Source organism: Rhipicephalus microplus, chromosome X (genome assembly GCF_043290135.1).
Source record: "Rhipicephalus microplus isolate Deutch F79 chromosome X, USDA_Rmic, whole genome shotgun sequence".
Lineage (NCBI taxonomy): Eukaryota > Metazoa > Arthropoda > Arachnida > Ixodida > Ixodidae > Rhipicephalus > Rhipicephalus microplus.
In genome coordinates, this window is record NC_134710.1 from 346,162,345 (window position 1) to 346,234,433 (window position 72,089).

Sequence of the window (72,089 nt, forward strand, 5' to 3'; positions counted from 1 at the left end):
GGAGGAAAAGGTTAAAGAGCAAACTTTTCAACTTCGCGCTGAAACCCACTGCCCAACAGTCAGCATGAGATCGCATATTCCAACAATCTTTTATTTATTTATTTATGGCCGGTTTCTACAGATCAACATGTTACCAAGCCTCAGCTAGGGTGAAAAATTTTGAGACTAAGATCTCTTGCTTCAGCACCTTAAACTTAGCGAAATGTTTTGCAGTAATAAATTTTTTCCATATAAAATAGTTTGTTTTGTGCATTTACGGTTGGCGCCCGTGAGTGACAGGTTATTCGAAGATGCTTATAAAATCGCAGTTTCGGTTTCGGTTCTTTATTGCGCGAAGCGCCGTCTGCATCCTGCAATAGGTGCCATGGCGATTTCCTGTTTACCTTTCTGGCTGCGAGGCGTGCGTTAAACGTCGAAGCTTCAGCGCTGTTCTACATTATATTGTGAAATGTATGTAGATACATACGTGGCTGTCATATTTTGCACTATCCGGAACATCGAGCGTCAATATTTTATGTGCGACACTTCGCCTACTGGTCGTCAGAAGGTAAGCAAAACGCCGCTGCATCCTGCACGAACTTGCGCCGCGGTCAGCGTGTTGAAGCGAATATCTGTTGCTTTCACGGCTACCGCTGTCGTTGCATTTTATGAATGATGCTTGGCCGCTTGCACGTTGCATTAGCGACCAAGGTCTGGGTCTTTATGTGAAAGAACGTGAGCTGCGCAAACACGGACCTCAGAGAAACAAACTACGTACTATCGGCATCAAATGAAACGCGAACAGAGGAGCGCGAGCGTTAGAAATAGTATAGTTAGAGTGCCTAGAATATTTCTCCTAGTGTCGTGAACGGGCCGGCCGAGGGGAAATGGTATGCGATACAGCCACCAGGTAGCAGTACCGCTCTCTGGCGCGCTGCTTTTTCGGCAAGCTGGGGAGGCAGCAAGCCGGAGCAGACGCTTTGCGTTGAAATTGCAGTGGTGGTTTCATGGCTTAGCACGCGATTGCCTTGTTATCCTGCGTTTTCCATGCAGACTGTAAATAAAGCGTGTGAATTTGAACGAAATGTATGCGAGCTCTCTGCCTTGTTGAGATTTTGTGTCCTCCTGCCGTGCCGCCTCTTCATAGATTGGCCGCTCGCGCGTTACCAATGCTACTTTTTAAATTGCGGTAATTAAGGGGTGGCCAACCGGGGCCTCCCAGCGGTACGACTGTTCAACACAAAAAATCACATATTTCTCTCCTCATCCGCGACCACCATTCCCTCCCGTAGGCTGCTGTCGCGACTTTGTTGTCATGTGCAGAATCGCAGGCACTGTACAAACCCCCTTCTCGCAACTTTTTATATATACAATGTATTATGGACACTTACTTTCCCTGCACTCGGTGGCAGGCCTGGACGCACCCACGTACAAGGGTCATTATCTCTTCGATTGGCCCTTCACGCCTCGAAGTAATCAGAAAAATAAATAATGCCAAAGCAATGACAGTGCGCCAGACGAAACCACTGGCGAACAGGACCCCCTGCGAATGAGTTACCAGCAGTAAGGAAAAACAAACCAATACAAAATGTCAATTTACAATATCAACATTTGTTGCAGAAGTCAGTGTCAAGAATTTATTTACATTTTTCACTTTGGCAGCACCGAACTCCTAACAGATTCACAATGCCAGATTTCTTAATTACAAAAGCCACTGTACCAGGAACTTATTTACATTTTTTACATGAACAGCACTGAACACCTTACTGACACCGCCGTATTTTCAAGAGCTTTTGCTTCTCTCGCTTAGAGGACAGGCTCTTATTTGTTGCTTTCGTGAAGAAGTGCAGTCTGGTGAGTGCGTAAAACTGGATGTAGCGATCATCAAAATGACGAGAACACACTACACAGGTTTCGTCTAGAACTTTGTCACCTCTTTTGATGTTTCGCGCCCATTCTTGAAGACGAACAGGGTCTGCCGGAGCCCTGAACAGAGACACCTTCTCCTTGAAAGACTTGTACCCGCCTTTGCACAAAGGCACAAAGCACGTTCTTCCTTTTTTTTTTTCAGGCATAGTCACACACAATCACTGCACGAGAATTCACGGCACATATTCAAAACGTAGCGAGAACACGCTTCGCCACACAGACAAGTCGCCACCCGACACAACGTTGAAAGGCCCGGCCGGCACGCAAACTGACGCGCCAGTTGCAAGTAGCGCTCCCTAACGCTGAATCCAAATCAATTTCCCAGTCGCCGATGGGGAAGGCGCCTGTTCATGACACTAGGAGAATATTCTAGGCACACTCTAGTATAGTGTTCGCCGTCCAGTCATCACCATTGACAAGCGTGCACATCCGGTTTGGCAGAACTGCGCGGTCCCCTATAGTGCGTTATTTCCATTTCTGTTCTACTTTTCGTATGGTGAAAATGTTGGCAATTGTGGGCGTGCCAAGCTCTTTTTATCGCACCACTCGCAAATCCTTGCTTTTACTTCAGCGTCTCAGTGCAATTGGTGTCTAGGCACGATACAAAAAAAAAAAAGATTAATCGGTTTGTGGTCAAGGTTCAAAGGATCGTCGTATCTCGTTCGCCAGCGCTGCTTTACCTACTCCCTCATTTCAGAGACGCACCCGAAAAGGCTTCACTTTAACTGAAAATGCCGAGCGTTTCTTTGGAAGAAAGAGCGCAGAAAAGAGGAATGGGAGCGCCTATGCGCAAGTAATCTTGTGACACGGCTCTTTGGCAGTCTTCCCCGAAGAATGGGGCCGTTGTAGCAGCTGGAGGCGAATTCACTAAGTATTGAACTTAAGGGCCAAATAATTTTTCTCGTGGAAACGCCCGCGCCTTTTCCTCGGCGAAGTCTCGCCAAGGAGCATTATTCAACGTGATGCTTATTTTTTGTACAATTCTGTTATCTGCAGTAAATGAATTTCGCTAGTCGACCAGTTTTTTTTGTTCGTTTATTTATTGTGATGTGCGTTTCTGCTTAAGTGCACCTTCGTTTACAAATGTAATTATAATTAGATGGCTTCGCTATCGCGACTTGATGCATCAGTTAATTTTAATGGTCATGATAATGGTTAGTCACATTCATCCTTTCTTGTATCATGCCCAGACGGCGAAAGCGCTGCCATGCTGCAGTAAAGACCAAGCGCCGCAAAGACCATCGCGACTGCCCGCGATATATTTTTGTCAATCGAAAGCATGCTTGCCGTGCCAGAGTGTGAAACTGAATTAGTTAATTTATCTTGAATCATTTGTTGACAAGCTGCTCTATGCGTGACACCACTTGTGATTCGTTTGGTGTTGATAGCACTGTTGCTTTTGACCATAGAGTTTTATACAATAATACCTAGCGTGGAATCTAGCACTAGTTTCTACGCGGGCTCCTCCAGCGACGCTTGTACCCGCATGGGAATGATGGTAAGTGCAGGATTCGGATCTGCTTCGAAATGTTGTAGGCCCGTGTACTCAGATTTGGGTGCACGTTAAAGAACCCCAGGTGGTCTAAATTTCCGGAGCCCTCCACTACGGCGTCTCTCATAATCATATGGTGGTTTTGGGACGTTAAACCCTACATATCAATCAATCGGATCTGCTTCGGATGGATCACAATCTTGAGATCACGACGTTTCTTTTCCGAGTGTAAAACAAAGTAATACGAAGTTATATTAAATTAAAACTTGCTTCTTTCTTTGTACACAATCTTTATTGCAATCGGTTCTTGTAACTAGGTGGTAGAAATGAAACAGGGACAAATTTAACCACCAGGGTATGCATTGCTCTGCCATTGCGTTCCAGATTTGGCATCAAGATGTAATGAAGTATTATTTACAACATTTCAAAACAAGCATTCTTGGTTTGCCCTCAAAAATACGCTTTATCTGTTTATAGAAATAATAATGCAGTATTAAGTAAGACACACTTAACTTTTTGTCTGCTGTGATGCCAGGTACGTCTGTTCAAGTGGTCTGCCCCCAACACACCTCTCGTTTTGAAGTCGAGTCAGGAGAGCCTGGCGCTGCGTCTACTTTGCGTCGCTGTCATTTTGCAGTTGATTTCAACGAGTCTTGGCAAGACGCACTAAGAACAAACGGAAACTCGATGTAATATCCTGCACTGGCATGGAAAGCTACATATATGCGCAGCGGTGAGTAGACGACGCTGCGCTTAAACTGTCAAGCACGACTTATACAGCTCCAGCGTTGCAGTAAATTGAGAGGGCTAGCAGTTTTCAGCTTCTTTGAACAACAAAGGCGCAGCTTCAGTCCTTCGCACCCATCCCACTAGCCGCTATACACGAATAACGAAACTGAAAGTGCAAAAAAAAAAAAAAAAGATTCGTGGACATTTCACTGGCTAACAAGATACAATCCGAAGCCTGTACTTCCCAAGATTCCCATGAGAGTACACGATCCTTGCACCAGATTCCTTTCTAAGCATTGAATTTGAATTGAATTCGTCTCCATGCTTTTTATGAACTGTGCTTTGGCTGCTGTAGTTTAATTTCTGATATTTTATTTTCTTCCTTTCAAATAGCACAACTGGAACACAAGCATTAATATTGATTGCGCAGTGCTGCTACACCGAATGAGCGAGCCTGTCTATATAGATGACCGGTGGACGACGTGCACTAAGCCATTGATAAGGCTTGTTCCTCGCGCTCCACTGTTCGCGTTTTATTTGAAGCCGACAGTACATCTTCAACGCATGTCTTGATCGATTCCTGTGAACTAGCGCAACTTTCTAACTAAATTTTAAAAACTATCTCGCAGTCGTTCGCGCGCAAGGTCAAACATTGCCTTAGACCCCCCCCCCCCCCCCCGCCCTCCTTTTCTTTTTTGCGCGCAAAAAAAAATTGCTTAATATGCCGTCATTGGAGCAGCCCGTGGTTGCATAAACTGCAGCAAAAGCGAGAGTTGGGCTAGTTGGTTTGGGTTCTCTTTGAAATGGCGCAAAGACTAAACACAAAGAAGACAGCGCTCATGTTGTCCAGTTTTCTGTGTGGGTGGTCTTTTTGCTGTTTTAAAATGAAGCTGCATGAAATGCATTGTTTACATGTTTTCTGCACCGCTCGAAGCCATTGAGGCTTTCGCCACTGCGGCAAATGCGAGCTAGCCTCCCACCGGCTGCTGTCGATAGTGTGCTGGTGTCTGCCGTCGGTGTGTTCTCGGTGCACTTATAAGCAAACCAGCTTCTGTTTGCGCTGCTATTAGCGCAACTGTGTGTGGACAGCAAATGTAGCCAACCATCTAAAGCACACATGAACACGGTGGTTGAAAAAACCGACGCACAGTCTGTTTTTTTTATTTTACAGGTTCATAAATTTGCATGTAAGCATGCACAGCTTAACAGGCAGAAAATATGGCGGCATGCTCGTTTATTCACAATGACGCGATATGGAAACCAGTTTGGAAAAATTGTGGGCAATTACTTTACTGTAGTATTCGACCTTCTTCAGTATCGTTGCAAAAAAAATTTTTTTGCTGTCTTAAAAAGCAATTAAATGTTGCCATAGTGGGTAAAACCATTATGAATACAATATTGCATGAATTAGAACTAACAGATGCTAATGCTAAACAATATTCAAGGGCGTTATTTGTAGCAATTGTGATATATATGTGAAGTGGGCCAAAAGACAATTTCCTGTAACATATAATTACTACAGATAGTATATTTTACTTTCCTTGCCTTTACCCCGCAGGGGCGCCTGTGCAAGTAGGCGTTTGGTGTGTAGCGACACCACGGACCCGAGCTAACGGGGGAGTTTCTACTCCCTCCCACGCCTAGCCGTGCGTGGCTTTGCCGTGTCCGGGGAAAAGGGGATCCTGGGGGTTGAGCCGACGCTGGGTGATTGGACCGTTGAGGCCCCCCGGCAGAGGCAACACACCCCTTTGGCCCCGGCTTCACGTAGACGGCACCCCTGGGCTGACCCACCCAGGGGAAATCGGCAGTCGCCTTTTCCTATCTCTCTCTCCCTACATCTTCCTCTTTATCTCTTACTGTTTATCTGTCCTGTCTTCTACTCTCTTCTGTTTACTTCGAAACTTCCTGGCGGCGAGGGTTAACCCTGTGCAAATAGCCTACCTTGGTCTAGGCGCATTGGGTTATAGTTGCGTTGTACGGCTGGCGTCTGCAGGTTTTAGCATCCACAAACTTGTAGCGTCCCCTTGTTGGGCTCCGTGGTGGGTGGCCGCCAACGCTTCTGAAGAAAATTAAACTGGCATGCATAAAGCATTTCCCCTATTAAGTGATCGTGCCTCCTCAAAGCGGGTACGCACCGAAGATATCAATTTTTTCCTCCGGCCAAGACAAACCTTTCCTCATTTCCACGTTATACACTGCGAAAAAACTAACAAGCAAGCCAGAACAGTATCCCCCTTCGTAGTGGCTAGGTCCTTAACCGAAACTCTCGGTGCCGGGTACAAGGTTACCAAAATGGCCAGTGGAGATCTACTCCTCGAAGTACGTGACAAAGACCAATTTGATAAACTGAACACCCTCACAACGTTTGGAGACACACCCATCAGTATTACGCCACACAGGTCTATGAACTCATCTCGCGGGGTCGTTTCGGATGCAGATTTGCTTGACCTGACCGAAGCTGAACTTCTTGAAGGATGGAAGAGCGAGAACGTGACAAACGTACAGCGCATTAAGATAAGAAGAGATCAAAAGGAAATACCAACAAAACACTTAGTACTGACCTTTGCTTCGAGCGATTTGCCGGAAACAATTCAGACTGGGTACACAAAAACATCTGTGAGGCCATATATTCCCAACCCCCGCCGTTGCTTCCATTGTCAGAGATATGGCCACGGCTCGCAAAGCTGTCGTGGCCAGAAAACTTGTGCTATGTGTGGAGTCGTGGGCCATGCGTCCGACAACTGTGAAGCACCTGCACACTGTGCAAACTGTGGCGGTAATCATGCCGCGTACTCACGTTCTTGTTCTTTCTGGAAAAAAGAAAAAGAAATTATCACTTTAAAGATAAAAGAAAACATTACATTTAAAGAAGCAAGAAAAAGAGTCTCGCCATTTTATGGCCCTACATATGCTGATGCGGCGCGCCAGGGGGCAGTGTCGCACCAGCCCTCGCCACTCCTTCGGCCTGCGCAGAGCGAGCCATTGGCTGTGGCGCCTGCCCCCAAGGCGGCAGTAGTTGAGTCTACTCCGCCTACTATTGAACAGAGACCAGGGACTCCAGGGTCCTCGGGTCTCAAGGCCTCACCTCGCCAGGCGAGGCCCAAGCTTCGAAAAACCAGCTCGCATGAGCGGGCATCCAGTGCCTCCGAGGAGGCAATGGATACGGCGGCACCTCTGGTGCCAAAAGAGCGGCGCGGCTCTCTGGAGCGCGCCAAGAAAACTAAAAAGCTCATAACAGGGCCTGATAATAGCCCTGCTACTTGAGCTCGACCTTTCAGTTTAAACAAGTCACTCCCTTAACGTACACACAGCACTACTTTACTTCCAATATGGAAACACAAATTATACATTGGAACGTCAGAGGCCTGCTTAAAAACCTCGACGACGTCCAAGAGCTTTTATACAAACACTCACCTCAAGTGCTGTGTGTACAGGAAACACATCTTAAATCCTCCAATACAAATTTTTTACGTGCTTACGTCATATACCGAAAGGACCGAGATGATGCTGTGGCGTCATCCGGTGGCGTAGCCATTATTATTAACCAAGGAGTAGCGTGTACACATTTACCACTCCAGACATCCCTTGAGGCGGTGGCTGTTCGAGCGGTACTCTTAAACAAACTCGTCACCATCTGCTCTTTGTATGTACCTCCCCACCAACGTCTTGAAAAACGTGAATTTCAGTCCCTAATAGACGAACTACCGGAACCTTATTTGCTTCTTGGGGACCTAAATGCACATAGTGGACTGTGGGGCGATTCTCGCTGTGATGCACGAGGTCGTCTCATTGAACAATTTCTCTTCTCTTCCGGCGCCTGTTTGTTGAATAGGAAAGAGCCAACCTACTATAACGTTGCCAACAAAACTTACTCGTCTATAGACCTCAGCATCGTATCACCTTCACTTCTACCCCTATTGAAATGGAAAATCATAAACAATCCATATGGAAGTGACCATTTTCCTGTAGTGTTGAGTTCACAAACAACATATGAATGTCCTCTACATGTTCCCAAATGGCTGATAAACAAAGCAGACTGGGAACAGTTCCACAACACTACACGTTTGAGTTGGACAGACATATGTAGGTTAAACATAGATGAAGCTGTGAAGTACTTCACAGCTTTTCTAACTGACGCAGCAGCCAGGTGCATACCGCAAACATCTGGAATGCCCGGCAAACGACACGTCCCATGGTGGAACACGGAGTGTCGTAATGTGCGAAAGGAACAGAACAGGGCATGGAGATTGCTGCGCAACTCGCCAACAGCGGAAAATCTTGACACGTTCAAGAAAATAAAGTCTCAAGGAAGGAGAACGCGTCGGCAGGCCAGAAGAGAAAGCTGGCAGAAGTTTTTGTCAGGGATTAATTCATACACACAGGAGGCAAAAGTCTGGAACATGGTCGGTAGGATAGCAGGGAAACAAGTACACACACTTCCACTCGTAAACACTCAAGGTGATACCTTGGAAGATCAGGCAAACTTCCTCGGGGCACACTTTGAACGGGTATCCAGCTCGTCCCACTATACTGACACTTTCCAAAAATACAGAACAAGAATAGAAAAGCAGAAACTCGAACACAAATGCACTAGATCCGAGGCATATAACCAAGCTTTCAGTCTAGCTGAGCTGCAAATGTCTCTAAACTCCTGCAGTACTTCTGCCCCAGGTTCTGACCGTGTGATGTATGAAATGTTAAAAAACCTACCAAACGAAACCCGTAAAACCTTACTTTGTTTGTACAATGCTATTTGGTCTTCTGGCACTATTCCTACCTCCTGGAAAGAGGCTATTGTTATTCCCATTTTGAAAGAGGGCAAGGACCCTTCTTTACCCTCGAGTTATAAGCCTATAGCACTTACAAGCTGCTTGTGCAAAGTCTTCGAAAAAATGATAAATTGCCGACTTGTACATTTCCTTGAAACAAATAATTTGCTCGACCCATTTCAGTGCGGGTTTCGAGAAGGTAGATCCACCACAGACCACCTTGTTCGTATCGAGGCACAGATCAGAGACGCCTTCGTCCATAAACAATATTTTCTCTCTGTGTTCCTAGATATCGAAAAGGCGTATGATACAACATGGCGGTTCGGCATTCTAAGAGACCTGTCTCACCTTGGTGTGCGCGGAAGAATGTTTCATATAATCGAAAGTTACCTGTCAAAGCGGACTTTCCGTGTCCGTCTGGGCAGTGTGCTTTCCCAAACATTTGTCCAGGAAACAGGCGTGCCACAAGGTGGCGTGCTTAGTTGCACACTTTTTATTATCAAAATGAACTCTTTGCACTTGTCCATTCCCCGCAATATGTTCTATTGTACATATGTCGACGACGTCCAGCTTGGCTTCAAGTCATGCAACTTGGCCATATGTGAGCGGCAGGTTCAGCTGGGTTTAAATAAGATCTCCAAATGGGCAGACGAAAACGGATTTCGACTTAACCCACAAAAAAGCACGTGTGTTTTGTTCTCTCGAAAGAGAGGCATGCACTCGGAACCTGACATTCGACTGAACGGGCAACGTCTGTCCGTCAAAGCTGAGCATAAATTCTTAGGCCTAATCTTGGACAACAAGTTGACCTTCGTGCCGTACATCAAGTATCTAAAAACAAAATGTTTAAAAGCCATGAATGTTTTAAAAGTGTTGTCACGTACTACTTGGGGTAGTGATAGGCAATGCCTCATGAACCTCTATAGAAGCCTCATTCGCACCCGCTTAGATTATGGGGCCGTTGTCTATCAGTCTGCTACTCAAAGTGCCTTGAAGATGCTGGACCCCGTGCACCATTTGGGCATCCGCCTTTCTACGGGTGCTTTTCGCACCAGCCCCGTAGAAAGCCTTTATGTTGAGTCAAATGAGTGGTCGCTTCATCTGCAGAGAACTTACATGTCCTTTGTTTATTTCCTTAAGGTGAAAGCAGACAAGAGGCACCCCTCATACTCTACTATAAATGACTTGTCGAGCTCCATTCTTTTTCAAAACAGGCCTTCAATGAGGCAGCCCTTCTCAGTTCGCCTGAAGGGTCTAGCCGAGGACACTGGAGTGTCACTCGAACACAATTTAATGGCTCCTGTAGCATACCCGCCACCGTGGCAGTGGCAGACTATAGATTGCGATGTGTCTTTTTTAGAAGTTACTAAACATGCGCCTATTGCCCATATTCGAACATACTTCTTGGAACTTCAACACAAATACACACGTCCTGAGTTTTTTACAGATGCCTCTAAGTCTAACTCCTCTGTGTCCTACGCTGCTGTTGGCCCTTCCTTTTCGGATGCTGGCCCTCTACATCCAGACACAAGTATCTTCACGGCGGAAGCTTACGCGATACTTGTGGCAGCTAAACACATCAAACAATTACAAATACAAAAAGCAGTAATTTATACAGACTCCCTTAGTGTGGTAACGGCTCTGCACAGTCTTAAAAAACAAAAAAACCCTGTCCTCATCTCACTTTACTCTATTTTGTGCACACTTTACACACTCAACCAACATGTTGTAGTGTGCTGGGTGCCAGGGCATCGTGAAATTCAAGGCAACGTGATGGCGGATCAGCTTGCTGCATCCGTCCACGAGGGCACCGCCACTACACCCATATTAATCCCGGCCCTTGATCTTAAGCCGTCTCTCAAACGAAACATCAGAGACTTCTGGCAGAGCAAGTGGAATACACACACACAAAACAAACTACACATTATTAAGCCACACCTTGGTCATTGGCTGCCAGTATCAAAATCGCGTTATACAGAGGTAATACTAACGAGACTCAGGATAGGACACACATACGCAACACACACACATCTTTTGTCTAGTGACGATCCACCATTGTGCGACAAATGTGGTGAAACATTAACAGTCCTTCACATACTAATCCAGTGTAAACATTTAGAAACTCTAAGAAAACAACATTTTCCATTACTCTACCGACAACATATACCTTCACACCCTGCAATGTTTGTCGGTAGGGAACCACTTTTTAGTCATAAATCATTGTTAGCGTTTTTAAAAGAAATTCACAGCTTTCATGTCATATACCCGGGCATACCGTAGCATGACCTTTCCAGAGAGGTTTTTGCTGCGGTGGCTACACAAGAAAGCACATGCCTCACGGCCCTTGGACGCAAGGGTTTGAACGAGTGAGGCACTTGTGCTAAAGTCATACATATCCACCATCGTCTTTTATTATCACCAACTTTTGTCATCTATTCACACCACACACACCTTTCACGGCATGGTCATCATTTTATTACTTGTATGTTTTTACCCGCCTTACTGCGAGGAATTTTATGGCCCTTATACAGCCACTTATCACAATCATTGTCCATATTTTTAGTAAGATGAACTGGCGCTCTTTGGCCGTGAATCGGCCCTTGCGCCATAAAACATCAAACATCATCATCATTCCTTGCCTTTACTGTCTATTATCTTTAATATTTTGTCTAACAACAAAAAGGTAAGCCCTTAACATACTTTCCCTAATACTGCACAGGTTATATTGAACTTCTGCTGAATGCTTGAAAAGGAATGGTGCTTCCTCATCTCTTCCGCTGGCATGCACCTTTCCGTCACAATATGCATTGTAGTGAAGGCAAAATGCCAATACTGCACCCATTCTGCCAAATTTTTTAAATTCTACAACATATACAATAACGCCACACGCAGCATAGTTGCTAGTAACTCTGTAAAACATGCATGGATGTCGATGACCATGTAGTTTTAAGGAGTGAAAATGTAGAAATATTAGTAAGATGGGGTGTCACACTGCTTGGTAGACCTTAGTGGGAATAGATAGCAACATCAAAGTTAAAGTGCCAAGTTGTCACACAAACCTTTTCTTCAATTCATTCCTGCCGAAGAGAGCATCTGCATAGAACCACCCGTTCAGCTCAGTTGCCAACAACCCAGACCATGAATATTTTCAAGCTCTCTAGCGTAACATTTCATAATGTAAATGTATTAACCACTCTTTTTGGTACATTGGCATTGAGAGTATAATAAATAATTAATCTTTAGTTCATGCACTTTGGTGATGCATTTGAACTAAAATTGCATGCTTGCACTCGTTTAGAAGGGCATACAAACAAATTGCTGCTTTTTGTATTTCCACAGCTTTCTGCATAGCCACCGATTCACCAAGTTCCAGAAAGTTCATTTAGATATATACTGTCATAGTAAAATAAACGTACATAAACACTGTGGATACACCTTTTATTTTATTTTTTCTTCATTTATTTGCAGATAAACCTGACTCGCATAGATCATTTCTTGGGGCCATCTTCTGCTTCAGTTTCTTACACTTGGATCTTCAGCAAATGTCGACATTGCTCTGGAGCTTACAGCGCCAATTGAGAGCACAGACTCCGCAGGTCTTCCTTTGGCCAGATCCCTTGGAGGCCTCATGTAACATAAGCATTGTGAATGCTGACTCAGCATATTGCTTCCTCATCATACTTTTTATAGATAGCCTGCAAAAAAAGGGGGAGTGGGGATGAATACCCAAAAGGGCGGTGCCACCTTACAAATATTGAGGCATCACTCTCACTCCCAATAACAGCACATTTGAAATTCAAGACCACAGAAATAAAGCGATTGGGGAACAATTTCTTCCTAGAAGTGATAAACAACCAGGTAAAAAGCAATTTGCCACTTTCAAATAAAAAAACAAGCTTTTGACTTTTTTATTGTGAAAGATAAGTGGCACATGGTAAAGATGTGGACTAAGAAAGACAGCGGATTGTCCTGTCGCATTTACTAATGTTCTTGTGTGCCATACATTTTCAGGGTTTATTACCAACCAAGCCTATCTTACATCTTGTTAGTTTAACTTTACACAGGTTCCCCTATAGTTCTGACACTGATATAAAAACCGGCTGTGGTATATTGACATAAACTACAACAAAATTATTGCCATCGTTTTTGCCCGAGAGTGGTTCGCTCTGCGTTTCAGAACGGCTCTGATCTTAAATTTTGTCAAATTCAAGCCAGATCACAGAAAAAGGTGAGAAATGTATGTCCCACTGGCTCAGGAGGGTGTTTCGAAAAGTGGGAAAACACTGTCTCATAAAGGCACTATCTCACGGTTGTGTCAACAGGTATTTTGATTATCAAAACACTGCTTTCGCTCTTCCCTTCACTCGTATCCTCTCTCAAAGCCACTTTGTCCTTTCGCTGAGCACCCCTCTAGGGGCTTTTCTGCTTGTCACATTGTTTTTTTAGGCCTCCTTGATTTAACCACCCCTCCCTTCACACACACCCACTATTTTTTACCTCGTATTAACGCAATGGCGTTAGAGAGCTCGTGTCGCAAATTACACCGTCGGCACTATTGGTTGTGAGCGAAAAAATAGAAAAAAGAGCAAATAAAATAAAAATAAAATTTTTGGTCCCATTGAGGATCGAACCCGTGCGTGTGGCATGCAGGTGTCCTACCACAAAACCACGATGTTACTTGCTGCTGTTTCGGGAAAATACTCTATCTAAATGCCATGTAGTAAAAGGAGGATGCATTTTGTTTGACAGTTGTCATAACGAAAACGAGCCCATTCAGCAATTTGTAGGCACATTTGGGAGGCTATCAAACTATGTCGAAAAAGGCCGGGATAGTGCAGCCATCGCCACTAAAAACACACAGGAACTTTCAGACAGCTCAAAATATGAACAACTACGTCTACCTATTGGAAAACATATCATGCCTTTCCAGAGTTGATCAAGCAAACAGCAAACGCTAGATCATGTGTTGCCATCTGTGAGGCATTGTGAGACTTTATGCCCCTTCAAGAAAATGTCATTTCAACAAACCACAACACTTGCATAGATTTAGCTTTTCATTCTCATGACACCATTAAAGAAGTGAAGTACTGCAGTTGCCATTTCACCGACCATAAGGCGATGCTTGTTGCGGTTTTCTTACCCCATTTTCTTACCTTTCCGTCTTTTCGAAAAGATTCATCCCCCCCTCCACTCTCGCATGGCATGCAGTTGTACGTGCGGTCTCTGCGTACCTAGAAAAATGTTTGCCGCGGGGAGGTGGTACACGCAGGAAACACAACGAACAGCGAGGGCATGAATGCGATGTGCATCAGAATGAGCTGTGTGTCACAAAGAGGCCGGAAAGGAGCCGATTGTTTTTTTTTTAATTTGTGGCACACTGACGGCTCATAGTGCCATCTAGTGTGGCATCATTGATCGTGATGGCATTCTGCATACGATGCACCTGTTTACTTCAGTGTTTGAAAAAAATATTGGAGGAGATTTAGGGTCGCTTTAAGGAACTGCCCCATACAAGCACTAGGTGGGCTCCCTCTTTCCAATGGCGTCGGCAATGGCCTAGGCCCACTAGACAGTCGAGCTGGAGCAGCCAAGCAAAGCCTGTGTCCCGGTCTTCTTGGGATGGGTAGGGTAAAAGGGGTTAGGTTCGGAGATTTTGGCACAACCATACCATGAGGAAAATGTCAGGAATTTTTCTCAAAGTGCTGGCACTTCTCCATGCAAATGGGGTCAAAGTGTATTGTATTCCTAGGCACAAAAGAGTTTTCCTATTACAACGAAGGACGATTCGCACCTCTGCCTTCCAGAAGGTTCTGTTGGGTTTCGGGTATATGTGACAGCCAGAGTTGATAAAATTGTATGACCTTCTTGAAAGTGCAGCTCAGAATTGATAGGGGTGAAGACAATGCCTCAAGAGCGAGTGGGCTGCCCCGCTACGGTCGTCAATTTGCTAAGGTGACTGCTAACTGCTGTGGCTGCTGACTGTTAGGTCGCAGGATCGAATTCCGGCTGCGGCGGCTGCACTTTTGATGGGGGCGAAAATGCCGTAGGCCCACGTGCTCAGATTTAGGTGCACGTTAAAAAACTCCAGGTGGTCAAAATTTCCGGAGCCCTCCACTAGGAGGTCTCTCATAATCATATGGTGGTTTTGCGATGCTAAACCACACATATTAATCAACACAGGCTCTTTTGTAAAGTTCGTGCAAGAAATGTTGATAATGATCAAATATGGTGGATTTTCCATTTCAGCCTATACAACTTACTTCTAAAGTGGTCTGCGACTACTTTCTTTAATGTTTTTCACGGAGATTTAGCTCATGCAGGTCCTCCTCTACTATCGTCCTTCAGCAAACTAGTTCAATAAGTAAACATTGCTGTCATGTTTATTTTGTCTTTGCATGAAACAACATGCCAGGTTTTTACCTTCTGTACTGCTACTACTCAAAGCAGCTGCAAAAGTCTGTGTAATATGTTTTAGTCGATGCACGTTTTGATGCTATACGTAATACTGGCACATTCATTTGAGTGGAGAGGGAGCGATAAGAATCAAGTTAAAAAAGAAGGCACAGCATGTTACGTTTTTCTAACCCCAAACCGAGAGTCTACCGGAATAAAAAAAAAATCAGTGACATATTGTTTACTGAGGAGACAGATTCATGTAGAATGCAATACCACTTCAGTAATATGATAATAAAGAATTTAAATAAAAAAATTATAAAAAAATGAAAATCTTGCCAAAGGCGGGTACAAGGAAGTGCCAATTTCTTTAAATTTTTCAGGGAAATTATCTTCAAAAAGCTTCGACAATGTCTATGCAAAAACAGCTATGTGTGCATACAGTTATAGATGCTTACTTATGCTGCGGCTGCACCATCCCTTAATTGAGACGAACCAGTGTACGAGCATACTTTTCAGTGATTTCTAGCATTTCATGCAAGAAGCTTGTTTGGGATAGCATTCTCTTGTAGCAATTCAGCAAAATGTGCACTCACTGTACAATTTATATAAACAGATAGTGCCTGTAAACAACTTTCTGCTTTTTTCATCCTAGAATATTATTTTGATGGTAAAAGCTCCTTCTGTTTGACACTGAGCTTCATCGATTTACACATCCCGGACGCCGGTGCCGCATTAGTTTTTCTCGGGGACCAGCTGAAAGCTCCGCCCACTGGTCCGGGATCGCTCGGATGCATGTTTCGTTTTTCACGTGCCTGGCGGCCTCTGGGCGGCCCGGGACTGTCCGAACAATTTCTTTCGGGCAGCTGGCAGACGACAGCGCTGTGCGCATGCTGTGCGGCCATCTTAAGTTAGACACGGGAAATTTTCGATGCGCTCTTGCTCTCTCTTTGCTTTTCTGTCCGCTTCTCGCATGTTTCTGGATTTCTCAATGTTTGCGCACCCAGTTCTTGGCATGGGTGATCTGAGGCACGTCGAGCATGGGCGTTTTCCCGAAGGTCGGGCAAACACGCGTTATACTCGCTAGGAGAAACAGCGGTAGAACGACTGCGCCTGTCTACGATGCACACGTGCTCGAGTAGTTCACTTACAGTACATTGCATCACAACAGAAATAGGTATAATTAGCTACCTAACTGCTGTTTAGGTTGGAACTGAATTAGCGTTGTGGCCTGTGTTACAGCTACGGAGGGAGCAGACGGTATAACCTAGCATAACAGACACCACAACGAATGCAGTCAGCATCAGGCGCGCAGATGGCCGGAGGCCACTCGGGCTGGCTCGGGACATTTAGATTACGTGCATTTGACGTAGCCGCCTGGGAGTCGAGCCGTCCGCAGGCTGTCCGCGAGTGATCCGGGACATGGTAAATCGATGAAGGTTAATATTCACAGAAATGACCATCACAGCTTCCAAGTGATGTGTTATTGCGACAGCAACTATATGGACAGTCTCGATTGCTGTTTACTGTCCCTGCTGCCGTCATTCACGTATATGTATGTATGTGTATATATATATACACACACACAGGGATGCGCTAGCCTCCTTTTTCTGCGGAGCGAACACCACTGAATCGTCTGCGCATGCGCTCGTTTCGTGAGTGAATTGGGAATGGAGACATATGGTTGCCGCGCTATAGCAGCAACGATCAGCACCCGGCTCTTGCTCACACAGCAGGCGAGAGCGTCTCAGGCTGCACTATCAACACGAAAAAACTATGCCAAAAGAGTACCTGGAATGGCCGTCTACATATACATGTGCTCTACACATATTAACCTGCCACCAGCAGCGACACACGACATATAGCCTTTAGTACAAGCATGCGCTGCCCACACGAGACGTTTCTCTTCATTGCTGTCACTACGCACAAGCCTTGTTGTGGTCGTCTACTGTGATCACGCCGCAGAAAACTTGGATACTTAACAAGTGCACGTTTACTGCAAATAATGTTGCTCCTAAATATGTTAGCCTTACTTCGTAAAACATTTGAATATGTTGCTATCGGATTCACTGCTTTGCCCTTTTAGCAAAACTGTGACTTTTGATAAAGCGCTGATAGTCCAATTTATGAAGAGTGTGCGGACACTGTCCTACCTAGTACGCAAGCGAGACACATCCATTAGGGGGCGACTTCGTAACTTCTGGCCCCTTATACAGTACTATGATAGACTATGCTATACCTTATGCTCCCTACTTCTCCTGAGATCATTCCTCACCTTTGTTTTCCTTTCCCACCTTTTGCTGTACTATACACTATGCGAAGCTTCGCTATGTTGGGAGCTTCTTGGCAGATATTTGCTTTTTTGGGCACATACTTATAGAGTTTTTGCGAACACCTCACGGGAGAACATTTCGCTGAAAGAGCTCTGCTCCAGTGTAACTAAAATCGCAGAGCCTCCGTGGAACACACAGCACACTGTCACAGTGAAACCGTGAAAGGGGCAACTAATACTAGTACACATGCAAAGTAACAACGAGGCCATTTTTCGTTTTGCGTGCACAGACCCGTGGACACGCCACGAGTGCTGCCCTCACTAGTTCCCCACTTAATTCCTTCTTTTTTGGTAGTGCTAGAACACCAAAGTATTACACTTACTTTAGATTACCTGACAGGTAATCTATTTTTGCTCTATTTTTGTGTGCATTTACTTGCCAGGCAAAATAGAGCACACAAAAATAGAGCAAAAGAATAAGCAATTCTGATCAAGTAAAAAGGACTGAATGCCGATATACAGGCTCCTAGTAACCTTTTTACACAGGTGGGGCTGATCTTTGGCCTTCATTTCTATTGTTGGTGTGTAACAACTAAATAAAATTGTTTTTTGTCCTCCAAAGCACAACTGAACAGACTTGTACCAGTGCATGCACATGGCTCTGTTTATATTACAGTGTGTTCTTTTTTGCACCTCGCAGATGTTGCAACAGCTGATGGTGCAAGGAGAATGCCAATATCGTCCTTTTACATATTACAACCATTCTGGAACATTTAGAAGGGGCACGCCATCCAGAAGGGGCACGTACTTTAGTTGCCTGACCATGTTATTCCTGAAATGTCAATAAAAATTACAATGTGGGTATTTGCTTTGGTTTTTATATTTAAAGATATTCAGACTGTACGCCAAGCTTATAAAACTCATATTGACCAAGCATATTCACTAAAACAAATGAGCAAGGCATCAAAGAACAAATAGAAACTGCTAAAAAATTTCAGTCCATAATCAGAATAAGCATTGCAAAACTCTCTCCCAAGGCCATGAATTAAAATCATGTTTTGCATCATATTTCACAATAGCAGCACACTTTGGTACAAATAGTACATGCTGAAAGTGGGCAAGAACCTGTTATCCACAGATTTTACTGAATCTTTAACAATGTTCGTGCATGTGGTTGCTCAGTTACAATGTCTCTACATAGTAGTGTAAAAGGGTCTCACTGGAAAGCTATAGACGCTCCATTGTGGCGTGGCTGCAGATGTTCATAGCCAGCTAATTTAGTGTTAATCAGAATGGTGAAGTGAGAAAATGCATGTTTTCTCATCAAGGCTTGTGCATAGATTGATTGTGCCACTTAAAGGTCACCTGAAACCAAAATTTCAGAGCTAAAATCTTTTGTATTCCATTCTCCCACACACATAGGTATCTCACACCTTTCATTACATTTTTTTTTCGGTGTTCTTGGGATGATTTTTAGGTCCTGCTCACTGCTTACGCCAGTGGTGTTTTAAACATTCCAAGAAAGAAGCAATCATTAAATAGTGGTGAAGATAGTTTTTTTTTTTCATGAGGGAGATTGCAAAACAGGTGCCCAGCCAGCAGCTTCAAAGTTCAGTAGAGGACTGTACCTGATGCTGCATGTTATGTCCCGTGTTGTCGTCGGCCCATAGACGTACGCGTTGGTCGTGGTAGTCCAAAAAGCTCAGACAGCCTCGAACGGTTAAAAACAAGTTTATTCCTATTCGGATGGAGGCGGCGGCTGAACTGCTGGGGGAAACGAACGGTGGCTCGTTTGCACCGAGCGGGGGAAGGGGAGGAGTGAACATCTGGAAGCAGTTTCAGCATCCGGTCCTTCGCGGGTTCGTAGGCTCGCTCGTGACACAGGGGTGCTTGGACACAACATCTCGTCCCTCCTTAGATTGTCGCTTAGAAGCGATCTGGGGGCCGCCGTGGGCGCGTGGACGCTCTGGACGCACTAGGAAGAGAAGCCTCCGCTCGCTGGGTGTCGTTTCTCTTGTGTTCAGGGCCGGCGGGCGGCGGCGCCGATTCATCTGGTGCGAGATGCCAGGCTAAGTGGAACGAAGCTTCCGTCGAGGTGGCTGCTTGAATGGGAGGTTCCTTTGGCAAATTACCTGAACGGCGTAGCTGATTAAGGTGGCGGCGTGTGGCCTTTCCACCAATGTCGACGAGCCATGACCGCAAACCTATGCGTTTGAGTGCCGTCGCTTCAACCCAGCCGGGCTTTCTGTGGAACTGGCAGGCGTATATGCGCTGTCCACTTTCAATTCTCCTGCTATGCGGGAGCTTTTCCTCCTCCGACGGTGCTTTCGCTGAGGGCTCCGGGATAAAGCTGGGTTCTCATTTCTCGTCCGAACATCAATTTCGCTGGCGTTTCATCAGTAGTGCTTTGAACAGTGTTGTGCTGTCTGAAGAGAAAGCGCGCGATGCGGTGTTGCATTGTCCCAGTCTGGTCTTTAGTAAGAGCGCACTTTAGCTCAGCCACGTAGCGCTCGGCTTGTCCGTTCGTAGCCGGGTGGTAAGGAGCTGATGTAACAGACGAGACGCCATTGTCGCTGTAAAACTTGAGAATCTCCGTGGACACAAACGGAGTGCCGTTGTCCGAGACCACCTTGCGCGGTAGGCCAAACGTTGCAAACAACGACCGCAGAGTGTCGATAACTGCTGCCGATGTCGTTGTAGCCATTTGTTTTACCTCCAGCCACTTGGTGTATGCGTCTACAACCACCAGGAACGAACACCTTTCGATAGGTCCAGCAAAATCAATGTGCAGGGTGTGCCAAGGCGTGTCTGGTCTTTCCCATTCAGGAATAGGGGCTCTTGGCGGGCTTCTGTGGTTGCATTGGCAAGGCTGGCAATCGTGAACTGTTAATTCTATATCATGGTCGATACCAGGCCACCACGTATAATTTCTGGCGCACTTTTTCATAGCAACAATGCCTCGATGACCTGCGTGGACAAGCGACATGGCCTGTTCGCGAAGTGCCGCTGGAATAACAACTCTTGATCCCAAGGTGACGCAACCGCGATGAGTGCTCAACTCCGCAGCTCGCTTGCGGTAAGCGTTGAAGTGTTCACCCTTTAGCTTCTGCACGTTGCCTTCTTGTGTAGCTGCGTAGACTTTCTTCAAGATAGTGCACTCCTGCGTTGATGCTGCTACCGTGTCAGCTGTTAGGGGAGGGTTCGGCAGCGCCTCGAACATGGGTATATCACCCGGCGGGGGTGGTTAATCTATTGTGGTGTCTAGCGGCAGGCGGCTTAGTGCGTCGGCGTTGTGGTGTTTCTTCCCAGTGCGATGTACGAGTTCGTAATCGTTCGCCGACATCTTGATGCACCATCGTGTCATTCGCGGCGACAATGTCTGTGGCATTGGCTTCTGGGGACCCATAATACCCAATAAGGGCCGGTGAAGGGCCGGTGATCTGTTATGAAAGTCTCTTTCCTGCCGGTAATGTACTGCCGAAAGTGATCTGCTGCGTAGACGATGGCAAGTCCCTCTTTACCTAGCTGGGAATAATTCCTCTCTGCCTGCGATAGGGTGCATGAAGCAAAAGCGATCGAAGCTTCCCGTGCCTGGTCGTCAACTTGGGAGAGGACTGCTCCCACTCCGTATGATGATGCGTCACAGGCTAGCAGTAGGGGTCTCCTTTCGTCGTAGTGTCGCAGAACAGTAGACTTGCGAAGTAGTTGCTTAAGGGCAACAAATGACTCTTGGTGGCGTGGCGACCAAGTCCATGGGACTTCTTTCTAAGAGCTGATATAGATCGCTGGCCATTGTAGCTCCATGTTCTAAGAACCGGTCGTAGAACGTCAATAGCCCCAAAAACGACTGAAGTTCTTGCTTGTTAGTAGGCGCTCGTGCGTCGGTGATTGCACGCACTTTGTCTTCAGTGGGATGGATACCCTGCGCGTCAATTTAATGTCCAAGAAACTTCACTTCAGGCACCGCAAAAACACATTTTTCTTTACTGATGCGCAAATTAGCATTTGCTAGCCTTTCCAAAATGAGCTCCAAGCGTTCTGTGTGCTCTTCATTGGAGGCGCCACCGACAATAACATCGTCCAAGTAGACGCAAACACCTGGGATCCCGCTAAGTGTAGACTCCATAAATTTCTGGAAGATTGCTGGCGCTGCAGATATTCCGAATGGTAGCCTTTTAACTTTGTAAAGACCCTTAATAGTGTTTATCGTGAGCAGTTCAGACGTTGATTCGCTCACCTTCAGCTGCTGGTAGGCTTGTGTCAAGTCCAAGGTGCTGAAGATTTTTCCACCACGAAGCGTGCTAAAAACCTCTTCCGGTGTCGGCAGTGGGTAGGAAGATGCTTTTGTTGCCAGGTTGACAGTGCTTCGGTAGTCTCGGCAGAGGCGTAGGGTACCGTTCTTCTTTCGGACGACAACGAGTGGTGTAGCCCATTCCGAATGTTGCGTCGGTTCGTTGATGCCTTGTTCCTGCAGTCGGTCAAGCTCATTCTCGACTGACGTTCGTAGGGCGAAAGGCACCGACCTAGCTTTCAAAAATTTCGGCGTCGCATCCTCCCGCAGCTCCAGTGTGACTGGAGGTCCGTTGTTCCCTGGTATTTCTTCGGAGAAAACCGCTTTGTACTTATCTTGAAGCTGCTCCACTGACGGATAACTGGGTGTGTGGTGAACTCCGCCAATGACCACTCCAAGGGGGGTGAACTAATTTCGTCCTAAAAGGCTTGATCCAGAACCGTGGACGACTAGCGAGGGGAGCTGATGGGTCTGCCCGTTGTAGTACACGTCTACGTTGGCACAGCCCAGCAGTGGAAGAGAATGTCCGGACCACGTTCTCAGCTGCGTGTCGTCTTGCTGGAGAGCTGGCGCATTCTCACGCCAAGTAGCGCGAAAAGTGTCCTCGCTGATGAGCGTACATGCTGCTCCGGAATCAACCTCAAACCTGATAGGGCGCTGGTGTACCATAATTTCAGTTGTAATCTTCGGTCTCGTTCCGAGGTTCACAACGGCGTTTAAGTTATATAGTGCCGATGACGTTAGTGCTGTTCGGCTTGTATCTTGCGTCTGGCCCTCCTGTGCGTCGACATTGTTGTTCCGTTGCACTGAAGTCTTCGGTCCGAGCTGTTTGCGCTTCGAGATGCATGCCTTTTCAATGTGTCCCAGTTTTTGGCAAAAATTGCAGGTCGCTGTCTTGTATCGACATACCTGGGGATCGTGCATGTCGTTGCATCGCCAACAGCGCTGTGTCTTTCTGCTTGATTTCGCCTTAGACGCGGAATGACCTGACTGCTGACTGGTGTGATGCACCGGCTCGACGTTCCGTCGAATATCCCTCTGCTGGTGACCGGTGCTCTCCGCTCGTTGGGCGATGTCGTAGGCTTTGGAGAAGGTGAGACCCGTTTCCGCGAACAGGCGTTGTTGTAGGCCTGCGTCACGCAGTCCGCACACAAATCGGTCACGCAACATAACGTCCAAGGGGAGCATAGTGGTGTTAGCTGGTGTGGCAGTCGATCCTCCCTCCTGCGCAGTAGCTGCACTTGTCGCGGTCAACGTCCCGAAATTGCAGTCAGCAGCGAGCTTTTTGAGAGCCGCTACGTATTCGGCCACTTTTTCGCTTTCCAGTTGGTCTCGCCGTTGGAAGCGGGCTCGACAGTAGACCTCCGATGGCCTTGGGTCATAGTGCTCTTGTAGCGCTGCTACAATGTCGTCGTAGTCAATGGCTGCTGGAGTGCGTGGCTGAATCAGGGCACAGACTGTGTCGTATGTCTGCTCCCCACACAGCGTTAGCAGGTTGGCCCTCTTCATTGCTGCATCAGTGATGTTGTTAGCCTCGAAGTAAAATTGCAGGCGTCCAAACCACGATGACCATGATGAGCCGTTGAATTCGGGTAGCCGATTTGGGAGCCCGTGCGTAGCCATAGCTTGTAGCTTGTCAATATCATTGCGTAGCGTTGGTCCAAATCGACTTCCTCGTCGCCACTGTTATGTCCCGTGTTGTCGTCGACCCATAGACGTACGCGTTGGTCGCGGTAGTCCAAAAAGCTCAGACAGCCTCGAACGGTTAAAAAATAGTTTATTCCTATTCGGATGGAGGCGGCGGCCGAACTGCCGGGGGAAACGAGCGGTGGCTCGTTTGCGCCGAGCGGGGGAAGGTGAGGAGTGAACATCTGGAAGCAGTTTCAGCATCCGGTCCTTCGCGGGTTCGGAGGCTCGTTCGTGACACAGGGGTGCTTGGAACACAACACTGCATCACCTACATCATTTTAGTCTCTCAGCAAGCTATGTCAGTGCAGTACGGCCTGGCACATAGTACCGTGAAATCTCATTAATTAAAACTCTGTTAATGTAAACTTATAGTTAATTCAAACTGATGCCCTGGTTTTCCCACAGCCCGAAGTATTTGAATGGGAGAAAACTTACAATAAATCAATTGCATCGGTATCGACAAACAACGGCTAATTCAAACTGGAAGGCCCTGGCCTTCAGCCACCTTCGCAGAAATTGGCCTAGAATCATCACTTAAATTACTGATGACTTCCATCAGTATAAAACAAATGTAGTAATTGATTTCCATTTATGCTTTTATGGTTGTAAATGTAGTTTGTCTGCTGCTACTGCTGTATGGGTGGCACGACCAAGTGCGACAATATTTGCCTTTAGCCGTGTTCCTTCAGACAAATTTCAATATTGTTCTAAATAAACTAATGAAGAAAAACTAAATTTTGATTGCATTAACTCTGCCATGTAAATGAATGCGTTTTGGAACACAAATAGCGTCACATATTTTGCCACTTTGGCCCACTTCTCACGTGAATGCGTCTCTGCTTGTATGTGACGTATCCCTGACTAATCAAGTTCTGTTCACTGTTAGAGCATGAACTTAAATTTATGACATGACCTGCCACAAATGTATAGAAAAGTATACGCTAATTAGTGGGAACGAGTCCAAAGGTGCCTTCTATGGATTCTTGCCGCATCGTGTGACGTAATGTGTGTTCATTATAGTGACTGCCCGCTAATTAGAAAAATTTTATAGTTTCCTTTGAGTTAGAATTTAGGAGCTTTTACTGTAACATAGTGCTTCACCATACTTTTGTACTAAATTCATAAAATTTTGGTGGATCTTTTGAAGCAATCACTGATGCCAAAAATGTATCTCAACTAATGATGCTGGCACATTGCAGTGGAGAATTTTCAATTCAGTGAGCTGATCATCAGACAAATACTTGTTACAGCATAGGAGTTGCTAACACTTGTTTGTAAGAGGTCCATTGAAGCTACCTCGCCAAGTCACCTTAACAACTCGGCTACCTGAATGGAATATAGTCACTATTGGCATTTACTTAAACATGCTGATAATAAGTCGGGTGTTCACTTAAAGTGAGAAGAGTTCAGGGAAATCTACTAAGGCAAATATTTTCAAGTGGCTGTAGTCTGCATGCAAGGTGATTACGACATACAACTTCATATTCGTCGTGTGACTGTCAGCTAGGGAGACAATGGCGAATTTGCAAAAAGATGTTTCATCCTAAACATACAGAATGAAAATGCGTTTGGAGATTAGGTGCAACAGTCTATGATACAAAGTATGAGTGACTGCTGCTGGTCTTCGAATAACTGTGATTTGCTTGTAACAGTAGTCTTGGAACCGGTAGTTGTTGGCAAGTGTCATCCGACTGTTTTGTAACGTAGTTTTTGTTGACCAAAGGTGTTTGAGAGTGCTCATCGCCAAATTTGCTTTTCTGGATACCACTGATTGGCCTAGCTGAATTATGTGCCACAAATTAAGCAAGTGGTGACCTGCAATGCTTGAACATTGTGTAAGGCATCTGGCAAGCAGAGTCATTCCAGCTCAGCTGTAGTGCGTGTTGGGCTCTCACTATCCACTCAGCAGCTGCAGGATCCACGCTAGTGCAGCGGTAGCATCACTCCTCAAAACACAACTACATAGCACAAGTTAACGCCGATTGTTCTCAGACACTGTTTGTTGACCTGCCTTTGGATATTGTAGCAGCTCAAGAGAACAAAATAAGAACGGGTGGTAGTGTGGCGGAGCAGATTTTAATCGCCTTATGTGTATGGTCTCTCTTGCACGACAGGCCCCCTCATGGTGGTCTGGTGGCTAACGTACTCAGCTGCTGACCCGCACGTAGCAAGATCGAATCCCCGCTACGGGGGCTGCATTTTTAATGGAGGCAAAAATGCTGTAGGCTTGTATGCTCAGATTTGGGCTCATGTTAAAGAACCCCAGGTGGTCGAAATTTCCGGAGCCTTCCACTACAGCGTCTCTCATAATTATATGGTGGTTTTGGAATGCTAAACTTGACATATCAATGAATCTTTTGCCCGACGGCGCATTCAGAGGAGCCTGACCCATCGAGCGCCCTGCAGTCGCCAGCAATGGCTGGTTCTTTGACAAGTTCAGGAGGCAAAGCAGTGTCAAGAAGGATAGTATAACTATAATTGGTTGTAGCTGCCTTGATATACAGTATGTGGCTTCATTAGTGGTTCAACTCATTTAATGATCATACAGCCCAAATTTTCACAAGATTTCAAAAACCGTTTCAAGGTCCATTTGAAGTCAAGTGTGCCTCATATCCTATTTGAAATTGTGCTCGTGAATATTTTCCACAATGATGAGACAGAGTAGTCTAATCATTATACCATATGATGAAGTGGCACACTTTTCATGTGGACAAAGGGGACAAGAAAGGCACGACAGTCTTGTTCCCTTTGTCCATGTCAAAAGTGTCCTACTTAACAATACAACTTAATAATCAGTCACAAACTAGCCCAGCTCTCAACCTTACTGATCGGTCTAGTAGGTTTCATATCTGCATCTCTTTTTGTTTGCATTAGTAAAACCAATCGCAGTTCTAGGAACTATGATACATTCGAATTTTCGCATCTTGTCATATGACTGTGTGCATTATCACTGGAAAATCACACTCCGCGAACCTTTGCAAAAAACGGGCAGCTGGATACTCTGCTTGAACTCTACACAAGCATGATTTCGACTGTAAGGCATGCTTGAATGTAAAAATATGCGAGGCCTCTGCAGAAGGCACAGCACAGTCACAGTGAAAGCTAGAAGAGCGGCCTTTTTAATCACTCATTGGGTAACTGCTGCAAGCACACTTGCTAGGTATGCACTACGGTATTAATAATAATAATTTCTGGGTAGTAGGATGGCATTTGCTATGCTATTTTTCATAATTCTTCTGAGAAGCGTGGCATTTGCTAAACACTTGCAAGGAATTACTATTGTGCGAATTGTTCATGCAGTGGCTGAGGACGAATTTTGCCTGAAGTGTGTATGCGCCACAGTTAATAGGTGATTAAGAACAAGCTTTTGTAATGAGTTGGAGCATTGGATGACCTACTGGTTATGATATTTGCATTGTGCGACGACTGGTTCTTTTGCTGTTTGAAAACATTTTATTACTCATATTATTGCGATTGCTTTCCCAACATCAAGCCTACCTGAGGCAAATTTGCAAACAAGTCTCAAGCACCGGCGTGGCTCAGTGGTAGAATACTGGGCTGGCACACAGCGGACCCGTGTTCGAGCCACACTGTGCCCTTCGTACTAGGTTTTTTTTTTTTCCTTAACATGGGATAATGATTACGGACACCGGCAGCGGTGGACAACTGCGGCGCCGCATGTGACCCGAGTTTCGATCTCATAACATCTTTTGCTGCAGAACAGCACAAAATTACAAAGACGAAGAAATGCTGCGCAGTCGCCATGGTATGCCATGTGACTAGGTCCTCTGCCTGATATATGTGTGTTCGTTATAATAAATTTTAGTTACGAGTTTAATGCCATGTCATCTGTTCTTCCAGCTGTCTTTCTGTAATTTTGTGCTGTTTTTATATTCAAGCATAAGCTACCAACTAGCAGAACTGTTGCTTTTTTGTAAGACATGTTTTAGGGCATTAAAATGTGCTGCAGTGCATCAGAATATTGTATTGAAAAGCCCAACTTGCCACTTTATTAATGAAAGAGTACATTGCAGTCTCCGTTCCATTTGCTTTTTGGTTGCAGTTTTGTTAAATCGATTGAGATGTTATTTTTGTCAATTTATTAAAGCAGTTTACTCAGTAGATTACATTGAAAAATCAGATTCTAGCTGAAAGTAAACAAGCAAAAGCATCATAGTGTCTCTGGCAGGCTTTCGTGTAAAAGCACTCGGAGGGGATGCCACAGATGTTAGCAAAGCGAATTGTCCAAACAAGCTTGCATATGTTGGGCTGTAGCAAGAATAGAGATATTGTTTATATAGCTGAACCGTTCTTAAGAGCGAAAGGCTGTTAGGGCTTCATAGACTACCAGCTTACTGGGCCTGGTCCAAGGCAACCACTAAGCTCTTCAAGGCGTTCTCAGAGAGTTGCATTTCCAACGACCGATGTGGTATTGTGTTGGTCTGTATTGAGTTCACATCACTGGGACATGAAGGGCACTCGTACATAATATGAGTAAGTTTTGGCACCACTAAGCTCTAGGGGCACTTGTCTCTGTACACTGTGGAGCGTAGCAGTGAGTGTGTCAGTAAATTTGGGTCAATGCATGATCCCAATCTCTGGGCTTTGAGGATGTCAGCTTGACTGAATAGTTGCTTACAGATTCATCCCATGGCACTTCTGTTGCCCAGTATGTATTCGCATGAGGGGCAGCCTCCATGTCGATTTCCTGGTACAGAAGTGTGTAGAGAGCACCAAAAGATGACGTGTTCTTTCATTATATGACTGTTTAGGATTTTGGTGGCAAGTCAACGATAATGCTTCAACATAATTCAAAAAAAAAAATTGCAGTTGTTCTATTAACGTAAAGGAAAATACGCACCGTTTTGAACTTGGAACACTCATCTCTATGCCTGCAAGAAACGAAAACGATGCAGTGCATTAAAAAGTTCAGCTTCACTGCCATGCGCTTGCGCTGCGAAAAAGCAAGTGGTAAAGTCAAATACAAGTTGACCGAAATGGCATTTACACGTTCGGCTTCATCGCCGTGCACGTGCGCTGCAGAAAAGCACGCGGTAAAAACAAACACAAATGGACGAAACTGACATTCACAAGTTTAGCCTCACTGCCTTGTGCGTTTGCTACGGAGACAAAAGGTGTTTGTGCAGGATCTCATAACAGGTTTGAAGCAATGATTTTTTTTCGGCAGAAACTAGTCGAAGTTCAACAAAAGTGTGCGTATATATGTTTCAAACTAAGCATGCGAGACCATTACAATTATTCCAGCATTATTCTCTCACTCCCAAATGATCAATGCGAAACAATTTAATTTTGCCATTCCAGCATATCAGCGTAATGGGAGGTTGACTCAGAGAATTTAGCACTTTTCGGCTTATTTACATGGGAAGCCTCTGGGAAAATGTTCTCGAATCTTGGCAGCATAGTTCTATATGATATGAACAGGCATTTCAGGCTGTTGTATATGGGACAGCGACTAGCAGGGCAGAGAGAGAGAGAAACTTTTTATTTCGATCATAGCAGGGCAGAGTACAACTCCAAATAAGAGACATCTGCTTACCTGTTGTGGCAAGGCAGCGCATTGCACCCTGCGACGTCTGTCTATTGAGCAGTCGTATGTTGAAACGCTATGAGCACCGGTTCGTGTACCACGTTGTCGACACGAAAGCTGCCAACTCACGGGGACAAAACATAGCGAAAGGTATGCAAGTACTTCCAGGGAACACCCATCAGGGCTCAACGACCGACGAAGCGGTGTGGCGACGTTTCGAAAAGCTCGGCTGCGACGTAACGGCGCTACCATCGAAAATCCCTAGATCAAAAAATCCCTTAAAAACCTCTGCCTAGGTACGGACCATAGAGTTAATACAGAGTCAGTATATTAACTCTATGGTACGGACGAATACTGGCACACGCGCAGAGCGAAAACACTCGTTGGCAACATTGTGGGCATTGCCTAGATTTGAAGGTCTCGTCTTCAAACGGACGTACTCTAACGTGACCACCGGAGCGATCGGTACGCGAGAAAGCAGAAGAGTGCATGCTTGCTAATGCAAGTCTCGTGCCATTGAATAAGGCATTTAAATTATGTGCGGATGCTTGGTTCTTCCGGTATCACCATGTCATGGGGCGTAGTTTATCCCAGCCTTGTCGAAAGAGCTTCAAGAAAATGAAACGTTCGAACGTCCTCGCCAGAATCGAGGTAGATGCGTTTCAAGAGGGCGGTGGCAGCGGCCACGAAGATGATTTCCAATCGGACTTCGCGATATGTGATTCCCGCAAGACAGCGCGTGACCAAATCTGACTGGTTCAAGTACGCCCTAATTCTATAAAAGTTAACACGTACCCTTTGTTTTTGCTCGAATTCATTTCTGTTTTTTTAATGTATATACTGTGCGCATTCGTACTATGACACACTATTTTGTATGCCCTCGCGAAATCTATGCGTAATTTGCGCACCCCCTTCTCGGGGCCTCAAAATCGCAAATAAAAGTGCGCAAATTATGTGAGTAAACACAGTGTATCCAAATTGTCTATAATGCTGGTTACGCTTCATACAACAGGCCAGAATGCACATATAGATTCAGAAGGTTCAGAGAATCCCAGACTGCTACAAATGATGAGCAAGGGGTTATTGGTGATGTCATCTCCTGGTGGTGGCGCGTGTCCCTGTTGATAATCTCTGTCTGAAAAAGCAGAGAAAAAAAGCTATAAAGCAGAGGAGGGAAATGCTCGCTTCTCTTCAAGTCAGGTGGTAGTGATTCAGAATTGTTCTTGGAGAGGAAAAACTAGAAAAAAGAGAGAAAGAAAAAAACCCCTTCAAGTTGGAGTGGTGTGTTGCAAAGTGGTGGCCGTGTCAGACACGAACAAACAAAAAAGCTTAAACCTTTGGAGCCGGTAGACGGTCGCCGCGTACGGCTACCTCAAAGGATTCCCGAACCCCTGTGAATGGGACGCTTAAAAAGAAAGCAGTTACAAACAGGGGAAGAAGCAGGGGGTGTACCTTTAATTGCAAGATGTTGAAGGTAAGCGCTTACCTTCACTTTATACATATTTTTTTTTTTTGCTTTTCAGATGGCGATTCTCAACAGGGACACGCACCACCACCAGGAGACGACGTCATCACTAACCCTTTTAAAACTAACACGGCAGGGATGACACGGTGCCTTTGAAAACGATAGGTCCTCCTATCGAAACGTCAGCCAGCCAGTCTGAGGCACATCCACTGTTCGCCCTGATTATCCCACTACATCTTTTGTACCTGTCGGCTCCCATCTAGATTTTGAATTCAAATGATGAGCAAGTCACTAAACCAAAGTGAGCGTCATACACTGCTCGATGCTCTATCTAAGCACTCAAAAGTGTTAGATTTGTTTAAAAACAGTTAAAAGCTCCAAATTCTAGCGTCCCGGATAAGTCATCAAATCCACACCAAGTCGGGGCATCCAATTAGGCGGAAACCTTACCATCATGCTGGAAACGAGAATAATCTAGAAATTGGCAAGTACTTGGGCTGCTCCCATCATTCTAGTCGCGAAGAAAGATGGTGGGTGGAAATTCTGCATTGACTACTGCTAACTGCATTCTGTTGCCAATAAACACCTCTATCCACTGCCATAGATTGCCTGCATTCCACTTGCTACTTTTCTTCTGTTGATCTGAAATCAGCTTATTGGAAAATTCTGTTACTTGCAGTTGACAAGAAAAAGAGCGCATTCGTTATGCCTGACGATCTGTATGAATTCAATGTAATGCCATTTGATTTATGTAACACTCTTGCAAAATTCGAAAAATGCCTAGTTAAGTACAAATGAAGCCACAAAACATCGAAATGGAAAAAAGCAGAGCAGCAAAAACAGACAGAAAGCAGAGATGTTGCTGTTGATTCTGTCTCTGTTTCAGCTGCTCTGCTTTTTTCCGATTTCACCGTTTTGTGAATTCATTTGTAGTTAACTAAGTAGATATATATGTACCAACTTGCTGAGCAAGCAACTCTCCTGAATTCGAAAAACTCATGGGCCCTATTCTGCATGGTTTCGAATGGCAGATCTGCATTCATTGCCTTAATGATGTCCTAAATTTTGAACGTATGTTTCAGGAGCATAACACTCGCTTAGATATTGTGCTCAACTCTAATTGAAAAGTCTGGCCTCGTATTGAATCTGAAAAAGCGCCACTTTGACGAGTAAGAAAAATTGGAGCTGGGATGTCTCGTGAATAAAAAGACCTTACCCACCAAATACAGTGACTGTTGAATCGCTCGAGCGGCTGAAATCCTTAAAACAACTTCGTAGCTTCATCGGACTCTGCAAGTATTTCTGGTGGTTCATACCCAGGTTTGCGGATGTCGTTCACTTCCTGAAGAATCTTTTGCACAAGACAGTTAATTTCAGTGGACCTCTGAGCATGATGCCACTTTTCGAAAGCTGAAGTGTTTAACTTCTAAGCCGAAACATCTGATCTTCGTTTTCCGCTCAAACACCCAACCTCTGTTCACTTAAGAACCACACGAAGAATCATTCGCGTGAAAGAGTTGTTCTATTGGCACAAGACAATTGACAAATATAAACGACAACTATAACTATAACAATTGACAACTATAACCGTGCACTGAAAGTGGATACGGTAGCATTTTAAGTCTTCTCATGCCCAATTGTTATCCTGCATTTCGTAGTCCAAGAACACAGCCACATGCTATTTCAGCAATTCAGAAAGTTTGGCTAGAGTTTTGTATGCACTGTGTAAATACGCACATGACTGGCAAATGCACAAGTGATGAGACAGCTGGTTTCTGATATTATATCTTTTTGGCTCAACATCTACCAGTAGTGCATAGCTAGTTGCAGAATATTTCATAACTGTTTGGCTCGTGGTTTAAAGCATGCTACTATTACACTCAAAGTAATCATTGGCGAAAGCTTCGCCAACAATAGTAATTTTCCACTTTATTGATCACAGAGGAGTAATCCATAATTATAAGTTCCCAAGTAACATCAAACAATAAAAGTGTGCACTAAGAGGTGGAAGTGTGCCCTAGGGACAGGATATTGCTATCGCGTTGAACTCTTAACGTAAAGCTTGACTGTCCCTCAGTTTTTCAGTGATGATGTTGTTGCAAATATCGGAAAGACGAAAATGTGTCAACATTGAAAAAACACTTATAGTTTCAGCAGCTTTGTTCTGCGCAAAAACATTTCATCATAGTATGCATCTTGTTTTGGTATGTTTAGTGATCTTCAATACACTCTTATAGCAGTTATGATTATGTTGAGGTGCCATCTGAAAAAATGTTCAGTTATGTTAATTGCTTGCCTGAGCCACTTAAGTGTTTAACAAGGCACGTGCGAAGTCCAGGACGTAGCCAGGATTTTTTTTCAGAGTATGGGAAGGGGGCGAGGCCTAATTGTTTGAAAGTCTTTACATGGCAAATAGAAAAAAGTTGCCCGGGAATATAGAAGGTGCTTAATTATTATAAGAAAATGACAACAAGGTGGAATGCAGCACACAAGGTGATTTAATCAGCAATGGAAAATGAATTTTGGCGCTGCAGTAGAGCTAGTGCATGTGCACCAGAAAGAATGCTTCTCTACCAAACGATCTTGACCAAGAAGAGCCACACAGTCAGTAAAGCGAAACAAGTGACAAAAAAATAGGGGGGGGGGGGGGGGGCACGATTGAAGCCGGTCGTTCATACCCATGTGTATGGACGACTAGTTTCAATGGTGAACTTTCCGTTAGCAGGAATCGAACCTACGTTGAAATTCACACATACGTTTAAATTCCCTCGTTTAAATTCACATATAAACCCAATAAAGTGGCCGGGGGAGAGCTGCCGTGATAGCTCGGTGATAGAGCATCAAACGTGTTATTGGAAGGTTGTAGGTTTGATTCCTGCTCACGGCAAGTTATTTTTTCACCCACTTTTCTTTCTTCCTATTTACATTACATTGGTTCTAATAATTTACTTAATACATTCCTTGGTTTTATTGTCTGTTAGATGTCATTATTATTGTGTCTAAACACGGAAAAATGAGCCCTTAGGTATACACTTGTTTCCCTTATTCATTAACGAGGGTCTCGTACTGGCAGACTTGGTGTCGTTAGGTTGTATACGAGGGACTATTGGTCAGCTGCCAGCTCATAATAAGTTCACGTGCTACGTGACGCCACACAGACTCGTCACTCACCGCCATGGCTACAGATGGCGCTGACTGACGCTCCCACGTTTAAATTCACATATAAACCCAATAATGTGGCTGGGTAGATAGGCGCCATGATACCTCAGTGGTAGAGCATCGAACGCATTATTCGAAGGTTGTAGGTTGTATTCCTGTTCACGGCAAGTTATTTTTTCACCCACTTTTCTTTCTTCTTGTTTACATTACATTGGTTCTAACAGACAATAATGCCAAGGAATGTATAGAGGAATTTATTAGGCCGATTGTAATGTAAATAAGAAGAAAGAAAAGTGGGTGAAAAGATAACTTGCCGTGGGCAGGATCCGAACCTGCGACCTTCGAATAACGCGTTCGATGCTCTACCACTGAGCTACCATGACGGCTATCCCCTCAGCCACTTTATTGGGTATCTATAGCAATGGAAACATGAGAGTGTCAGTCAGTGCCACTAGTAGCCATGGCGGCGAGTGTGCCTCACTCTTTATGAGCCTGTTTGGCGTCACGTAGCACGTGAATTTATTACTGACTGGCAGCTGACCAATAGTCCCTCGTGTACGACCTAAAGGCACCAAGTCTGCCAGTACAAGACCCTCGTTAATGAATAATCGAAACAAGTGTATACTTAAGGGCTTGTTTTTCATGTTTACACAATATTAATGAGATCTAGCAGACAATAATGCCAAGGAAGGTATAGGGGAAGTTATTAGGCCAATTGTAATGTAAATGAGAAGAAAGAAAAGTGGGTGAAAAGATAACTTGCCGTTGGCAGGATCCAAACCTGCGACCTTCGAATAACGCGTTCGATCATCTACCACTGAGCTATCACGGCAGCTATCCCCCCAGTCACTTTATTGGGTATTTATGTCAATTTAAACAATAGAGTGTCAGTCAGTGCTACTAGTAGCCATGGCGGCGAGTGTGGCACACTTTTTATGAGCTTGTTAGGCGTCACGTAGCACGTGAATTTATTACTAACTGGCAGCTGATCAATAGTCCCTCGTATAACAACCTGAAACATATATATATATATATATATATATATATATATATATATATATATATATATATATATATATATATATATATATATATATATATATATATATATATATATATATATATATATACCGGACACTTTCTCTGCCAAACTGGCCTGCGAGAAGAACTGGAAGAAGCTTTGAACAAAGAAGACACACATTTGGGAAAATAGGTGTAGACAAAGAATTAAAACTGTTATGCTTTCTGGACACAAAAGAGGCAAACATTAACATTCATTTTAGCAAGCAACTAAGTAGAAGTCAGAGCCTTGCGGGCTTCAAATTTTATATGGGGCTGTGAAAAATGCTGTCAAGATAAATGGGTAGTGCAAACAGGGCTGTTCACAAGCGAACAAGCATAGGCCCTTCACTTTGGTTAGCTTTGAGGCACGTTTTCTTGAAAATCAAGGACCTAGCAAACTTCTTCCTTCAATTCAACCTTGTTTCAGAATCGTAGTAAGCTGATCAAAACGAACTATGGGTACAATAAAAAATAATTTTTAGTTATTTCAGCATGCTGAAACTGGCTATGTAAGTGCAAGCAAGCATCGCATGACTTCGAGTTCGTGGCAAGCACTCTGACGTGCGTTCTGTAACGCCTTATTATTGCATTAAAGGGGCACTGCGGCACTTTTTGAACAGTCTTATTTAGCACTGGATTGCGTGTAGTGATGATTACCGAGACAAATGCAACAAGAATTATAGAAGTTGGTGCACGGAAAGGGAAGCTATGAGTCTTTAGAGTTCAAATCTCGAGCAGACGACGACGAGAAACGTTCTCTTTTGCATTTGACTCACTTTCCGACGTCAAATACCGCTTCCAATCACAGCTCGGGTCTTGTAAAGACATACCGGAAAGGTAAGCTCATGGTGGTCTTCAAACAATACCCCACTACAGCTCCTTTTGATGGCATTGTTAGCATGGTTATTACGAACTACAGGCGTAGCAGATACAACCCTGTAGCACTGTGTTAGATACACATATGCACTTTGGGCAGGGTGACTTCCTGGCTTGCTTGCAAGACGGTTCTACGGCAATGCCGGCACCCACCACCTGTCACATTTTTGGCACGCTAAAAACATGGCACGCATTTCCACTTCCAGTTGCTGGCGTACCATAGCCTCGTTCCCAGGCTAAGTGTTGTGTTCGTTGTTCTGAAAGTACACCATTTATAAACAGGAATAATTTCTTTCTGAGAAAGTGTAAAAGAAGTTTGTGCTGTTTTTGGCATTTACTCGTATGCACAAGCTGCCAGCATATGAATATTGCACGCTCTGTGTAGCGTGCAGCCAATAAAAAACTATTGGTCCTTGTCGCCACGTCACATAATCCTACATCACTTCCCATAACAAAAATAGCTTATGTGTGTTGCCATGGTCTGAAGTCAAGGTAGTTTATCCTGTGAATTAAAATTATAACAGCACCAATTTTGGTGTTGCCATTTGTGCAATAATATCGATGCTTTCCATAGCACCCGAAGAACCTATAAAAAATACACACTCAAATAGTGTCGGAGGGCCCCTTCAAACATGAGCATAAACATGATGGCAAAGCGATGAAGGGAATATGCAAGCAATGTATCTTTCGAGCAGTGGTGCGAAGCTCGCTATATATGGCACAAATTCCCCTAGCGATTTCCGCCTTTGCAGTTGCACTCTTTATAGATATCTCTCTTCCTGTGTGTTGAACTCTTTTTATTACGCATGCTAGAAGGTTCACTTGATAGTTGTCTTCTGTTCGTATATACTGAAAATATACTGCAGGCATGTCCAATTTCTCGTCGTAAAACGAAAGGCGAAACCGATGCCTCCGAGACAAAAATCGCTGAGACCAACGGCAAGAAAAACCCGATTATGGTCACGATCGTTTTGCGATTTACCTGTGAGACATACATGTTCGAATTTGCTTCCCATTTGCTTCCCTGTTTTGTGGTGGTGAGGGTTAACCTTGTGTGGCTAACCGCCCTGAGTTAAGCCATTCGGTTACAGTCACAGTGTACAGCTGGCGTGAGCAGGTCTTGCTTGTTCTTGCTTGTGAGCTCCTGTCCTGTCATCTCATTGGGCTCCGTGGTGAGCGGCTGCTACCATGGCTGAAACACATACAAAGTTAATGAAAACTTCGCCTTTTACACTTGATGGCCACGTTCAGAAGAGGACGTGCATCCACAGCAAAGTTTTTCACTACCAACAAAAGCACCTTCCATAATTTCCATGTAATCCAAAACGAGCACTCGGAAAGAACAGCAAAGCATGTTTCTCCCTTCAGAGTATCTAGAACCCTGACTGACACCTAAGGGCAAGAATGTAAAATCAAGAAGCTAGCCAATGAGGACCTTCTCTTGGAAGTGCTCTAGCAACACAGTACGAGAACCTTTTAAAAACCACAGCCTTCGAATACATTACAGTATCCATCACACCTCGCCGATCGCTAAACACCGTTCAAGGTGTCATTTCAGATGATGACTTAAGTTATGTGACTGAAGAACTTCAGAATGGACCAAAGGACCAAAACGTCACAAATGTGTACAGAATATATATCAAACGGGAAAACAAGGAAAGCTATGTGCTTGATATTGCCAGTTATTATTGCATAAATGAGATCAGAGCCAATAGCACTAGATACTTGCATACTAGAATGATAGTACAAAGATTATTTTCGGTTTTCTTAGAATTTGCGTATTGGTCGCATGCTGAAAGCTCTTTGTCCAAATTTTCCAAGTGCCTTTATGGAGCATATTCTGAGCAGCTACCAAGAAAACTCGAAACTCCGAGCAGCATTTCGCTTTCGGAACAGTATGGAAGAATTGCTGCACTTCCATCAATTGGTCAACCGGTATGGCTTAGATATTTTGACCAATGCTGAAGACTAAGAGCCGTGAAAGGCAAAAAAGATCAGTATAATAACTTCATGACAGCACTTCGAGTGGCCACGATTCATTTTTCTTTTGTTTTTAATTTGACAGTAAATGTTAATCACAATTCTAACAGTTACGAGTGGTCTAGTTATATACAACATTACAGTAAATATGGAATTTTTCAAATCATGGCAGTATGAAGCAAAGGTGTGATGAACAATAATTTCTTGGTATTTAAATGTTCAAATAGTGATATGATTTTAATATATACTCTAGAGGAGGGCTCCGGAAACTTCAACCATCTGATGTTCTTCAACGTGACCCCCAACTCGCTTCCTTGAGGCTTTCGGGTCATGAGAGAAATGTAAAGTGTCACAAATAAACATCAGATGCCTGCATGGAACAAGTTGCTCAGTTTCAGTGAAAAGTGCAGGAGCAGATTTATAAAGCCCATTCTAAACTCTCTTGGTGCAAAACAGCTACAAGAACAGTTGTGATGTACCCACAACTCAAAAAATCTTAATCCTGCGAAGTAGGGACATAACCACTGTGCCATTATTATTCTGTGGAGAAACAAAGTACCCATTACACATCTGTTAGGCATTATGTGCATTTCGTTGATACTCAGGCTGATGACAGAGAATTAATAATATGCTCGGAGCCTTTATGAATAGTGGGAAGCCCTGGTGCCATTTCACTCCTTTGCCACGTTACATAAAATTATATAAACTTAATTTGCCCTCATATTGTGGTTTTATACTATGGCTACTTTGTACTAAAGAAAGGACAGCTTCCTCAAATAAAAAATTGCCTATGAGGGGATACTGAAAAAAAACTGGGCACTTACATGGAAAAAATGAAAAAAACTTGCAAAGACATTGAATTTCTACTTGGAAGACACCACTGTTCCAACAAAAACAGTTGATTTTATGTATTTTTTAATAGTTGTTATAAATATATTGGTTTCTCGATGCACAGTGACTGCACTAGAGCACGAGCTAAACCACGGAGTCATTTTTTGATGTACTTGTTCACGGAGTATGAGAAAATCGTCGAGAAGTAGGTTGGGAATTTAGGAGTCGCAATCATATTCCTGCCCTTCTTTTCATGTTCCTGTCCTCTTTTTTTCTGCCCCTTTGCTTTGAATTCACTCTCTTCCTTTCACAAAAGCCCTTATGCTTATTCACTTTACCCACCCAACGAGGAGCACTGCTCATTGCCATTGTGATTTTAGCAACCCCAAGAGAGGCCAAGGAAGCCGACAAAAGTCGAGAACAATAAATATTGTTCGAATGGCCGTTTTCGGTGAGTAACGTCACCTCCTCTAGTTCACGGCATGGCTTCTAGACACGGTGATTTGTGAGAAATACTAAACGCAATATTTTCCTTTAGTTCCCACCTGAATTAAAGGTTGCATCTATCAATTTAGCACTCACTTTTTGCATGTGGCTGAAGATATTCTTAACAAAAATTTTGTTCAGTATCTGTTTAGACACACTTGACTACTCTGACCCTATCTGTAAAGACCGCTTTGGTTTAGCATTAAGTGTGGGCCTCAGTAGCACTTAATTTCTGACCAGCAGGGTCATCTAAGCTCGAGCAAAGAATTTTGGCTCATGCAGTGCTTTAACAAGCCTCGAAGATTTAAGGCCGAAAACATAAGTCAGTACTCAGGACCATGCTTGGTTTTTCCACCATACTATAAGAAAACAGTGTGTGAGGAAGAGCAATTCTTTTTTCCAGATCAGTGCGGAATATAGAGAGATGAGATCACTGAGAAAGTGGCACAGTGTGTAGAGTGTGAAAAGACACAGGGAGAGTCTGTGGAGCAACTGTGAGAGCAGAGTTCCCAACAAGGCAGATCATACACACTGGTAGTCATGATTATTAGAAAAAGCAGTGTGCAAGGAACAAATTTTTTTTACAGATGAGAGTGAAATACAAAGAGAAGAGTTGATGTCACCGAGAAAGTGGTACAGTATGTAAAGTGTGAAAAGACGCAGGAAGAGTGTGTGTAGCAAATGTGAGAACAGAGTTCACGGCAAGGCACGTCACACACACCAGTAGTCATGATTATTAAAAAAAAAAAAGCAGTGTGCGAGGAAAAGCATTTTTTTTTCCAGATGAGAGTGAAATACAAAGAGAAGAGTTGAGGTCACCGAGAAAGTGGTACAGTGTGTAAAGTGTGAAAAGACACAGGAAGAGTGTGTGTAGCAAATGTGAGAACAGAGTTCACGGCAAGGCACGTCACACACACCGGTAGTCATGATTATTAAAGAAAAAGCAGTGTGCGAGGAAAAGCATTTTTTTTCCAGATGAGAGTGAAATACAGAGAGAAGAGTTGAGGTCACCGAGAAAGTGGTACAGTGTGTAAAGTGTGAAAAGACACAGAAAGAGTGTGTGCAGCAAATGTGAGAGCAGAGTTCACAGCAAGGCACGTGACACACACCAGTAGTCCTGATTATTAAAAAAAAAAGCAGTGTGCGAGGAAAAGCATTTTTTTTCCAGATGAGAGTGAAATACAGAGAGAAGAGTTGAGGTCACCGAGAAAGTGGTACAGTGTGTAAAGTGTGAAAAGACACAGGAAGAGTGTGTGTAGCAAATGTGAGAACAGAGTTCACGGCAAGGCACATCCCACACACCGGTAGTCATGATTATTAAAAAGAAAGCAGTGTGCCAGGAAAAGCATTTTTTTTTTCAGATGAGAGTGGGATATAGAGAGAAGAGATGAGGACACTGAGGAAGTGGTACAGTGTGTAAAATGTGAAAAGACACAGGAAAAGTGTGTGCAGCAAATGTGAGAGCAGAGTTCACAGCAAGGCACGTCACACACACCAGTAGTCTTGATTATTAAAAAAAAAAGCAGTGTGCGAGGAAAAGCATTTTTTTTCCAGATGAGAGTGGGATATAGAGAGAAAAGATGAGGTCACTGAGAAAGTGGTACAGTGTGTAAAATGTGAAAAGACACAGGGAGAGTCGGTGGGGCAACTGTGAGAGCAGAGTTCACGGCAAGGCACATCAGACACAGTGGTAGTCCCGATTATATCGAGTCAGCACAGAAAAGCTGGGCTGAACTGGTGGGAAGCACCAAAAAACGCCATCAAAATAAAACTTTTCTGATCATGGGCGGAGGCAAAGGATCTTTTTTAGTAGTGCGAAAGCTACCGGTTGAGTCGAATTCTGGACCCAGGCCATAGATTTGTCCGCAGTACTTGGCATCGTCAATCTGGTCACTGAAGAACACTTGCCGCATTTTAAAAAAGGCTCCAGCTGTAAGCAAGCTGTCACTGCCTGCCTGATGATGTTGTCCAACACGTTCTACGTGAAGTTGGTTTGCCAGTTCTTGTAAGCCTCCTCGAAAGGATTTGCAGCCCCTCATGAGAAACTTGAGATCATAAATCTTTGGGAATATGATCCGCAGCAGTTCAAAAAACTCACCGACGTTTTCAGGCAGGTTTTGATCTAACAACAGCTTGATCATGTAGCCAAAGTCATACCCACTATGAAAAGTGAGCCACCGGACATTTTCAGAGTAGACAATACCAGAAATCGTGAAAAGCTGTGCAAATTCGTTTGGCTCAATGCCTTCTGCCCTGTGCTTTGCAAACTGTATGCCCGAGTTGACTAGTAGAAGAATTGAATCTTCTGCATGCATGTCTGCATTCAGATTGAACTTGAAGTTGAACTGCCAGGTGCAGCAGTCTGGGGCTGGGTTTCCAGCTTCATCAAAAAAGGTGAGACCGAGCTGGATTATGTCGAATGAGTTTACGTTACTTCGCACCAGTTGATACTGATAATCTGCGGCACTGCTAAAAAACCCGATGGGATGTGTTACGATTCCTGGAAACTCTGTGTCCATAGCAACATAGTTATACTGCTGGACTGTTTGCCTCATAGCCCGGAATTCTTCCTCAAGGTTAGAGGCCCACACCTCTCGGATACTACCAGGCCTGCTGAGGGCTACAGGCTCATATCTTTCTTTGTCAACACCACTGCCAGCAATGTTGACTCGGGGAATGAACACGGCGCCAGGCCCAGGCAGGATCTTTGCATGGCTGGGGCTGGAGCCTCCACCTTCAAGAATACAACAGCCACTTCCGTGTACAGCTTGGCAAGATTCAGTGCCCGGCCCAGGCAGGATCACTGCATGGCCAGGGCTCCAGCCTCCACCTTCAAGAATAGGACGTCCTTTCCCACGTACAGCTTGGCAAGATTCAGCACCACGACCAGGCAGGATCACTGCATCGCCAGGGCTGCAGCCTCCACCTTCAAGAACATGAGAGCCACTCTAATGTACAGTTTGGCAAGATTAAGTCATGCAAAGCACAACACAGCTTTTGTGCTGCAAGAATATTTCACGGTATTCTATTCATTAGGCTACAAACGTACATTCTGCATGGTTCAAACCAGATGCCACCAAAACTTATTGAAGGGACTGACCATGTTAACACACTACGTAACTATGGTGCAGATGCAGAAACTAGCAGAAGCATTCACATTAATCTGCACACCTTTGTCACAGTAAGGGCACCTTACTTTTGTTTAAAAAGTGTGTTTTTTTTCTTTCTCCTAGAATGTAACAGTTGTAGAAAAGGCCACAAAGTCTCTATGCACTCGGTATTTTTTTTGAATGCTCAACACTGAATCTATAACATATTTTACAGGCTAAGTTGAAACTTTATATAAGGACCTATGTATGCTACAATAGACTTCTTTGTTTATCTCTTCTCATTCAGAAAACTTTATAAACATTCAGTGGGAAAACGACAACTAGCATTTTGGAGCCCAGCCATGAAAATAAACTGGAGCTTGCTGGGAAGAGAGACGCACGTATAGAAAATGAGGAGTAGAGTGGCATACGAGGAGATTGGCTTGCAGATGATAGGTGCGCACTCGTCAATTTTTGTTCTTGTTCATGAACCCACAAAAAAGTAAAAACAAGCACATCATGAGAAGTGGGCACGAATGTGAGGAGCAAGCAGCTTCAAAAGAGGTTGGCTTGTAACATGGCACTAAAATGTACACTGAACAATGTAAATGTGTCCCCCATTCATGTTTTTTTTTTTGTATGTAATCTTTGAACGAATTAAAGATAGAGCAGGGAAAACTGAAATCAGCCACCAGCTGCCGTACTACATGCGGAGCAACACGGATATGTAGAAGCTTCGGCTCCATAGTCTTCACTTTAATGTCAAGATAAGTTGTCGCCGAATATATAGCAGGTGTGTGTGGCATTGAAGATTGTATTGGCAAGTGGCCTGAGCACATGAAGAGTGATCAACGTGAGGGGAAATTCTATGAAAGAGAATACATGTATGAAATATTTTAGCAAAAATAAAAATTAAAGTACCTTAAGAAAAAAAGAAAAGGTCGGTGCACAGCAGTGTTGCAGAATAGGTGCTTGCATTCCATTCCTATTCCATTCCAGAAAATAAGAATTTTTCCAGAAATAAGAAAATAAGAATCTGCCACAATTGCATTCCTGTCAATTTCTCAGAATGAGAAAACTTAGCCCATTCACACTTTGGAAATGGCCGGGCAGTTCTATTCCATTCCAACACTTTTTAAACGTGGGAAAGGCATCTTGACAGTTTTACTGAGTTAAGATTGAATGCCCCATAAAGCAGATGTCATCAGATGCACTAATAACTGCAAAAGTATGCAAAACTCGTAAAGATCGAGGGATTACAAAGGCCTGACGACATATCTCGGCCCTAATACAGAGCGACATGGGATTTTTCAGTGCGAATCCTCGTGTGAGGACTCGGGGAGGCATCACCATGACCATAATTACATGGCCTTTCTGGCTTCCACTGGCCTACTGAACCAATGCTTTGAAAAGTTTTTCTCTCTCTGTATGGAAGGGGTACAAAGCTACCACCTTCTGTCTCCATACAGAGACTCTTTAAAATTGTACACTGTGCTGACCTGCAAACCTTCACAGACAGTTTCAGGTAAAGGCACCCATGTGGGCACCTTTGCCACATAAGCTAGGACGAAAAAGGACAACGCTAGTCTTATTACATCTGTCTCATCATTGTTTTCGTGCTGGTTTTTACTGTGTATCCTCTTGTCAAGACAGGGGGGAAAGCATTGCATAAAGCAAGGAGGGGGAGTAGAATGTGAGACAGCGTGAAGTGCAGGGTACACGAAACCTTACAGAGAACACAAGCATCACACAGCGCCACTCAGCGTCACCACTAAGAGAAGCGCTTTTTTAAGACACGTCCGAGTCGCCAATGGTGACATGACCGAAAACAAAGTGAAGGGTGGGAGACAGCAGGTGGCTTGTGCCCCACAAAGAAAAAAAATCACAAGCCACAAGAGATTCTAAGCACAGCTGTAGTTCTGCACGACAGATACCAGTGGCATAGAGCCACAGTTGCACAAAAGAATAATAAACATAATAATTGTTAGAATCTCACATCCCAAAACTACCTCTGATTACGACAGTAGCCATAGTGGAGAGTTCTGAAAATTTCGACCACCTAGGGTTCTTATCGTCAACCTAAATAAAAAAACAAAGGCCTCAAGCATTACCGCCCCCATTGAAAATGTGGCCTCCACAGCTAGGCCTGCAACTTGGGGGTAAGCAGCCGAGTGCCTTAGCCACAGACCGCCATAGCGGGTGAGAATAAAGACTAAGCTTGCAGTAACTGTCTACATAAGGACATAAATGTAGCAGGTGTGCTGCTTATAAATCGACCATGCTTGTTACTTGTCAAGCTATTTTAAAAGCACTGCTTTATTGTTAAATTCAAGGCTCTGTTTAACTAATGTCCGAGGTTTGAAAAATAATGCGTAAAAAAAAGTATCTATTTTTGGAACAAGATGTGATTCTATCCCCGTTCCATATCGTGGTCGCGAAAACGTGGAATGATGCCGGAGTCATTGTAATTCCGGAGTGCCAACTCTGCAACATTGGTGCACAGGGTAAATGATAAAAAACGTCATATATGATTTACCCTGACGTCCCCAACAGCGAATATATTTGGGCACAGACTTAGTACCTGGCATAAGTGTAGGAGGACATGGAGGCAGTCGGTTTCTTTAACGATAGAATCCCAATTCAATCATTTTGACATTGCAGACATGTACCACACTTGCGATTGATGAAACTCGCAGTGATGTTTATAGCATCAGTGTTCTCCCGATCAAAAAATCGGCCACCACAACGTGGGCCTACTTGCTGCCTACCTACCGTGCGGCTGGTGACAGCATTTAAAGACTCGGGTGGAAAAACGAGTTTTCTTCAAAATTACCGATTTCTTTATTTTCACCTGTTTACTGTTCTGGAAAAAAAATACATGTGGAGACTTAACTGTAAATGCTTTGAAATTGCATCAAAAGAGCACAAGGTGCCTGTTAAAAGGCCCAAAGTGTGCAGTTTTGGAGCATCTTGCCACCAATAATGCGCTGCCACTCGCCATTGTGTAAAAGTCGAGTGAAGAGTCTATCGAAGAGAGGAGAAGAGTCGAGCCTCAGTCTTCAAATAACGAGTTTCCCTCGCTGATCAAGAAATAACAAAAAGAAGCACGCTCTTGAGCATTTTTAGAGCACCACGACTGGTTTATCCTGGTTTATCACGTGGTACGGATCGAGGACCGCCATTAGCCGCTGCATGACTGTATGTGCTGTGAAGCCTACTTGCGGGTTCCATGTCTTGTCGAGCAGCACAGCTGAACAATGCTTTTGTCATGCATTTATTTCCGTCATGAATGAAAAAAGCCATTGCTCGTGCGTGAAAGCCATTGTGGCAGCACGCTCTGTAGGAATAGGTTTCAAGCCGCTGGTTCGATTTGCGGCAGTTGTTGACTTGCAAAAGCCAATGCATCAAAAGTCATTTACAGCCATCAGCCGGAAAGATCGTCATGCAGGGATGGATGACGTCAGGGCCAATCTTGCGAGACTGAAGGAGCCCACAGTGAGGGAACTCAGCGGAACTACACTGCCATTATGTACGACGGTATGTGGCACAAACGTGGCAGCAAAATGGCATTGGCACTGTTGTGTCCTTCGATACTGGACATAGTTTAAGTTTCGCAGTCCTGTTGAACTTTTTCTTAGCTTGCAGTCGGCAAAAGGCTCTGCCAGATGGAGCGAAAGAACTTTGCCAAGCCTTTCATGACTCTGTCTGTGAGCGAAATTTCTGTGAGGAGTCGGCTCAAAAAGTCGAGAGGGACAAACTCATGATGCTGGCGTATTTTTGTGGCAGTGGCCACTACAAGAAGGGTTTTTTTTTTTTTTTGGTGTGCGAATTTCCTTGTATTTAATGACATGTTTCATAAATAAAAACTCAATTTTAACTTCAAATCTCATTTTTCTCAAAACACAAAATTTGCTATTTTTTTCGATGTGCCCCTCGTTTTTCTGACACTCCTAGTGCTCAGATCTGCATAAAATTTCGCCCAACTTTTTTCCAGAGTATCACAAATACAATTATCTAATTTAAATTTAAATAGTCTATTATATAGTGAAAATTATATGCAAACCTTTGCAAGGGTAGGTTAAATATAGACATTTTTACATCTATCATTTTTCATGCATATTACATATTTAGTATGCACTTCATAATTAGTTATTTGTATTCTACACTTTATTTGAAACATTATGAACTATGTATGGTAAAAATTACAGAAGTTTAGGGATGAAAAGAGGGGGAGGCAGAAGGGTCAGGGTTTTCACTTTGTCAAGTCACAGAGCTATAATTATGCAACTTGCAAAAAACTAGTTAAATAATTTAAATCAGCATAAAGAGTTCCATAAACAGCTGAAGTTTCATTGCTCTAGAGTGAACATTAAAAAAAGTGTCGAGTAGTATCTCCCTTTAAAAGCAGAATGTTTACAACGTTAACATAAATTGTTAATAACTTGCTACATGCGGTGCAACACTTTTTGGCTTGCATGCTCATCTACAGATATGGAGTGTTTTCCTGATGTCCTCAAAAAGGGCTTCAGGAACCATTGAAATAATTAGTTCTCTTCCTGAGCTGGTTTCCTTTTGGTTTACACCAACTCATTATGTGGACTTGTATATTAGGCAGAGCATTGGCCACGACCCAGCATATGTCACTGCTAGTGAAAACAGAAGCGACTGCAGTAATCTGTAATGCAACAGATGTTGACAACATTGTTTACTGAAAATTAAGCTAAGGCTACCACAGTCAAATATTTCCTTAGTTTATGAAATCCACTACACTACATATTACCAGAGTTGAAAAGTGTATCAATCTGTGTCCATGAATTGGTTGCATACTTTTCATAAAAGGAGGTGGTTAGGAACTCAGGTGGTGAAGGCAGCATGTAAGCTTTTCGAACAGTGCTTAATCTTTGGCAGTAGTCTATAAAGCTGCATTATTTTTATTCAAATGCACATGGTGAATGTTGGTGCTTCACTGCCATTGCACATGATTTTTTCAAACAGTTTTATCAAGAGTTTGTGTAGTGAAAACACAGCCAAATTAAGAACTTAGAATTCTACTCATTAAAATATTTCTTAAACATCACACTGGAAAATTTTGCGAGAAAGTTCTTACCGAAAAAAAAACCAAGCAAACAGTAATATAATTTTTCCGTCCCATCAAAAAAATACCTCCAAAGATATTCCCAACTGTACACTGTATGAAATAAATGTAGGGACTCTCCCACAAAAGTTGCCACATTTGTTTTGCATATCAAGATGATTTTGTAAAAAAGCAAAATGCCTACAAAGGGGCTACCCAAATACTCCACATTCAATGAATGATATTTATGCAAGGATCTGAGAGAGTGGATTGGTTAGCGAGACTTGCAGTACACCTAATATAACAAGCACGATTTTTTTTGCATTCAAAAAGACCACATAACTTTCTCATTGCATTCAGTATAGCAACCATACTCGGGCACGTATGATAATAGCAACCAAGTGCTTGCATATACACCACTGGAAAGAGTAGAGGCCACTTGTTGAGGTCGAAGACACATTTGCTGCTGCTTAGACACAACATTATAAGAGAATTAACAGACAAAACTGCCACAGAAAGTATAGGGGGGTGTTATTCGAAGTAATTGTAATGTGAGAAAGAAAAGTGGATGAAAGGATACTTAAAAGGAGCCCATACATTAAGACTTCTTTCTTTCATCGATACAGAGGATTTCGTTCCGGCAGACTTAACCCCATGAGGTGTTAAGCAAGGAATTATTGGTCGGCTGCCATCTCGTATATATTTTTAATAAATTATGTACAACATGATACCAAATGAGGAAAAAGTGTTTCACAGTCGTCGTAATGTCAACAGGTAGGGCTGACTGATGTTCCCACTGAAGCAAATGGAGAGAAGGCTGACGCGAAGTGTAGGCAATGTGAGGTCAAGGAAAAAATGGAGAAAACAATGGTTGCCCAGAGTGAACTGCTGTTGAGAATCACCGAGCTGGAGACTGCATTGGTGAAATAGCAAGAAAAAACGAGGGCAATGGGAGAAAGGCTGAAGACTGCTGAGGAAGCACTAGCCAAGGTGAACAAAAGAGCGGCCGACGGTGAGAACAGTAGGGCACCGGCAACCAGAACGGCAGAGAAGAAAGAGCTAGCAAGTTTGGAAAAAACAGGTTCAACTGGCTCAATTGATGCAAAGCCCAGTTTCAGCAGTGTAGTGGTGGGGCTGGGAGGGGACAAAGCAGCCGGTGTCACAGGTGCAAGTAACCCCCAGGTGCAGGACGCTCCAGCTGAAAAGTCACAGCAAGTGATAATCGCTGGGGACTTGAATTTAAATCGATGTGCAGAAGCAATCAAAAAGAGGGTAACAGGTGACAAGAGGGTTGCGGTAGGGACGTTACCAGGACGCAAGATGGAAGCAGTCATGAGGCAAGCGAGCGCAAAACTCAAAACTACAGCTGATAGACGAAACCTCGTGATAATTTCAGGGGGTTTAAACTATGTCTATAATGAAGATATGGCAGGACTAGCGACCACATTGGCGAAAGGGTTCGATGACATGCGCGCCACTTCTCCTCAGGTACAGGTAGTGATATGCGTGATACCAGAGATACCGCTGCTTGACGGCAACCAGCAAAGAGCGGTTGTCAGCGCAAACCAATAGATATGATGGATGAGTCAAGAGAAAGGCTTTGAGGTGGTGGAAATAAACAGAGACGTGCATAGGTGGGCTGGTTTTCAACGAGACAGAATTCACTTCGATGAGCGGCTAGGTCATGAGGTGGGTTGGCTACTTGCAGGACGCGCAGTAGCTTTTTTGGGGGGCACGCGGGCCCTTCGGGGTGCAAGATAGCTAGTAACGAGAAAACAACCAGGGAGATTCTTTGACAGATGGTATAGACAAATACGATTCCAAAGTGGCACCAGTATCCAAGATAGGTAGTGTTCAAGGCAGAAATAGACGTAGCCATGAGCGCCAAGCCAATTCAGACATAGGGTATATTGACATGCAGGGTGGCAGGAACAGGCTGAAGTGGGAAGAGATAGAAGAACAGCTAAGAGAGGATAGGCCGATGGTATACGGTTCGCAGAAACACATCTTAGGGACATGGAAAAACCTCCTAACAATCCGGACTACGCATGGGAATATATTAATAGAACAGAAGGCAGCACAAAGAGGGGTGGTATGGGGGCATTCATTCATAAAAGTACAGACTGGCAAAGGGTCAAGCAGGAGTGCAAGGAACATTTATGGCTAAAAGGGAAAGTGGCAGGCCAAATGACACTCCTTGGTTTGGTGTACTTGAGGACGGGAGCAAAGGCCAGAGAGGAAAACCAGGCAATGGTAGAGTGTATATCAAAGGACATTGAGAAGTTAGGAGGAAAGTGCGAGATAATTATACTAGGGAGATATGAATGCACACATAGAAGATATAGATGGGTATACCGACCCAACAGGCAAAATGATCATGGATATGTGTGAAAGACACGATTTCATCATTTGAAACAGTACCGAGAAGTGTGAAGGGCAAATAACATGGGAGGTAGGAAGGCTGCAGTCGACGATAGATTACGCACTGATGTCACATAAGATGTATGATAAGCTCAGGGGAATCCACATAGATGAAGGTGGCTCCAGAAGTCTGGGTAGTGATCACAAACGTATCAAGCTAAGTTTTGGAAGAGCTGTGAATGTGGGAAGGAGACGAGATGAGCAACTACAGAAAAAGTTTTATTCAGAAAGGCAAATTGAAATAACCACTAAACAAATTGAGAAAGTAATCACTGAGGATAATAAAACAGCGTGGACATACACGAATCTAATTAGAGTGTTTGAGCTAGAGCTTGCTAAGGCACGTGACATGTCACCCCAGAAAGGAAGACACAAACCCAAAAGTCGGTGGGATGAGCAAGTTAGAACAGTCATAGCAAAACGTCAGGAAGCCTCTAGGGAAACACAGGCATGCTAAGCAGCGGGGTGAACCAACAGATGATGTTGAAAGAAAATGGGAAATCTTTCTAAGCTGCAGAAGGGATGCATCCCTTCTGATCAATGAAAAGACTAGAAGAAAGGGAGCTCAGTGGCTAGCAGAAGTACATAAAAAAGATAGAAAGACAACTGCGAAATTTTGGAACCATTTAAACTCCCTAAGAAATGAGACGAGCCTAGAGCAGAGGTTTATAACTACAGCTCAAGGTGCTAGGCTGGAAGGGGATGAAGCTATTGAGTATATAAGAACAAGGCTGACAGAAAAATTTCAACAATAAAGTGCTTTATGCACCACAATAGACAAGGATGAATCAAGTGGCGCAATGGCTCCATTTTCATGAGAGTGGGAAAGGGCTGAGGAGAGGGTTCCTAGTAGTACATCAACAGGCCTAAATGGCGTTCCAATTATGCTGATAAAGACATTAGGTCCGAAGTCTAAGCAGGCTTTGAGAGAGGGAGTGAGCAAAATAATAATCGATGGTGAAGTCCCCGATGGATGGAAACTTAGCAGGATGAGCATGATCTATAAAGGAAAGGAGGACAAAGCTGACATAAACAACTACCATCCTATAACAGTGACATCAGTGGTCTACTGGCTGGCGATGCAGATTATAAAGTAAAGACTACAGGCATGGATAAAGGATGAGGGGGTGCTGGGGGAACTGCAGCGTGGGTTTTGGAAACACAGGAGATTGGAAGACAATCTGTTCTCACTGACACAGTGCATCGAAATAGCAGAAAAGGAACACAGGTCTCTGTGGCTAGCATTTTTGGACATCAAGGGAGCGTACGATAGTATTGTTAAGGACATGTGGCGAATACTGGTCACACTAGGTGTGGAAGATGGGGTCAATAATCTTTTAAAGGATATTTATAAAGGTAACAAGGCAGTTATAAAGTGGGAATACAGGTATCCAAGCCTACAGAAGTAAAACGAGGGCTTAGACAGGGGTGTCTTTTGTCAGCCTTGTTATTCATGATGTACCTATAAGGATTAGAGGCCAAATTAGAGAGAAGTGGACTGGGCTTCAACCTCTCTTTCATTGAACAAGGAAAACTCGTTTAATAGGCACTACCAGCATCGATGTACACAGATGATTTAGTGCTAATGGCCGACAACAAGAAATATTTACACAGATTGATGGACATCTGCGGTAATGAGGGAGATAGGTTAGATTTCAGATTCAGTAAGGAAAAATCAGCAGCTATGATTTTTATTGATAATGAAGGCAGTGAGCTTAGAATACAGGAGGTCACGCTAGAGATAACAGATAAATACAAATATCTGGTTGTAGGGATAAGCAATGGGGCCGAGTACCTAAGGGAACATGAAATATACGTGACGACTAAAGGTAGCAGGACTGCAGCGGTTATGAAAAACAGGGCACTGTGGAATTACAAGAGATATGAGGTAGTGAGAGGACTATGGAAAGGGGTCATGGTTTCTGGTCTGACGTTCGGCAATGCGGTCTTGTGCTAAGATCAGAAGTTCAAGCCAGATTAGAAATCAAGCAACATGAAATAGATAGGCTTGCCTTAGGCGCTCACGGGAATACACCAAATCAGGGAGTACAAGGTGATACGGGATGGACATCATTTGAGGGCAGGGAAGCTAGCAGCAAGATAAAATTTGAGAAGTGATTGAGAGAAATTGGGGAGGAGCGTTGGGCTAGGAAGGTATTCAGCTACTTGTACATGAAGAATTTCGATACAAAATAGAGGAAGCGAACCAGAAAATTGACTGGTAAATACTTAGAAAACAGCAGGGGGACAAACCAAAAAGAATTATCGGTTAAGAAGAAGGTGAAGGAAGTTGAGACTGATATGTGGAGAATCAGCATGATTAAGAAGTCCGCACTAGAGATCTATCGAACTTTTAAGCAGGAAATTGCCAAGGAAAAGATTTATGATAATACTCGGGGTAGTTCTCTACTGTTTGAGGCCAGGACGGGAGTATTGGGAACCAAGACATATCGGGCCAAATATGAAGGGGTAGACACGGTATGCAGTGTGTGTGGAGAGGAAGAGGAAAATGCCGAACACTTAATCATGTTTTGTAAAGGGCTTCACAGGATTATGGCGCAGAGATTTTCAAAGCACTGGGGTTTAGGGACAGGGAGGGCAAAATAGACTTAAAGGGGATAGAATTAACTGGTAGAAGTTTATCTGATTGGTGGCTAAAGTCAACGCACGAGTGAAAATTAAAACCTTCACTACAAAGTATGAATCCTCCACCTCACTATTTAAAGGAAAAAATAAATCTAGTTTTTGGTTCATTAGGGATTATGGCTTTGTGGCGCTAGCCACTGCCCGATCTAAAGGGTACAGCCATATCAATCCATCCATATAACCGCCATTGTAGCTCAGTGGTAGAGCATCAGATGCATTATTTGAAGGTTGCAGCTTCGAATAGTGATTTCCGCAAGTTATCTTTTCATCCACTTTCCTTTCTTCACAGTTACCTTATAATTACTTCTAATTACATTCCTTTTACTTCTCTTGGCATTGCTGTCTGTTAGTACCTATTATTGTTGCCCTCAAATTTACACTTTGCTGTTGCTTTAATTCCTAAGGAAAGATTACACTCAAACCTCGATACAACGAACCCGAATATAACGAAACGTCTGTTATAACGAAGTGAATGAAGAAATGGTCTCGCTATATATTGTTATGAATATACCTTTGTCACAAATTTTTGGATATAACCACTTCTTTTTGTGTAAGATGCAACTTTGTTACAGTGAGGTTTGAGTGTAAATGCACTGGGCAGATGAAGCTGCACGAGAGGGGGGAGAGGATATGGGGATATAGGACCGAATAAAGAGAACAACCCAAAAGTTATCACATTAGCGAAAGCTCCAAATTTCTTCACTTTCTTTTCATTAAGCACTGCTCACACTTTCATAGTGGTGAAATAATATAATGAAAAGAAACATGGCATATTATAGTTGAAGTCTCGTTTTTCTCATGACATTTAGCCCAATTCCTGAGCAGCATTACTGTAAAAGGTTCTGATTACTGGCATCATAATTGAATGAATATTTGAATAATTACCCATTAACTGCAAACTCAAACCATACTTAATGCTACACATTGCCATTCATGATTGGTATAAAAAGATTTCACAAATATTGCTCACTAGTTTATACTCAGAGAACAAGGTCAGCTTTGATGTAAGTATTTTGAAGGTACACTGAAACCTAATTACTATAATTAAGTTGTATCTTGGACAAAAATGAGTTTGTTATATCCACAAACTCACTATAAAGGTTTATTCCTAGCACTATATTGCCAGACTTTTTTTTAGTTTACACCATTAAAACCAGTTGATAATTATATCCAAATTCATTATATTAGGGTTTGAGGTATATATGAAATATTTTAAAACAAAAAAGGGGATGTTTGAAGGGCTCGTTTTTTTTGCTACACCATAAAATTGTGCATACTTCTATCGTAATTGCTACAATGCAGCTAAACCAGAATTACAAACGCTACACTCTTCTCGACTTTGTCATCTGTTAACCTTCAAAAAAAATAACTTCAAAAGTTATAATAAACACTGTTTTAATCACAAGGTTGGTACTGTTTAGCTCCTAACTAGTGCTAGTTTCAAAATCATTTCCCAGTTGCTATACCTTATAATTCACTGTCTTAAAGCATGAACTGCCATACGTGTACTAAAATTATTTTAGGCACCTTACATAGGAATACCATGGCATGATTACGAGGCATGTCGTCAAGAAAGACTCAAGATAAATTTCTAGCAGCCGAGGTCCTGAACATGCACCTAAATTAAGTACACAGTTGTTATTGCATTTATATACACTCATTAAATCGGAAATCGTGAGTGATAATGTGTTAATTGGTAAATCACGTATTCCAATTTCTTGTTCAAGTAATGTCTGGAATTTTGAGTAATGCAACAAAATGAGCTACAAGTGACAACCAATTTCTAAAAATTCTGTTAACTACAAAAAAAAAAAGCTCTCATTACATCATTGTAGTAACATTTTTTAAAGGGACCCTGCAACACTTTATATGAAAGCTGGTAAACATAACAGCTATTGCGTGCTGTGAATTGCAAAAAAATAACTTTATCGATGTGCCTTGTTCATCTGATGGGCAAAAAATATTGCCATTGAGTGCTTTTTAAAAGAGTCATGAACCAGTGTTATGGGCAATCATTGAATGACCTCAGCATCAAAGTTTATTGCAAGTAAGTCAATTGCCAAAAAAAAAAAAATACAATCCAGCAAGATAAAGGGGTTTATTGTGCACTTTAAAGGGCCACTAAAGGCAGACAACAATTTATGTCAGAGTGAAAGATCAATGTTTGAGAACATCTCAAATGTCAATATTATCAATAGCAGTGCTCTACTTAACAAGAAATTGAGTAAATGTATGACACCATATGCACCACAAGTGGGACACTTTCGAATGATCTCGATGAGGTCAAGAGTCAATGAAACAATTTTCAATAAAAAAAATCTTCTGTGTGTCATAGCCTGGAATAAAATGCTACTTGTCTGTTTCAGTTCGATTCATTAACAGAAAATACTTCGCATTACCATGGGGAACAATGCGAGTAATTCCATTTCCATCAGACTGCGCTTCACTCATGCAGTCACGTCTCGATTGTCATTTCAGTATTCCGTAATGCTGCATATGCTTTGCAAGCTCATGAAAGTCTGATGAAAAGTTCGACAAAATGCTGTGTGCATGTGATGTTGCCAGATGGCCGAATTGTGTACGCCGGTTGTGCTGCAGCAAAGAAACTGAGGAGTCTTCTCACCGGGTGCCTTAAAATGCACCACTATGCTGGAAGTGGCTTAGTGCTGTGTCTCTCAGCCAGTGTGACGAGCCAATGTCTTAATGTCCGATTCACCAACGACATTCATCGCAGCAAGCTTTGATGGCCATTGTTGCTGCTGTGGCTCCCACTACTTCTGCTCTGCTGCTGCTAGCATTGGCGGCAGTGCAGTAAGGGGGGAAACATTGGGCAAGACAACTACTACGTCAGAAAGCTCGTCCAGGTTAGTGCTTATGTGCATTGATGCTGTGCAGACCATTTAAGCATGATTTTATTTCAAAATAAGCTTTTGCTTGGTACTAAAGTAGCACTATGAGGTTTTTAGACCATTATTCAGACAATTTACAATGATTTTGGTTTTAATGTCCCTTCAAACCTTTCGCAACCAAAGAAAAAAAAAACTTGCCAAAACGACCTAGCAATTTCTTTCCCTCATCATGTAGAAGTTCTTTTCTGAATAAAATGTTACCATTATTTCAGTGAAGTAACTTTTCTTTTTATTATTGTGTACAAAGCTACCGCATGCATGGTACCAATGCAGGTAATACAATGAAAGGCGAGAACAAGAGGAGGAGGAAGAATAAGCTCGATAGAATAAGCATGGACAAGTGGGGCTCATTACATTAATTAATAAAACTATAGCAGAAAATTCTCATTGATTCCACATGGCTGATGACGAGTGTAGTCATCAGCTTTCCTACTCTAAAAAAATATCTTGATGGCTATACTCGTCCATGGTCGCAAAAAGCTCAAAGAAGCTACGTTAGCAACAGTGATACAACACAATCACTCTCTTCTGTTGTGATTACTGTGGGCATGAGTATGGTTACGTGTAATGTTAGCAGACTATGAAGTGCAGTGCCAGCCCAAGGCAGCACCCAGTGGCAAAAAGCACAAGTGAACCAAACAATGCTGTAAATTTCTGTTGACTATTACATAATAGTATGCCATCTGCTGTTTGACATCAAAAAACATGTCTGAAGAGAGCGAGCACATGTTTCTGTATGAAAAAATGGCAGCTTTGACCTGTGCCTCTCAACTCTATTTACTGCGCATGACAGCAAGATTTGGCTGAGATGTAAACAGCAATGCCTGACATCCACAGAATGTGCTCTCTTACAAAGCCCAAGCGGTGGTTCACGAGTCCTTAAAAAACGACTTTTCTTTATATTGTTCTTTCTTGTACTGTGCCAGCTGTGCATAGCAAATAATAATGTGTATGTGTCAGTACAGGCAGTGTCTTAGCATGCTGTCCCATTAAATCGTTCCTCAAGATATACCAAACCTAGCACCTGTTTGTAGACATTGCTGCTTTAATGAGCCAACAACACTAAGTGTTTGCTCACTACCAATGAAAGGTATAGTGTTCAAGTACTTTGCTGCAGTTAACAAGACACTGGTGTGAATAATTAACAAATTTGTCAATTAACTTTCAAATTATTTACATGAGGGCTAGTGTTTATATATTACAAAGTTGTACTTATACCGAAATATTAATTATCAAGCTCGATGGCTGAAATCAAAATTTATCACGCAAGGCACGCATGAAGTACAACCAATCTATGACATCAGACCAGAACAACCAGTCACACGGGAGCGATAAATTTTGAATGACAGTGCACTGCGTACTTCTGTTTCCATGAAAAGCTGCAAGTAGTCCGACTTGTGCCGGTGCATCACCTTACTTTCGTGCATAGTGTTCTGTGCTTATCTATTAGTCAAAAGGAGTACAAGAAAACTGGAATAGCAATTTTTTCATCATCTAGGAAGAACAAAACACAGAGGAGGCCACTGCGGCACTTCTTGCACAGAGCCAAAACAGTTTTTCACACCTCTTCACAGTGTAAGGGGGAAAGCGGTTTTCTAAAAGTCATCAAGATTTCCCTTACCAGATTTAATAAAACTTCACAGGCATTTTCGTGTTTTTTGCTGATTTCAAATATACAATCATTTTTAAGATATATCAATTAGTTTTTTTTCAAAATTGGTTAATGTTGTTTCCAGGAATAATGAAGCAATAACTACTCACCATAACCTTGCTTTAGACTCATAGCTAGTTACTAGAAAACATAAGTTTCACAAAGGTAGAAATATTTTTTGATATGACAACTATTAACAACTATACAGCATATGAAAGATTTATTTCCAAAATGTGGCTAACTAGTTTTTAATTAATCAACAATTAAAATACATCCAAAATGAAGTACAAAAACTTCTACCCCTGAGGGCAATACTCATGTAGCTCAGTACTGCAACAAGCTTTGCAATTCTAAGTGATTCTATCACTTAGAAATCACTTTCGAAAGGTTGCAAAGAGAAAAATATTTGGGTTTTCACAAAATGCATAAAAATAAATAATGCAAGTTTTCAACCTCATGTAACACAAGACATTAAAATTTTTTTGAGTGGACACTCAGAAGCCATCAGGGATATTACCTGCATGCCTAATGCTGCAGCATACTTCATTCAGGAGCAGCAAGATATGAATAAGCCCAGTATCGTGCATTTTTTTTTCAGGTAGACTATAGGCTATCTAGGCGGTGTAAATTGCTGTTGTGGCCTAAATATTAATCCAAGGTGTGAGAAACTGTCAGCACTTGTGGCTATGCCTGCATGTTGCAAAAATGCTGTTTTAAACTAATTGACTTTTTAAAGGCCCCTGACAGAGAAAGTTTTGTTTGTAACTTTTTTACAGTAATTAGCAACATTGTATCTGGTAAGGCCAAAATTGAATCATAAATTCACTAGTGCATTATAAAATTAATCAGAATTGTTAGTTCAGAACAATTTCGCATCACTCCGAAATACCTGCCTAAACACCATAAGAAACTAATGCGTCATAGCAGGCAGCACCTGAAACTAGGTGCACTAAAGCTTCGGTGATGCTGCACGAGCAGTTTTTAGAGGGAACCGTGGGTCGCGAAGAGTGAATTGATATGGGTGCTTTAAACATTTTCCCCTCAAAAAAAAAAAAAGCATTCCTGGCATAAGCATTCAAAACCACCTTAGGAGCAGATCAACAACAAAGCGAGAGGGTTAATGACCAATAGTTCTCGCGGGGAGCCAGTCGGAGTCTTATGCGTGCCCCACAAACGATGTATGACGTTTACAATACTTACTTGACAGCTGCTACGTTAAGGGGCAGGGGGGCCTCTGTTTACATCAAACCATAGAAAATGTCGATGCAACCTGACTACTCGGGAGAGCACTCACCTCTTCTGTAAAACCAAATTCAGATATCTATGGACAACGCCGCTGACTAATAATCGGTCAGAAAAACCCTTTCCCCCCCCCTGAATGCAGGACTCTAAAACAACAAAAGCATCTCGGGTTTCTAAATTTGGTGCCTGTGTTTCGCTGCACGAGGAGTGTGCGCTCCAGGCAAGATTAGTTTAAAACTTCGTCCACCAAGTTCGATTATGAATATCTCGAACTACGCAGAATTTCAGTGATTTCTGAAAAAAAAAACAACTAGGTATGACTTAAATTGGCACACGCTATAACTTATAAGTACTTGACTTAAATAATAAATGTTTTTTAGCAAATTTTGTTAATTATTCACAACAGCAACATGTTAACTGCAGGAAACTTGTATTTGTATCGTCGCGTGGTACTCATGTAAGAGCAACAGGAGCATCATTGTCATAGGATTGTTCAAAACTTTTGTATTCGCTTACAAAAAAACACCCTATCAATCACAGTAAAGACTAAAGGCACAGCACTAGAATGGGGATATTCATCATAGCATCCATGAATAACCAATAAGAATAAACAACGCATGCACCATTCCTCAAAGTAATGCTAAAATAGATGCCTCCAGCTAGGTCAGAAGTCAACTGCTAATTTCAAAGTGCTATGTTGCTAAAGGACATGACAGTTGTTTTTCCTCCCTATATCCTCCCTAAGGGATTAGTGGTATTATATACTTTACCACTAATCCCTTAATCTTCTCAGTGGCTGCCTCAGCATGCTAAAAGAACAGCAGACACTGAGGCAGTCACATGGTTAGCAGCTGAATGTGAACACTTTTAGACACAAAGAAAAATGAAAGGCAGTAAAACCTGTGGGATGGCTCTCGCTCCTTGGTCCTTGCTTACAGTCACCTTCCCATGAACCAGGCCAGTACACTTCGTCGCAAATCTCTGCTGATCGCTGCCGCAGCATTATGCGAGCCCCCTGTGACGCAAATTGTGCAAGTAGCCATAAATAGCTTTTTTTCCCATAAAATCTAGCGCTGTTCTCTTGACAATACAGATGTCAAGTTTCTACACTTTGAAGTGATTACCCCCCCCCCCCTCCAGACAATAAAGTCGTAGAAAATACCATAGGTCTTAATGGTACAAATAAATAGATAACAAACATAAGTACAACAACGGCGAAATGCACATATATACCCCCTAAAGTGGACAGAGGGATGACTTTTGTCGTAGCTCAGTGGTAATGCATCGGATGCATTATTTGAAGGTCACTTGTTCAGATCCTGCCGGTGGCCAGTTATCTTTTTGTCCACTTTTCTTTCTTCACATTTACATTACAAATACTTCAAATACCATCACCTATACTTTCTTGGCAGTACTATCAGTTAGTTTTCACTTATGTTGCATCTAACAAAGAAAACAAACTCTTAAATCCACACTTTGTTCCTTTATTCATAGCATGGGTCTCATTCCAGTTACTTGGTGCCTTCAAGTAGTATGCGAGGGATTATCACTCGGCTTTCAACTTGTATAAAATCACGAGCTATATGATGCCAACAGGTACATAGAGTGTTCCCCACTCGCCGCAATGGCAATAGGCAGTGCTGACTGATCCTCCCATGTTTAAATGCATATATACAAGCCCCACAAAGTGGATGGAGGGATGACCATCACAGTAGCTCATTGGTAGAGCATCGAAAGCGTTATGCAAAGGCCATAGGTTCAGATCCTGCCGGTGGCAAGTAACTTTTTTGTCCACTTTTTTTTTCACAATTATAATACAACTGCTTTTTATAATATCTCCTATACTTCTCTTGGTATCATTTTCTATTTGTTCTCATTAATGTTCTTTTTAATGCAAAAAATTAGCTTTTTAATTTACACTTGTTTCCTTCAAAATGTTTGACTATATCTTGTCATCCAAGTTGTCCTCAGAGAATGAACAAATACAATAATATATATGGCAATGAAGTACCCTCTTCTAAAATTACACTAAGAGTTAGTACCATGCAAGTAATTTTGGCAGAATTTATGCTGGTATTAGTCATGACATGGTTAATAATTTTATGCAATTAAGTTAAAAACATGAACATCAGAACATTATGGCTGAAATAATTAACAAATGTTAAGTAGCAATGAGACTAACACTCCAGTGGCAGTGCTCATAAAAAAATATCAAGAAGTATCAAACATCTACATGCACTTTTAATTATTAGTGCTACACCAGTGCATGAGTGTAGCATGCTTGTTTGGCAGGTAGGTGTGTAGCATGTAGTTTTACCTTCAAGTGGAAGTAGTCACGACTGCAGACGCAAGTGCTGGTGATTGTGAGCAAGGGGGACTTGGAAGTGAGGGAATCCCTTAATTGAAACTACTAGCAATGGAAAGTGGGATGAATGAGTGCTTGGTGCAAGTAGATGCTTACACAAACATGAATGACTACCTTGAGTAGATGAACATGCACAAGTCCAAATGAAAACATGAGCGGATGTCTAGCTTAAGTACGTATATTCGAGTTGGAGAAGGCAGCAGTGCAAGTGAGTTGACATGACTACGACCATAAGAACACCCCTGTTAGTAAATACAAACATTTCTAGATTACTTTACAAGTGTTTCAAGATGAGAGGTACACCCAAATATATGAGCGTTTCTACAAAAATGCATTAAGCTCCACACCTGTGGGCACTTATGACTGATCATTAGCAGCAGTTGTCGCCTTCAAGATACTTGAACCCTTAGCTTCCTGGCATCCACATATGTGAGCAAAACTCATCAGAGTAGTGGGATCGGGCTATAGTCAATACACTGCCTTAAAGACTGGTTTGAACTGTTGGCATTAGTTCAGCATTTCATCAAAACATCTATAAACGTGTAAACTCTAGTGAAGAAACAGCAGTAAGAGCCCGCAGAACAATGGTGTTCATCTGAACTCGCCTGTCATGGTGTATGCCTACATTTTTCGATAAGCTCACCCCAAATTCCTGATGCTTATTAGATAATTCAGCATTATTTGAAGAAAGGAAGAGTTCACCTTATTTTTGTCCAAGTACAGCAAATTTGCAAGTTTGGTTTTCCCTGCATTATCTACCTTTCTGGACGCCAGGCATACAGAGTTCTGTGTAAGATGCTAACAGAATGCCCCATGGTAGTCACACCAGTTTCACTGCCGTGCGGCTCTGCACATATCATTATATGTAATTTTAGAAGCTATGTTCATATTTTCTCTGCTAATTTATCTACTTTATTCAGTATGTACACTAAGTTATGAAGGCATACATGCCATAATTCCCACAATTTTTGAGATGACTAGCAGAAATGTATGCTCACATTCCGAGAGCACCAATAATTATCCTGTTCAAGCACAGCTATCAACAAGCAAAGGCGTCTTGAACAATGCTACTGCTGATGATGAAAGTATTCAGCTTGAACATAACCATGCATGCATGGTAATGATGATCAACAAAGATAAAGATGACGATACTGTAGAATCAAGAGCTGTGGGCAAGCAAGTGGGCCTTGAACAGGGATAATGATATTGACAAAAGCTTTGAACATGACGATTAAGGTGATAATGAAGAACAATGAAATTATTGAATCACAGCCATGAACCAGTAGCCAAGTGAATGTTTATGATGATGATAATTAATGTGCTGAAGTGATGATGAAGAAATTTATTATGTCCGATAGTCATGATGATAATGAATGAAGTGTTGAGATGTTTATTGGCAAGAAAAGTTTCCATGTATGATCAAGGATGACGAACTCAAAGTAAATGGAGTTCTGGATGCTGGGAACACAGAAATACAGCTAATTTGGCAGGTTTCTGGTTTATTCTCACTTTTGTATGTAAAAAGTTGCTGAGATCTTTGTAGTGATGGAGTATTTGATGTCCACTATATTGGCCAAATCGGCATAGCTGGAAGTCAGGGGGATATACGAAAAAAATATTTGCCCCACTAGCTTGGCCGGGGGGATACGAAGGGTCAAATTGGTTTCAAAAGTAATCACGAGTGTGTATCTGAGTTGGCAACACCTAGCGACATTCCTAGTGCTCCTAATGGAATGTTAAATTTCCCAATACTATTTGAACAAAAAGAGCACTAACTTCTGCAAGTATGGCAGACGAACGACAACCTTTTAAATATCACATTTTTTGGACAAAACCTGCTGCCCTAATTGCTCTTAAAGTGTGACAACATGAAAATGTAGAGAGCCAATTCAGTAATTTGAATATATATGTCACCTTTTTTTCCCTTACCTTATATCTTATTCAATCAGGATGATCTGCACACATATGGGATTTCATGCACCTTTCGTTCTGAAGAAATCTGCAAAGCAAAAACAATGCAGCAGTGAACTACTTTTACTTACCACCAGTGTACAAAAATAAGGAGTGTCGCCAGTTGACTAGTTTGTAAAATGTAGAAAGAGTGTTGGAAATATCCATTAGGTCTGTAAGAATTTATAGCCACGGTCAAAAATTTTACAGACCACGGGAGCACATGGCCCCAGAGCTCTTTTTCATGGCAGCTTGCAATGCTCGAGAGTGCATACCCCACACACGCACATCTTTTTACTTGCCAGTCAGCTCATTGCAGGCACCAACACCAGAACACCAGAGAAAGTGTGAATGCAGGAGAAAAACGCCCAAACAATGTGGAATAAAAAGGTGTGAAAGCTGCTGATCAGCACAATATAAGTTAATAATTATATTAATAACAAATGATAAGGGCAGTGATTGGAGTTAACTGAGAAATATAAGGTATTCCCTTTCAGACGAGCAGTCAAATGTACCCTACACTTTATAGCCGCTGTTCTTACTAATTTGCAATATTTATATTTTACACTAAAAATAAGTTACTTGTAATTTGATTGCTATTCCCACAAACTGCACTTGTTTGGCATAGTTTACTCATGTTGTTAGCTCCCATAGGCTATCAGTCAGGCTTGAATTGAGACATCAAACCTAATTTTGGTACAATTCTGTTGCATAGCTATTGAATATGATGTATTTTTTGATCATGATGACTGAACTGGCATCTTTTTTTGGTTCATATACCATAGCTGTATTTCTTAAAGCTGCACTAATCTCTTAAGTACAAAAAACATGGGGCCCCTGCATTCTCATCAATTAGTTTACGGTCTAGGAAAGCTCCCATATACATACACATGAAATATTATGGCAATGTTTTTTCCCTTGGCAGTTCTTGTGGAGCACTTCTGGTCACAAATTATTCCAAACTAGCTTAAATGTGGTGATATATTGCAGGATGGCAATCTTCCTGTGCTACCATGCAGAGGCACCAGGTTAACAGAATAAATGAAAATACAACTGTCCATATGGTAATCCAGCTACAGCATGCTGTTCAGTTTAAAGGCTGCAGGGGAATCAAAAAGCTGAATGCCTCATGTTTTTTTGTATGTGTGCATAAGAACAAGCCCGGTTTTGCCAAACCATTTTAATCAAGCTAGCATTACCATGAAAAATAATGTAAAAATGAAGATAGTACAGATTATGAAGATACTAAATGATGGATGCGATAGCATGCCTTTGCCATACCTACTTGTAATAAATAACATGCAATTAATTACTTGTAATTAATTATATTATATTAGGAAAACTTTATGACTCGCAATCTGCAAATTCTGTCAATTGCATGCTAAAAGGTGATGCGGAAATTTTCAGCAGTTGAAAATGATGCATCTACACCACAGAACACTTTCAGTCTTCTCCTGATGTGGCATCATGGGTCCACATATTAGAACAAGAAAACTGAGGTGCCCAGTATTTATTTTCTGTAACATCTGTCCCCCTCTCTATACCACTACCTAATAAGATGCCTTCACTCTTCCCTTCAAGCTTTTAATTGGCTCTTTAAGGAGCACTGATAACATTGAATCATTGTTGCAATCACAATCTTGCACAATCCCTAGTATGTTACAACATCGTTCTTCCCACCAGTGCACATATAAAGCATGTTTTCACAACTTTGCTGATGCTTTCGCAATGAGACGGGTGAATAATTTCTCAAAGGACTTCAGTCATCGTATATCACATGTACATGGCAGTTTCTTGACAACCTTAAGCCCCGATTTAAAAAAGCCCCCATCTTGCTTTAGACAGCCTTCAACCTCCTATAAAAACGTATTATAATTTCAAGTGAACACACGCATCAAGTTCAGAGTGGCATCATGATCAATGTGAAACACGGCAGCCCTATGAGCCACAGGTGCACTACATATTCAAACAAATGATCCCTTTTCCTCTCTCAGCCTTTTGATAATTTTCAATGACCAGCATTGGCCATGACGTCAACAAGTCATCTACCCCCACCAAAAAAAAAAAACGTTTGACTTGAACTTGAAGGAATAATAGCATGGGAAGACTGGTATTCCACCTTAATACCTATGGCACAAAAAAAAGAGCTAGAGTCCTCGCAATCCTTGTGTTCCTGTCCCTTCTGCCTTCTATGTGCTATAGGTGCAAAACTGTTTGACTGTTCACAGATATTCATGCTTGTCACTGTTCCTCCTCACATGGCGTGAAGCACACGGCCAGTAAAAGAGATGAGCCAACAAACAAAGGAGGATGCGAAATCAGCGAGGGCCTTTTTTGAATATCATCAAACCCGTGCTACTCTGCTTTTACGGCACCATTTAGAAAAATTCTTGTGGCTAGGTGCTCATTGTAAACTTGTGAAAAACTGCAAAACCACAAATTAATTTTCGCTTCTAAATGGTTTCGAAGCCCTTCATGTGAGGATGCTAAATGTAAAAAAAAGGTTTCTTTATTTATTCTGAAGCTTGGGGCAATAAAACTTTTCTGCGTACATAGCTTTTTAAGCCAATTTTAAATATGCAATCAGTTTTATAGTAAGTTGTATACTTTTTGTCTTGTACTATGACAATGTGTAACATAGAGCTCTTTTTGGACACACTTCTTATACGACCTAATGTTTATGGTTATCTATCATTAATGGCTCTTATTGCTCCAAATTACCTATAGAATGCAAATAAAAGTGAAGTGTGTATAGAACGTTTTAATCAATAAAAAAATTGTCGTGTGAGGCGTCTCAAAATGCTCAGCACCCATACTAAATGCTTGCCTTAAGTTCACAATACCTATATGAGGTATATCAGCTTTTAATTGAGATAACTGGATTTATAACATGTTAAGGAATTTGTGGAAATAATTTCATCCTGATCTGGTTTCGTCCTGATCTGGCTTCATCCAAAATCGTGCAGTGTGAACATGAGCACTGCTATTACAATGAAAGTAGTATTTAAAGCTACCCCACTGAGAATACAATGATAACGTCCGTATTGCATTTGTCCCGTCTGTCAAATCATTTGAGGCACTCTGCGAATTTAAATATGAATCTGCCAAGCTCACGACCATGAAATTCGAGAGATTTGTAAGACTGAGCAGTGCTGAAAAAAAAAAAAAAAACTGGTGCAAATTTTTTTCTTCTTTGATGGAAGTGGAAATGTCACTCACTGCTCCAAATGATTGCCAGTAGCCTATTTAGACATCAGTGATTATACTGGTACTCAGAATTATGCGGTGTACAAATGCCGTATGAACAAAATGAACAAAATGTGCAGTGCCGCAGGGCACTGGTGTGCTGCGGCAAAGGTGGCTTAAGCAGCAGCCTCCGCATGGGTTAAAACTAAAGTGAAAAAAATGTCAAATCACTATATCCCCCCCTCCACCTTTACCGGTTCCCATCCTTTTTTTTTTCACGACAGTGTTAGGTGCAGCTTCCGCTACTTGCAAGGCCCGTTCGACCAAGTAAAGTAACAACGGCGTGCGCCCGTTCGTCCGCGGACGATACCGGATATCTGTTGCCAGGACCCAAGCAAGGACTTCAAGACCAAACAAAAAATGATGTGTTTTTTGTGCCACTGCATATTAAATCAACATGGTTGCTGGCAACGCAAGCATTTGCCGCTTGTTAAGCATAACCTTCCAGCTTTAGTTGCTAACAAGCCATAGCCGCTTTTTCAGGCTAGGAAATTCACATTTCCTGCGGAGCGTTGGTAGCTACAGGAATGCATTTTTGTCTTGATAGTTCGTTGTCGTGCTGATAGGTATCTGCTGCAATCAGTGGACCGATGAGAACTTAGCTTCGTTATTTTATCTGGTTGATTGCGAGAATTTTTAAGTATATTCTAGGCACTATAGATAGGGTCTGTGCGCTTTGATTGATGGTGCAAACTGGAGGTGGCCATCGTGGTTTGCATTTTATTCTCGTGGAAATTAGTGCACTTGAGAAAATTTTGAGGCTGGCTGGGCATTTTGGTGCCCCGTGATGCGATTTCAGCAAACTTTACGGTTTTGGCACAGCTGGCTGCAACAACAGAGAATAATATCAAATTGGCGCAATTGCTGCAGCTCTGCACCCGCGCTGGTGGGCTGTATATAGAACAAGTAAAAAATGGGTGCCAAAGCACCACTACAATAAGCTCTGAACAATTTCAGGAACTAGAGGTGCAACCTGGAACCTGCTCCCAAACTCGAAGCAACACCAAGTGAGCTGTAGGATTCTCAGGGTACAAGCAACATCGTAATAAGCCAAAGCATAACCAATTGATACTTCATCATACTCAAATGCCTAATTAAAAAGACATACACATCCACTTTTTCTTCTCACGTTCACTCTCTGCAGCTAGAGCTAGAAGAGTGATATTCAACTTTATACATACTGATATAAAACATCAGTAACTAAAACTGCCAATTAGTAGTGCTTCATTACCCTCATTTACCATTTATAAAGAAGTGTGATCAAAAATGTTTCACCACATATATTCTAAAGTGAGTCCCAAAGACAGTGCACGCTTTCTCCAATGCAACGATTACTCATGCACGATGGACAAAGCTTTCTTGCAGCGCACAAGAAACATGCAATGAAGTTAAATTGTTAAAACTATAACATGGCACAGACCGCACAAGTGTCAAGGCAGCTACACAGAGGCTCAAGTTAAAAAAATAGCGACCATGCCGCTAAACTTGGTTATCATGACAAGGCATATGTACAATGCACAATTCATTTAAGCTTTAGAGAAAAAGAAACAAATGAGTGATGAGCAACTTATCAAGCCTGCATATCTTTAGTCATTTTTTCGTTGAGCTGGCCAATACACTGCTCCAACATATGAAGTGTCAGAAGCAGGCATTCCTCAATGGACCATTTGCAAAAATCTGCAAGACTGCTTTTCCTGCAAGATTGTTTTTCAACCAAGAAGTCTCGACACAAACTGCTTTTCTTGCTCATACTGCTTTTGCCATTCCCAAAGCCATTGAAGGCACGCGAACACCAAAATATGACTTCTGTCCCCATTAATTACTATGGGGTTGCCCCACTTTGTACAAACCCTCAGCCTTAACGAAGTGGATTAGGCACCTATTTTGTAATTAAGGGGAAAGAGGCAAATGCGTAATGAGCGAGAAATTCTTTATTACTTGAACGAGAAACCACATAATTTACTATAACCAAATAAAGTTTTTTAAATGTCATGCTGCATATTGCTTACAAAGGCTTCCTCTGGATGTCTTCTCTGCATTGCTTGTCAAACAAAGTCTACTAGAGAGTGAAAGAGGAAAGCAAGGTGTGTGTGGCAACCATCCAACTTTTTATTATTGAATGACTTGTGAGCACTCAAAACCAAATTTGTTGCTGAAACTAGAAACGATACTTTCTGAATAAACGTTTCAACGCAGACATCATTCTGCCATTGACTCATACTTTAGCAAAGTGGAATGGTGCCTTTGTGAACAAAGTCTATGCTCCACGACATTGCACTGCACTTGATGCACACTTTACCAGCCACAGCAAATGAGAATATATTGAACAATATCCAGCATATTCAATTAATTACGACCAAATGTTGTAGTTATATGGCAGATGGCCATCTAATAAAGTAACAAAATTGAGGAAAGAAAATTCTTGTGTTAAGGATATTCGTTTAATGGGAAAAACCAAGCAAGTGCCATCATCTTTTCGCCGCTTTGCGAGGAGAACAAGGATGAAGCAAGAGGCACACATGGACAAGCACAGCATAACTGGTTTATTTCTGAAAATACATCTGCTAATGTAGCCAACATGATCTACGCGATCTTATCAAAAACAAAATTACTCGCGCATATAACAATTCACATGATTACAGTTCCTCGGAGCAGCGTGTACACAGCAACAGACTCTATCAAACGCACATCTAGGAAACTAATATGTAGTGTTGGCTACTTGAGCAGATATACTATTTTCAAAAGTAAACCAGTTGTTAGATTGCACTTAGCCTAGTGTACTCCTTGCTTCATCCTCGTTTGTATTGTGCTAAATGATGAACTCTTTCCAACTAGGCCGACTATCAATCTTCCTAAAGAGTAGCCAGAAACATACTCATAATTGTGCATGCTATGACCTCTCTTCAAATGCACCGCAAAAATTGACAAGTGTTTGGACCAAACAAATATAGCCCCAGACAAAGAGCAAATTGAAGCATAAATGTTGAAGTTTAAAAGCTCGGGAGGGAGCTGTGTTGCCTGATCTAACATCCAGAGAACATTCTTGGTCACAAGGATGACAACAGAAGTTCGAGTTATTTTTTTTACAGATTGGCTGCATTCTTCATATCTAATTAACACAATTTGCACAATTTATACAAGAGGGGGATAGGAAAATTTTTGACAAAGTAAGCTCGCCAAGTTGTCTTTCATTGTATTTTTCAGTTGTATATTTGAGCTTTACCAAATAGATTGCACGAGCTTCCAACAGACAATGCATAAAAAGGCTTTTACGGGAACAACAATAGTGCTCACCCAAAATGCTTGCTGAAGTATTAGTCACGAAACAAGTACACAAGAAACTCCATTAGCCTCAGCACGCATAATCGTTTTGGGAGGTGCAATGCATTCTCCTATTCTTAATGAGAAATATACCTTTCATAAAGTAAGTATTCACTAATGAGACTATCATCCACAGTGTAATATATATAAGGGAAAAACCAAAAATATAGAACATGCTGGCAAAATTACCAGAGATATATGGCGAAAATGGCAGTAATATTACTCAGCTTCAAAAGTCTTATACAGATGACTTTGCACAAAATGTCAACCAAATTTGTTGTTCAAACTAGAATTGATACTTTCAGAATAAACATTCAAAAGCCACTCAGACACCATTCTGCGAATTTCTGAAGTATCCATCATGACCACAAAAAATTTTTATCTTTAAAATATTCTAGAAATTCACTGTTTTCAATTCAGTAAGTCACCATGTTTTTTTTTCTTTTCGAGTACATTTTAGATGGCCACCAAAATGGCTGAGACGTTTGGTGTAGAATGACTATCATAATCAGGATTTATAAGCAAGATTCATTAGTAGGGTCAATAATTCACTCAGATTCTGTTGAGAAAATGCCACAAGGTGTATCTACTCAAAGAGGATATTCAAAGGCTTAAAAAAAATAATACTTTCTTATGCATGCCATCCAGAACACCCTAAGAAATGTTGCATGATCAACTACAACAATATCAGAACAGGGTACATAATCTGCAAGTGTGCCAGTTGATTTGGGATCCATAGTGTTGACCAAAGAGAAATGTCGTATCACGAAATTAAAGAACGCATGTGGGGCGGAAGCTTGAAGAATAAAGTTAGGGACAACACAATGTGCAAGATAACAAGAAATTAGAAGTATAGCACATCCGGAAGACAGCAGGATAGGTCAAAGAACAAGTAGAGATAGCAGATATTTTAGTTAACATTAGGTAATAGAAATGACTTTGGACTGGACATGTACTCGACCAAACTGATGGTCAGTCAAGAAACAGATTGGGAAGAGCAGGCGAGGACGGCAGCGAGTTAGATGGAGTGACGAAATGAAGTTGTTCATAGGGATATAATGGCAGTTGCATGATCGTGAATGGGTAAATTGGAGATCATTGGTAGAGGCTTTCGTCCTGCAGTAGGTGTATAATAGGCCAATGAACAGATGACTGCTGTCAGCTGTGCTTCAGCATGATTTTCATAAAAACAAGTGTGCATAATGTTTTCCAGATTTTACTGTTGAAATTTTAGTGAACCTTATATATTCATATGACAATTATACTGTTGACTATTCCTTCTCACAGGTGATACTAGACAGATCAGCGACGTGGACAACTTCAATATACCCTAAGCTATGAAATGAGTGCCTGCAGGCTGGAAGATTACTTTCAAAGAGCAAATCTTCCAGTATGCAGGCACTCGTTTAATAGCTTAGGATACTGAAGTCATGTGCATGGTTTATCTGTCTAGGCTTCCACCTGCAAAGAGGGAACAGCAAGCACTAATATGCAGCAGCCATGCAGGCACATATATAGTAAGTTAATTGCAGGCACCAACACAAAGTGGGATAGTACTGACAATTGAATCAATGGGAGGATCAATGAATATTAAAATGTAGATTATGCAAACAGCAGTCAATATAGAAGAGCCTTTAAAGAAGTAAAGGGCCGAGTGTTCAAATTCGGAAACGCAAAAAAAGAAGTGTTTTCTAGCTCAATTAGAAGATCTGCTTAATTTGTCTGCCTATTCCCTCTACATGATTAGACCTATTCACGTACGAGTTCAAATCATACTTCAAGGGATTAAACGCTCCGCGATGGCCGCTCTTAGCACTAACTGCGCATGCAGCGCGACTAACTAAATTTTCGCATAGCAATACCATAGCAATACTCTCCCGGCGTTCCGCAGCTCAAAATAAGCGTACTGCTATCACATGATGGTAAAATAGAAAACCGCAAGCTATCGCTCCTAGCAGAAAAAGGTACGAGAAACTCACAGGCCTCTTGGGACTCGGGGAACCCACCGGTTCATGACAACGTCCACGATGAAATGCGAGACGTCGCGTGATTGAGGGCACGCGCTTCTTTTTCTTCCTTCTCATGACGATGTTAGGTTTCGTTTTCAGCAGAAGGACAAATGCCACCGAATATCGTGACTACGTCCCCTCGACCGAAATCACTACGATTATTTCGGTCGAGAAGCGCGGTGGTGGATGTAGCCTCGATTGTTGGTGGCACTGGTCTTCGTGATCTGCAGAATAAGAAATAAAAAAGCTAAGCACGCTGTTGCGCCACATGAAATATATCTTGTTTCTCTCGAAGCGCTAACGACTTCGTTTCTGACAGCTACGTCTGTAGGCATTCGCAAAACGTTGGCTGTGGCGTCTAATTAATTGGGGAATGAATTGGGGCCCTAGAACAAAACATTCGCGTCTTTGAAATATTGCACCTCTTTTTTTTTTTCTAACGCACGGCAAGGCACGGCGATGGCCATAAAAAAACACGAACACGTACTTAAAATAATTCCCGCTATCCAACTACAAGAAATGTCACGCGTAAACCAAGTAAGATCTTTTCACGGCATTTGGCAGCAGATGCCGACGACACTGGAGTAAGCAGACGACGTCAGTCCAACTTGTGTCCCACTTCACAAAAAGCATCTCTTTCCGACTGCTCCTCGATATCATAAAATCAACAGCTCTGCATAAACACATATTTAACGGGTTACTCGAAGCCCCAAAGCTACCACGACCGCTTGTCATGCGGACGTTTTGAGGCGACGCGCGCAGCCGGAGCGCACTGTTGCCGGCGTGCACGGCTGCTTAACACGCTTGGCGGAATAGCTTTCACCGACTAGCGTTGAGAAAGTCGAGAAATGTGGCAATCAAATTTTTGATTGACGTTTTTTGTGTCTTCCTTCAAAGTTAACATTAATCGGCAACGTTTCCCCTCATTCTCCCTACAAATCGAATGTCACCTATTTTGCCTGTTGCTATGGGAAAAATGCCATACGCGATTCCCTAACGAGTTAGGTCTTACACACAGGCCTCTCTGATGGGCGCTCATTTTCGTTCAGAGTGCACGCACTGTCTTTCCGAAAGTCTTCGCGAATGACGCAGAAAAGGCTACGCTCGAGCTCAAAACTTGGCGAGTGGACTGCTGGGGCGCGAGTCCCGTTACCAGAGGTAACGCAATGAAAAAACGTTTGACAGCAGGGCAACAGTAGGCAACAGTGATTTGATA

General features: G+C 42.6%; 1 protein-coding gene and 1 long non-coding RNA gene across 4 annotated transcripts; one reads left to right on the top strand and one right to left on the bottom strand.

Annotated features, from left to right (window-relative positions):
• The first annotated feature begins 296 nt into the window (after positions 1–296).
• On the top strand, positions 297–31,157 carry LOC119161160 (uncharacterized). Of its 2 annotated transcripts, XR_012887458.1 has the most exons (3): positions 320–547; positions 12,367–18,420; positions 30,615–31,157. It is a non-coding gene; the product is annotated as an uncharacterized LOC119161160 (long non-coding RNA). The 2 variants fall into 2 exon arrangements; XR_005108427.2 differs by lacking the exon at positions 30,615–31,157 and having other exon boundaries at positions 297–547; positions 12,367–18,427.
• Positions 31,158–39,327: 8,170 nt separating this feature from the next.
• LOC119185514 (CCR4-NOT transcription complex subunit 7) lies at positions 39,328–70,921 on the bottom strand. 2 transcript variants are annotated; one of them, XM_075879829.1, is made up of 4 exons: positions 70,844–70,921; positions 62,277–62,346; positions 58,883–58,997; positions 39,328–41,876 (listed from the first exon to the last, which is right to left on the bottom strand). In XM_075879829.1, exons 3-4 carry the CDS (start codon positions 58,983–58,985, stop codon positions 40,711–40,713), a joined length of 1,269 nt encoding a protein of 422 aa, XP_075735944.1. In that variant the 5' UTR covers positions 58,986–58,997; positions 62,277–62,346; positions 70,844–70,921; the 3' UTR covers positions 39,328–40,710. The 2 variants fall into 2 exon arrangements, with proteins under 2 accessions (XP_075735944.1, XP_075735945.1); XM_075879830.1 differs by lacking the exon at positions 70,844–70,921 and adding an exon at positions 67,553–67,602.
• Between the last annotated feature and the right edge of the window lie 1,168 nt (positions 70,922–72,089).

Coding starts and splice junctions, on each gene's coding strand:
- LOC119185514 (XM_075879829.1), bottom strand. CDS start 58,985: ATGCTGCGGCAGCGATCAGCAGAGATTTGCGACGAAGTGTACTGGCCT. Junction 41,877..58,882: donor GAGCGAGAGCCATCCCACAG/GTTTTACTGCCT, acceptor ATGTTCTTGAAG/GTGGAGGCTGCAGCCCTGGC.